Below are 72089 nucleotides of genomic sequence, written 5' to 3'. Positions count from 1 at the left end.
TTTATTGAAGGGATACAGACTAAGAAGCAGAAAGGAGCATTTCAGCAAGAAATACATCCAGAAAAAAATTCTCAAGAATAATGGCTGTGTTACAGGTCAGGGTACACTAGCTCTAACACATTCACACATACAGGTACATGTGTGCACACAGATGCAGACACACTCACAATAGTTCAACACAAGAACTCTTAATTTGTGATAGGAAGAATCCTGCTTCGTGTCTATCTTGAGAGACTCAGGCTCTTTCCACCTGATGACTCTCCCATTTCCTAGTCCCCAGCATGTTCTGAATCCTCTGCATGTGGACAGCTGATGAATGAATAAGAGAGAATGGGAACATTTCATAAAAAGTTTTAAAGACCAGGCCTGGAAGTGGCATGCTTAATCTCCTCCTGAATTCCTTAATCTCCTCCTGCACCCAGGTGCTAGAGAGGTACACCATGAAATCTACGAATCTGCAGGTGCACTCAGGAAGATGAAAGACTAGGACCACTTTTAAACCCTGGGCAAGAGATGCCCCTGTTCTGAGCCTGGCCTCTGAGCCTTTTAAACAGATACTCTCAGGATTTCCTCCTGCTGCACCACTTCCTACAGAAAAATGAGACAATGAGGCCAAGGTCCAAGGGTGCTGGGGATGCTGCAATTCTCTGAAAAAAGTCCTTGCAATTATTCTCATGGGCACATTCATGCTCTTCCTAGGTTTATCTTCCCAAAGATTGATGGTATCTCCTACATACATATCCTTAGGTCTCAGGGTAGCCAAGGGCTGGCTCTTTGTGAAGAGTCTAGACTGTACTTGCAGATAGTCTAGGCAGAGTGGGTATTCATGATGTCCCTCATAGTGCAGGATGGAGCTCAGGCGGCCTGAAAAGAAGGAGGCAAAGGGGGAGGGATGGGGGCTGGGGCCCAGGTCTTCCCAAGCAAACATTTTAGAGCACAGAACTCTGAGGAGTTCAAAAATTCTGAATTGAAGCCGACTTTTCCATTTTGTCATGGATGTATTGGATAGTGTAGGAAGCTGGAGTATATTTTATTCAGCAGGTTGTCAGCTTGGCTTTTAACATAGGAATGTATTGTAGGTTGGCCTCCACCTGTGCTTTTTCTCTGGGCCCCCAAATTATTAAGGATGCTCCTTGTGGTGAATTCTGGCAGGCTCTACACAATGTACAATGTGACTTTATATTCTACCTTGTATGCTTCAGAAAGGTAGGGGAAACTTAAAAAATAGCTAGCTGCTGTTGTATAAAAAATCAAAATTTATTTGCTGTGTTTCACCAAGCTTTATTCACGGGACCATTCCTGCTGCTATCACCCGAAACACTAATAAATTCTAAAAAGTAACTAACACACACTCTGGTTTCATTTCATAACAAGTACCTTTTCTTTTTAACTCTTGTCTGTGCTAGACACTGTGCTAACAAAGTACTTGAGTTATCCTATCTAAGTCCAACAACTATGTTAAGTATTATCCTTATTTGACAGATGAAGGAACATAAGCAGCAGAAGGAAGTAGCAGATTTAGAATTTAAATGCAGGTTTAACCTAAGAGTTTGCAGTCTTTCTAGCAGTGGTACGCCCCTGGGTTACGTTAGAACGGGTCTTAGCTATTAGGAGGTCCAACAGTGTTTCTGCCCATTTCCATTCTTGAATTATCTGTTTCACGATCCAGATAAGTAGATGATCTGTTTGTTTATAGATATTTCCATTGACAAGTTCCTTTATATATTAAGACATTAGCCTATTAAAGTAACAATTTTTAACTTATGAACCATGATGCATTTTTGTGTTATTGAGAGAGGAAAATAAAAGGGTGGCATTGCAGCCTAGTCTCAGGGGACTAGGACATGTACAAAAGTCACAGTCCACCTTATTTATAGAATGTGCTAAAATTTGAATATTCCAATGCATGTGAATATCCATTTGGGGAAATAACTATATTCAGAACTTAATGATCCAAGCTTGTTGGGTTGTGTTTGTTTATTTTGTTTTTCTTTTCATCGTGTGGATGGACGGACGAGGGAGCCTTCTGAGGAGTGCACAGAAATGTTTTTCCGAGTGTGTCTTTAGACCAGTCCTTGCTGGAAAGGGGTGTGTGTGTTACTGTAAGGAGCATAATACTCTGGTTTATCACTGAGTCAGAGCCACTTTCAAGAATGAAAAAGGTGCTGTTGATAATTATACATAAACCGAAACAGTCCCAGGAAAATGGTGTCCATATTCGTCCTAGGCAAAAATCAAAACAAACAGGCCAGGCCACATTTATCTGACATACTCAAAAAGGAAAAACACAGGGACAAGCATGCTGGTAGTTGCCAGATGCTGAGGGTGAGGTGAAGGGTTGACAATAAAGAGCAGGAGGGAATTTTCGGAGGTGATGAATGCTTCTACACCTCAGCCGTGGCGGCACAACCATACGTTCCTGTCAGAACTCATAGAGCTGTGCACCAAAAAGTGAACTTGACTTTATGTAAAGCACACCTCCATTTTTTAGAGTAGCAGGGTTAACAGGTCCCATAATGAGAGTGTCAGAAGCCTCAGCTAGGAAGAGTCCGTTCCTTTTAACTTTTGACTATCAAGGCAGAATAAAAGGAGTATACACCCTCTCACAAATAAAACAAAATGACAGTTCAGTCGCCTTCATGATAAAGCTCCAGAATCAGCACCACTAGAGTCATTCTAAAGGAGTGAACTCCGAATACGGAGATTTTCCCCATAGCCACATACCACAGAGCAGCCGAGGGACATTATGGATTATGGAATCACTGTTGTCCTGTGTGGTGGCAGACAGAGTGAGGAAACAGCCATGACTGAGGTGTCTGACCAAGGTGACTGTTCCTGGCAAGCGGATACGGTGAGACTCAGGATCAAACAGGGAGGAGCTGTTGCTCAGTGAAGAACGTGGGCAACGCCATTCGTTCATGAGATCTTTCGAGACATCCCTGAGAAATGGAGGGACTAATTTTTTTGGGGGGGGGTTATTTCTACAAATGACTAAATGGGAACAAGAGGTAGTTAAACATGGGCTCTCCACATTCATGTGATTTCGCTCCTCTCCACAGCGCGGTGAGGTCAGCAAAGCTTGTGTTATAAGGATGCATGAGTGCATTAGGTAGGAGCATCTGCACTGCAGGATGTCTTCCTGATAGTTCATATCATTTTCATATTAGCAATATCACTACTATTCAATTTAAGTCATGATAACCCAATCCTTTGAAAAATTCTTGAGTATAATTAACATTATATTATTATAGTTCAGTTTTGGTCCGCAATTACTTTATTTTATATCTTGTCCTATTTTTCCACTTCAAAAGAACTGTGTCATTAATTTTCCCAGGGTACACTGAGATCTCTCGACCCATTAACACTTCAGAATGCAAGGATCCTATAATAAATTTGCCTTTAAAAGCCTAAACCAATTTGTTGCCATTATTACCATTAACTGAAGGCAATACCCACAGTAATAAGATCTTCAAATTTCAGCCCTACCCCTTACTGGCTCTTTGTTAGGCTACTGGAAGATAGTGGTGAGTAAAACAGACCTGATACTTCCCTGTATGTAATTTACAGTAGAGGGAAGCAGTTCTGTGAATGACTACATCAGGATGAGGTAAAGGAGACCCGCACACACCTGATTCACTGAGTCAAAGTCTGTCTGGTAGGGGCAGGACATGACCTGGGAACCTGGGTTCCGTATTGAAGAAAAAAGGCTATTTGGGAAGTATCAGAATTAGAATAGTTATGGAACTCTTCGCCTGAAAAGCTAAGGTGTCAGTAAACACAGAAAGGAGGAGTTGTTTAAAGAGGTTTCGCTCAGCCAAGCATGAGGGACACAAGAAGCTAAAGAAAGAGGCAGACCAGAAATTTCTCCAAGACCTTATCTCAGGGTGGAACAGGCCTTGCTGAGGCTTGGCCAGTTCACTCCAATTATCTGGTGCCTGCATCCCAAGAAGAGGACATGGCTAAGATGACCAGAGATCGACTCCATCAAAGCACCAGCCCATTGCCCATGGCACTGGCTTCATCAGATGTTCTAGGCCACCAGCCTGCTCAGGCCACAGGAAGGGACCAAAGCCCTGGCGTACCCCACCAGCCATCACCTGGTGTCACCAATGCTTCTCTCGTCACTAGCTTGAAGCCGGGCAGCCTCTCAGCCAAGACACCTGACTGATTTGTCTGTCACTTTTTAACAGTTAATCCCCATCTTGTTAGTTAAAATATTTCAGCAATGCCCTTAGGCCAGATAAATCTAAGTAAGTTTAAATTAGATGCCTCCTGCAACATCAGTCATTGAAAAAGCTTCCAGAGAGAGCAAGCCACACCACCCCCCTCATTAGCAACACAGGGTCTGGAATGAAATCTCTTAATGGGCCTTCTTCATGGCTCTGGGGCAATGGGATACATTTGTATTACACCTGAGTTAGATTTGTCTTTTATAACCCTTAGGAAGGATACATTTTATATTACCAGGAGGCTCTGGCATTTCTCAACACAGCTGTAAGATTCTACTTTTAGCAGAATGCTGTGAGCGATGCAGAAGTCTGATGTAGTCAGTCCTGGGCTACCACAGGGTCAAGTCAGTGGGAGGTGTCTGCCCCCACCTCCTGCATTGCGCCCCTCCTCCTCCTGCCAGTCTGCTTCCACGAGACACTCCTTGGTGAGTGTCCCCAGCTCCTTGCACATTCACACCTCTAGGCAGACAGCTGCACAATGCTTCCCAGAACGTGCTCTATGTCTGGGCTCAAGTCTGCCTTTTTGTCAAGCACGCCTTCGCCTTTGGTGCCTCTAATCCTGTTACATATTTTTCAGAGCCTTTCTCAAACACCACCTGTGCCATTAGGACTTTCTATGCCCTGGGTGGAAAAAGAAAAAAGGAGGGGTTCTATGGAAAATAACCTCACAGGGAGATCTGATGACAAGTTACTAAATGGTCAGTTCCTGGTGGGTAGTCACGCCCCAGGCAAACATCCTCTTTACTAAAAGGCTTATCTTGGCCTTCAGCAAGGGCTGTCCATTGTTTCTTTGAATCTAGCTTAACACACCTTTGAAATACCCCCTTTCAGACCGACCCCCTTCTAAGATTTAAACAACCTGAAGAGAGCACAGAATATCCTGTTATCTGACTCCAGCCATGCTTTCTTCCACCTTTACTGAGTGTTCTTTACAATCCCTCCTTAATCTCAAATGCATAAAAGAAACCGCCAACTGTTTATCCTCCAAAGCAGTTTTCTCAGTCTGTTGAGACCTTGCTTCCAGGCCTGTATCTCCTGTTTGACTCAGATACGTCTTTATAAAAATTCTCCATAGGTTCTTACACGGACAATACCTGCATATGGATAGAATGCCTCCGGCCCGTTTAAGTTTCCATAATACCCTTCACTTCCATCATCCAACCACAGTTGCAATGCCGTGAAGCCTTCTCGTCTTGCTCCTGGTCACATTCCTCTTGGCTTCCGTCGGCCGTGTGTGGAGCAACGCCTTATGCATAGTCGTAGCTTCTCAGCAGTGTACATCTCATGCCTTTGGACATGATTTAATTCTCTCCTTTTGTGATTCTACGTCCCCTTTTTGTCTTTTTTGTCTCGTTCCTGTGCTGACTATCAAATTCATTCTCAGTCCGCAGAGAAAGGTGATCTTCAAACAAGTGCTAAGCCTTCCTATAAACTTCAAGGGACTAAAGTTTGCTTTTAGCTGGCAGATTAGAGGAGGTCTGGGAGGCACTTTGGAAGAGACATCTCCCTGCACGCATTCACTGCTGTTATTCTTACTGATACCCATCCACGTAGGATGTCTTGCAGGGGTGGCCAACCTGTGGCACGTGGTCCAGGATGGCTGGGAATTCGGCCCAACACAAAACTGCAGATTGACTTAAAGCATTATGAGGTGGTTTTTTGTTTGTTTTTTTAGTGTTTGTGTATGTAATGTGTGGCCCAAGAGACGCCCAAAGATTGGATACCCCTGTTTAGAGTATCGGCTAACACAGGAGTCTGCAATGCACACTCAGAAACTTAGCGAGTGCAAACTGGAGATGCAATTCTAAATGGCCAAGTCTCCTTGGGCTCTGAGTGGAACTCTAAAGGTAATGAGTTTCCATGTAGAACTCTGGCAAAAGTGGCAGTGGCATGGTTTGTGAAAGAGGAAAATTTGTATCACTGATTCCTCTCTGAGCCCAATTTTTGCTTGCTTGCACAAAAATGAAAGCCATTCATTAAGTTTGCATGGCGCTGGGTTTTCTTTTTTGGAGTTTACTGTCTTTTAATGCCGAATGAACAGTTTTTCCTTTCTAAGCCGATTTTTAAAAAACACATGGTGATAAATGCGTGGTGCTAAGATTCTACCTCTACCTTGAGATCTATTTGGAACTTGCCTCAGGAGGTCATTTTCTGAAATTGTGCAGTGAGTGCCGATTTGCGAAGTGCGTAGGTCCCTGTGTGTTTCCAAGGGGGTCAGTGCTGAAATGGGGTTGAAGGCTCTTCTTTATCTTCCACAAAGACAGTTAAACAGCAGGCATCAGGATGAAGGAGATGTGACTGAAGCAAACCATGAAAATGTGCTTTCAGCCCCTTCAATCTCTCCAACTCAAGAGATTTAGACAGTTAAAAGCATAGCAACAATCTCTCTCAAAATATGATAATTCCTGTCAGCATCTATTTTTGCAGAAACTGAAGAGCGTAAACAATGAAACACAGTACTTTGGGGAACAACCAGAATCCAGGCGATAGAAGAATTATAAAGAAATTTAGTTTTATTATTTTTCTAAGTACACACAGCTGGATGAATTGCCTGGATAGAAAATATTTCCGGTTCCAGATGAAACAGGGTCTGACAACTAAATGAACAGGTTTCGTGTATGGTTAGGACTTTTATTTTGATAGTCAGTGTTTTTAAAACACTAGGCGATTGTTTATACTTTTAAGCAAAATTTCCCCTCCCTAATTTTTAAAACAGCATTATTATTATAGAATACATTGTATTATACATAAAGTGAAAGAATAAATTTTAGACCAGAGACAATTTCATCCAAGGCACTTTACATTTATGCAGCTCAATCTAAATTAGTTTATATATTAACTCATATATTTAATTACATTACTTTATTGATTTATTTAGCAAACATACTCTAAGCAATGTCCTAGTTGCTCAGACTGTCAAAAGGAAAAAAATTACTATATCTTGCCTTCAGGGGACTCTAACCATAAACTTAATCTTCACCCTGTGCATTATCTCATTACACATAAACTGTAAGTCACCTGTCACCATGTTGAGGTCGAGGGTGGAATAAAGAACGGGATATGGAATGATCCAAAAGAATGAATGACTCGTGGAAAAGAGTTTGTGTTTTATCCACAAGAACAGTGGACTCCAAAGTGGGTGGGCCATCTCCATAGACCCTCAAAACAACCCATTGGGATATTGGAGGAAAATAGAGAACATGTACTTACATTTATTTTTATCTTATTTATCTTGTGTGTGGTTTTTAAAGTGTACATTATATGTAATACAGAGATACACAATTGGTAAATAAATAATAAACATATTCTGAAAGTGCTTGTTCTTTTTATTTTATTTTTTTTTGACTTACGGTATATACAATATAAAAATGGCAGACTATTTATCTAGCAATTGCCAAGCCACTGGATAATTTTAAGATGGTAGGAATATGGCCTTGTTTACATTTTAGGAAGATGCCTTGGGGACAATTGAATGGAAGCGAAAACTGACAAAGATGTAAGTCAAAGACGACGCGTTTCTGAACTAAAGCAGTGGATTGGAATGATGAGTTGAAGACTCATTTAAGATATATTAGTTGGGTTGAGTAGTACTTAGGACCTGCCCTACCTACTGCGAGGAGTGAGGAAAAAAGTGTTTAGGGAGCTTCTACCTCCCAAGTTGTAGGCTTGATAATAGAATAAATGATACATCTTAATTGAGTTACTTAATGTAGGCAAGTTAATGTAAGACTGGGGGTTGATTGGGGAATGTGTCTTGGTGTGCACGAGCCAACAATTGGGTTTGTGTAAGTCAAATCCATGGATGCACCTGTAATATGATTGCTATGTTTTATCTCCCCAGGGCTGTCAGCTGGGTGGAAGATAAATAAAGGTGTCTGAATAATGCCCAAACTCAAGAAACCCAAGTTTGAAAGCATTACATATTTTTCAGATACTTTCTTTGTTGTCATTTGCAACAAATTATCTTCAATGATAAATGTAAGCTATAAACTTTAGCAATGGCCTTTAGGAGTAACAAGATTATGATATTCAAATAATGTTAGCAAAGTCTGATTTTTTTTCAATTTTCTTCTTAGGGAGACTTTCCTTTTGTACTAGATACAGCCTGGCACATAATAGGTGCTTTGCAATTATTCTCGAAAGAGGGAATGATAGTGAGCTTCAAAATAAAAGAGAAGGTTGTTTTTGCCAGCAATTCTAGCAAAAAAATTCTTATAATTGAGTCCCACTGAGCCAGGGTGGGCGACTTTATTGTTGTACCAACTTTGTAGCCAGGGTTATGACACACACAGATGGGCCAAGTGTCAGTTCCTGAGGTGTAATACACAGGATACAACTTGGTGGAACAAGTCTGTATTACAAAGCCTGAATGTTGTGCCTGAGAGTCTGCTGATTATTCTGAAAGATCTGAAGGTGTACATGATCTTCTCTGCTTTGAAGGCATTCACCACCCAATAAAGAAATGAACCACAGAGATCGGGCTGGTAAAGTAGGCCGGCAATTTGGATTATATCTTCCCCTTTGCAGCTGGGATTTCAAGAACCTGTTGGTATACATCATATCATCTGCAAAAGAAACTCTATAACACTGTCAAAATCCTGTGTCGAATTATCATTAAAATAAAAAAATGTTTGGGACTTAACAGCATAAAAAGTGCTTTTTATACAATATTTATGTGTTTTGCCTTCTAGATGAATCATTACCACATTTCTGTAAACCAATTTCTCCAAAGGGAAGTTCTTTGAAAAGTCAGATACTGTTGCCCTGGCCAGTGTGGCTCACTTGCTTGGTCATGGTCCTGCACAATGACCTTTCATTGTCCTGAAAGGTCACTGACTCAACTCCCAGCCAGGGCACAAGCTGGGATGCATGTTCGACCCCTGGTTGAGGCTGTGTCTGAGAGGCAACTGATCGATGTTTCTCTCCCTCTCTTTCTCACCCCTTCCCTCTCTCTCTAAAAATAAATAAATAAAATATTTTTAAGCCTACTTTTGTATATTGTGTCCAGACGAAAATACAAATTGTGAAAAGTCTGCTCTTGGGAGGATGTAAAAATAACATTGCAATGAGATATTTGATCAAATCTGTGCTCGTGCCCGGAGAGCCGCATTTAGTTTATTCTCCGTGGGGAAGCCATATGTTCTGACTGCACTGAGAGTTACAAGTTACAGCGCTCACTGCAGGGACCAGATTCGTGCAGTTATGTGGAGAGCCAAGTGGGACTTGTTGCTTATCCTGTCAACTTTGCCATCAGCTAAGGTCTTGGCTTGGGATGTTTTAGAGATGATGCGAGAAAAATGTATCAAGAATGTAACACGGTTTGTCACCAACTGGAAAGAATGGACGGAAATGATGTTTTGTCTATCATCAGAGCTTTTGTGCTGAAAGAATTAAAGCTTGTAAGTTGACCTATATGACATTGACATTTATGAGGTCAAAACCATCAAATATCAACATATGACTCAACCTAATATGTAGGCAAATACTAGCTATTAAGGTATATAGAGATAACACAGCAGAAAGAGATTTAACCTTTTTCCTCTTGTGTTGTTTGTGCTCCTGTACAGCTTAGCCAACCCTGTCTTCATTGATAGTGCTAGGTAAACTTTAGCTCAAGCACAGCTAAAGTATCACAAATATTTAATTAATGTGGCTCAAATGAATGAGGTTGAGGTTCTGGTTATACCGCCCTGTGACACTCACACACAGGGACTTCTTACGGGAGGGAAGCCTCACCTGAGGACTTCACTTACCCCCAGTTACTCCAGATTTGAATAGCACGGACTTTAGCATCTCGTCAGGGGAAATTGACATAATTAAGCACTCTTCAAAGTAAAATAAACTCTGATGTTTCTAATGCTATTAAATATTTACTGTGTACATCAATACAGCAAACTCCCTGGCAGAAAGTGATTCTACCAAAGTAGATCAAATGAGAACATCACACTGCCTTGTAGCAAATGTATCCGGCTCTATGAATTATTAAACATGTATCTATATGCATAAACCATAAATATTGTATCTGTACAGTGTGAAGATGGAAGACTCTATGAAAGTATGTCTAGAATATGTTTCCCCAAACTCCCAGTTCTTAGCTCACACTTGAACCTTGCTAGGCTTATTTCTGTAGGAAGAGGTGCCCTCATACTGAATGTTCACCCCAAGATGCAATTAGAATTAAGAAGAAAAGAATAGTGAATGAATTATAGTATTGAGCGCGATTTTCTATGTGACTCAATCAGTCAATTGAATCAAGTAAGGACACTGAATTAGAGAACCAACCCAGAGGATGTCAGGTCCCAAAAATGACATTTTCTGACAGACCACTCAACCTGACCAGGCAGAGAGAGAGGAATAACTGGCATCATGACGTCTGTTGGTATCTTCTGTGCTTGCCGTGCGGGAAGATGGGGGTGGTCAGGAAGACGGAGCTAACCGGAATGGCAAAGCTATTGTTTGTTGAAATAACTTTTAATGATCACTTTTGAGTGTCTCTGGGTTGCAGATGGGAGAGCAAAGGTGCTAGCCATTTTTCAAAATGCCTTGATTAAAAAAATAATATTTTGAAAAATCTACAACATTGACAAATAATAAGAAGAGAATTTGAATTCCTCTGCACTCTGCATTCCAATTGCTCAGCTGGATAAATACCACCTTAACCATATGAAACAGAGTCTGCCTGGCTACCAGGTTAACTAGTAACTGGCATGATAATTCAAAAAGAATTTCTTCAGAGCACCAGAAAATAAAAAAAAAATGTGAAAGGGAGAATTGAAATATGAATATTGCCCAGACATCTACCAGATACTATCATAGGTGTTTTGCCTGACCTATTATTTCATTACCAAGTGGAATTTGAGGTGAGTGATATTCTCATCACTTTGTAAATGAGGAAATTGAGGATTATGCAAAAAAATTCCAGGCTTCGAATGCAAATCCAGATTTGATTCAGAGACCCATGTTCTATTCCCCACATACTGTTGCTTTTCTAAAAATAAGTTGAAACAGCACATGATTAACTGGCAAAAATGAATCGTATAGTTAAGAGTTTAGGTTGGAGGATGAAAAAGGTAAAATAATAATAAACAGGAGTTTGCTGGATATTTTTCCAAGAAATTTTGCTAGGATGTCGTATCATGCCTTTTTTGTCCATACCGTCAGCGTTGACAATAAAAGCAGGTGCAGTAAGGGGCAAAAAGAAGAGGCAATTAAGTTAAGAGAGTCCTGTGGTTTCCGTTTGTTTGTTTTTGTTTCATTTGTTTTGTGTTATAGCCTTAGAATTCGAATCCCAAAATGGATGGGGCGTTTTCTATTTATCATGGGAAGACTTGTTCCGTTGTACTTTTCTCAGTGTGATCATGGTCTGGCTGCTTCTATAAATTCCAGTTTCCATAAACATAAAGCATGTGCTAATAACAGTGCTTAAACATTCAGGGGCATCTCCAAGGATGTGAAGAGCTTTATGAAATTCTTTGATAGATAGTTAAAATTGTGCTTTAGCTTACTGTTTAAATTTTATGATAATCATTTTTAAAAAAGAAAGGGTTTACAAAGTAAAGATAAGATGAATTCCCTAAAACAATTAGAAGTCATTTACATAGATACTGTTTATTTCTTTTACCAATTATCAAATAAATTCATGTGTGCCTGTAGAGATTTTATTAGTTTAGCAAGAGTGTAATGAAGCAGTACAAAAAAAATCACCCATGAAGAAAATAACTATTGGCACTTTTTACACTAATTTTTGTGTTTCTATGTTTATTTTTGTGCACTTCATATTATACATGTACACATATGTATGTAATACACATATACATGTAATTTCAATTATATAACATTTTCATTAAATATTGTAAGAATTTTTCACATCATTATCATTTTTGTAAGCATAATAATTCAAGGCTTACTAAGGTTTAATTTTCTAGATATGATTATCATCCTAAAGTCAGAATTTTTTCCAATGTAAATAATGGTTTGACTAAAATCATTTTGCAAAATTATTTGTTCATATTTCTGATGATTGCTATACTTTGCTTCCCATAAGTTAACCAGTTAAATTAAATATGAGTTTAAAAAAGAAGTTCAGCATTTTATTCTGAAAACTTTCAAGCATGTATGAGAGTAACAAGAATAGCATAATAATCCTTACACTAGACCCTAATCCATATACGACAATTATCAAGATTTTATCCCCTTACACTTGTCTGTTTTTTCTCTCTTTTCTTTTGTTGTTTTTGCATAAGCCTTTTAGAAATAATCCAAATATTTTTCAGCACTACGTTTTCCAGTATGCACTTCCTAAAAAAAAAAAGAAAAAACAAGAACATTTTACATGACTAAATTATTATCGAATCTAAAAGTTAACACTTAAATTCTAAAAACACTGATCTCCTCTGTCATCAAATATCCAGCCCACATTCCAGCACACAGCCCACATTCAATTTTTTTTTTAATGACCTGCTATCTAGTCCATCATTTGGAATCGGGATCCATCAAGTTTCACCCACTGCATTTGGCTGTCCCCTGCTATGCTTCCTAAATCTCTTAATTTGTGAGCTTCCATCTTGTTTCCTGTGCCATTAACTGGTTAAGGAAACATGTCAGCTTCTCCGTAGAACTCCCCACCTTGTAGATTCATTTCATTGCTTATCCATGGTGCCATGAAACGTTCTTGTATCTGGTGTTCTTCTTACCAACTGGAAGTTGCACCTGAAACCTTGGTAAGATCTCGCTTTCTAGGTGCTTCGTCCTTCATATCACATCACATCAAGAATCACAGTGTCCTGCTTTTGAGAGGGGTATGGTCCAGGGTCTGCCCAGCTCTTCTGGTGGGAAGCAGAGTGTTTTTCTACAAGACCAGCAGGTCATCCATGGAGTAACACTTTTTTTTAGCAGTAAGTTCTTTGTTTACTTTTCCTTAAGAGGTGTTAGCAACCGCCAGTGGACATTGCTTCAGACAATTATCACAGCAGGGATTGCACAGTGAAGATATAAGCCTTAAGCCTTTTTATCCATGTTGCTTAATTGTTTTCCTCAAACAGTTGTTAAAGATTTTATTTATTTCTTTTTAGAGAGAAGGTAAGAGAAGGAGAAAGAGGAAGAATGAACTATCAATGTGTGGTTGCTCCTCACGCTCCCCATACTGGGACCTGGACCACAACCCAGGCATGTGCCCTGACTAGGAATTGAACTGGCGACCCTTTGCCTAACAGCCCATGCTCATGCACTGAGCTACCCCAGCCAGGGCTCCTCAAACATTTTTATCAAATTAAACACTAATATCAATATATAACATGCCCTTGCCAAAGTATTATTTTAGAAAAAACTTTACTTTATGTATATACATACACATATATGAATTTTTAAAAATGATTTCAATATTTTTTCTTTCTCTTTCACAATTTAATTAATTTAAAGTAGGGCAATAGACAAAACTTTTGAGAGAATTTCATTTTTACATTACATATCAAACATCTTTCCTGAATTGCGATTGTTTTTGCTTTCAATCTTCTAACCATAGTTACTTAGGTTATTTACAATAAATTGTGCATTCATGACCATGTTTTATTATTCTCATAAGACTTTTATGTTATCATTTATGACTTTAAAATATTACTGTCTTGTGGTTACTTGTTCTCTCAATAATAATAGCCAACATGTTGATAACGTACTTTGTACCACACATGATTCTGAGGACCTAACATGAGCTATCTAATTTAGTAGTCATGTCATCTTCATTATCAGCCCCACTGGGGTATGAGGACATCAAGGCAATTGGGAGCTGATGGGAATCTGCCCATCAGAGCCGGCCTGTCTTCTCTAAGCCCTGTGTATGTAACCAAGAGACTGTACTGTTTCTTAGCTATGACACATCTTCAGGTTGTTTTCCTCAGGGGCTATTTAAATGATCACAGACATAGAATAGCAAATGATGACTTTTCATTACCTTCACAAATAAGTAATGACTTATCTGGCTATAAACTTCTTAAATCACAGCTTTTCTTCCTTCAAAACTCTGTTGAAAAGTATTTTTAAATAATGTGCTTCTTGGAAAGACAAGTGTTAACATAAAATAATGTATTTTATGATAAAATATGGTAAAAAGTTAAACAGATTGTTTCTGTTTTGTTTTTGTTTTATTCAGAGATCAGCAAGCTTTTTCTGTAAAATGCCAGATATTAAATATTTTCAGCTCTTCAAACTATGCACTTTTTGTTGAAAATACTTAACTCTGTTGTAGTGCAAAAAAGCATTTACAGATAATAGATGAAGGAATAAATCTGGTTGTGTTTCAATAAAACTTTATTTTCCAAAACAGGCAGTGGGCCATATATAGATGCTGGGTTATAATTTTCAGAGCCCTATTTTGTTTAACTCCTGGGTTTTCCAAATATTTAGTTCATTATTTTAGATTATTATTCTTCAAAAGGCACATAGAGAGGTTATGTTTCACAAATTTCTTGGTTGTAGTTTCCCCCCCTGCTTTTTAAAAACAGAGTATAGTAACTCATGAAACCAATGTATACAGTACTTTACTTTGGTTTAGAATTAAAGAGAAGTTTAAAGATGATCCTACTTCTTTAGGATTATACACACACTCTCTCTCTCTCTTTTTTTCTGTTTTTAGTAAAAAAAATCATCTGCCTAGACACTTGTGAAGTACTTAAAAATGTATAATGCTTTTAATATGTATATTAAAATTAATATGTATATTAATAGGTAAGGTACTCTCATGTATCATGAAAAATAAGCTCCTAACATCCATGGATTAACTCAATAAGAGTCTAACTCTCACCCACCACTGTGATGCAAACCACATCAGGGAGAATAGGCAGTGCCCTGTTCACACTATTGAAGAAAGACAAAGCCACCAGTGAGCAGCAGGCACTGATGAGGGGTCCTGCTCTGTGTAGTCATTCAAATATTCAGGACTTGCCACCAACAACACTTGTCATCCAAGTTCACTCAGCCAAAAATGGAAAAGAGGGGAGTCCTAGGGGACTAGGGGAGTCCTAGGGGAGGTTCCGAGGCCAAGCCTAGAAGTGGTACAGTCACTTCCTCTGAAATCCCATTGGCTGAAAGGCAGTAACGTGGCCACGCCTAACCCCAGAAGAGACAGGGAGATAGCGTGTTTCCATGTGAAAGAGCTTTGATGAAAAGATAGCTGGATAAAATGATATTACATCCAGAGCATTAGCCTGTTTCCATACATTATACCTGTTATACTCTGAGTCTTTTTTTTTTTTTTTTGGTCCATATGAATCTTTTCGAAGATCAGTTATGTTTTAAAATTTTTTTGTCTTGTTACTGTGTTAATTTACTCCTTCTGCCCAGCAAATAACTGCTAACTTAGTGATTTAAAATAGAGCACACTTATTATCTCACCTTTTCTGTGGGTCAGGAGTCCAGGCACAGCTAAACTGGTTCTCTGCTTAGAGTCTCATGAGTCTATGATCGAGGCTTCAGCTGGGCTTTCTTAATGTCTGGAGGCTGAGCTGGCCAAGAGTCAGCTTCAAAGCCTACTCAGACTGCTGGTCAAGTCCATCCCCTACGTCTTCAGTACTGAGTGTCACAGGTTCTCGCTGACATTGGCTGGAAGCTTCCCCTTGACCGTGAGAGGCCAACCCAGTTCCTAGAGGCAGCCACAGTAGGCTGGTGCACCCGCTTTCTCAACCTGGCTGCTTAATTAATCAAGCCAAGAAAAAGGATCTCTAGACAGAATCCGCTAGCAAGAAGCCATGCAATTAAGTCACATAATGTAATCGTAAGAGTAATATTCTGTTGCTTTGTTATGGTCTACCGTTTAGAAACAAGTCACAGTCCTGCCTGGAATCAAGAGAAGACGATGATACCAGGATGTAAATACCAGGGATTGGGAATCATGGGATCACCCCAGGTTTTGATGTGTGCTTACTCTCTAGACTTAATAGCAAGCACCCTGGACTTATCAGACTTCTGAGACTATGTCTTTTGTCTTTTTTTTCCTCAGTCATTTTGCCTAAAGGAGATTTCCTGGGAGCCACCTTAATCTGTTTAGAAAATTTAACCAAGTCCTTTACGGACATGACTTTGATTTTGTTTTTATCATGAGGATGCTACTTAAGTGCTCATTGTTTCCCCTTTTTTTCAGTTGTGTCTTTTATTCATTGGTGATGAGAAATTGTTGTGTCTTTCCACCCGAGTGCAAGAATTTCTATATCACCTCTTTCATCCATAACGCTTGGTTGAAAACCTGCTGGCTCTTTTCTGAGTTCATTTTTTTCTTAGTACCCTGTCAAACTGGCAAAACTCAGTTGTGCTATTATTCCTTTGCCTAAAACCATAAGATTTTTTGGCCTTCTAAATTATCTCAGGCAAGGGTGTCATGAAATACAATACTTTGTCTCCGTATAACACTTAGTTGGAAAGAGGAAGGAATGGAAGCCAACAGAAACCGTTTCATGATCTCCTTTAACAACACCTTCCTCACTTCTCAGCACCTGACCTCAAAGCCAATATCACACATTTTGAGTGTCTTTTTGTCACTGTTTCTCATATCTAGGTATAAACATCTATTTAGTCATTCTTGCTTTACTGACAAAAGACCTCAAAATTTCAGGCTCTTAGAAGAAATAAAAGAATGTAATTCTTATCATTTGTCACATGAAAGCCATTCCTGAATCTACTCCTGCTCCCCCATGACCCTATGCCAAAGAATCTCACCCTCCGTATTGCTGCTGCTTTTTCAGCACAATCCTAATAAAATTTTTGAAACACAGCTGAATCTAAAAGAGTTGTAGCTGAGCCATCATCGACTTACAGTTGACATGTAACATGTGTGAGAAATAAATCTTTGTTGTTATAAGCCACTGGGATTTTGTGGCCATTTGTTACTATAGCAAAGCTTACAAATACATAAATTTTAATAGATGTACAGTAAAGTAAGAATGAATAAGAAAATAAATAAGAAAAAACAAAGTACAAACAGGGCCTATGAAAAATGGGAAAGGCAGTCTGGGCAAGGGGCAGGAAGGTGTACCTCTGGCTGTTCAGAAGTGAGTTTCCATGCAGGAGAAAAGTGGATATATGTGGGTTAATATGTGTCTGTTTAAATGTATGCATATATATGTGTGTGTAGATAGAAAGATGGGTAACTAGCTAGATAGATAGATGGTTAGATAGAGATAGATAGATAGATGCATAAATAGATAGATGATAGATAGATAGATAGATAGATAGATAGATAGATAGATAAGAGATAGATAGATAGATAAGAGATAGATAGATAGATGTGTTTCAGGAAAATCCCTTTGCTTCAGTCTAAAAAGAGAAGAATTGTGGGAAGGAGAGGAAGTCAGTGAATCAAACTCTTTTTACAACTTCTTATGATGACATGGGCTATTCTAGATTAGAAAAAAGTATTTCACGTGTAGTTTTAGAGTATTTCTATCTTCAACCTATCTTCATTGATTGTATTATTAGAGATTTTCCTCACACCTTGCTTTATGATCTTATTTTTCATTTATAGCCTGACTGTTAGCTTTTGCCCTTTTTAGTATCTTTGAGGATATTTTAAAAGACATTCATTGGAGGATATATTGAGAATTAATAGTGCCCTTCCTTATTAAGTTACATTTATTATTTCAATATTTGGGGGTTGGTGTTTTTGTCTTTTTTTAAAAAACGGTGTAAATAGGGCATTGCATATTTTCTCCAATGTGGTTTGTATGCTTAGAAATAAAATGAACCTTTTGGAAACAAGGAGATACTGTTCAGTGAGATTGTGGGTGTCCCTAATCACCTCTCTCAATTGCGGGCACGTTTTGGAACTATGAAGGGAAAGACTCATTTGGGGAGGACAGCTCAGAGCTTGCAGTATTGTGACAGTCCCTTTCTCCCCCGCACATGTCCCACTTGTCCTGGGAAGGTGCTGTGTTCCCTCAGCCTTCTCTTCACTAGGAGAAAGTGTTGTGCTGGATGTCAGAGAAGAGTTATAGCCTGTTGGTGGAATTCACCTGTTTTTTTCCTCCAAGAGCTCATGTGAGCAATAAAGAACACACGCTCATGAAAAGACATAACTCTTTCTGTCATCTCTGTCACTATGATTCAATACATTCACATACAGGAGGACAGTAGGGTCTGTGACTGCAGGACATCTTTACAAACTCTCATCCTTCCCCCAATTCTCACCAGCCCAGAGAAGTCACAGGGATAATAGTCACTTGGTCATGTCAACATTTCGCCACAACAGAGGACACATGAGCGGAGAAGCTAAACCTCCCACAAAATCCAACACTGTCATTAGTTGATTTATATTCTTATTCCAATATCAAGATTTTTTTCCCCTGCAGTTTGGGGATAAAAGTTGAACTAGCCTTTTACTAATTCACTCTGTCCTTTTAACTTGTTAACATTTACCATTCAGAACAAATGGTGGTTTAAATGGAAGATGAAAAACACGAAGTGTTACCTTTTTTTTCCAGCAGGTATATAGAAAAGTTACTTATTTACTGGGGAGAGGTTGTATTTATTGCTGTCTCCTCCACCGCCTCCTCTTGGTAAACAGAACTCTCTCTAATAAATAGAACTCTTTCTAAAGAGACTCTAACTATTTCTATAATAGTTGTTAGCATTGTTTGGGTAACCATACTCGCCTCTGTAGGTAGTGCAAGAAACATGTCAGAAAGAATCTGACATATATGAGGGGGAAGCATGTTCTTCCAAAGTTGAAGGAATTTTTTTCTCACAGAAATCATTAGGTTTCTGTGGATAAAATGATATAGTAACATGTTTAAAATTATTTAAAAATATGTTGAAAATAAATATATTTTAAAATAAAATTTCCTTAATGTTTTCTAGAGTAAGGGCAAGGGATTAGCAAATTAGGAAATTCACAGAAATATTACATGCTGATGATAAAGAAGAGAAAGAAGAAAGAGAAGGTGAAACAATTGTACAGAAAAGAAGCTGACCAAGAATTTTTTTTAGACATGGAAAATTTATTGGATATATATTAAGATAAATCAGAGTACAAAATATATAGTCATTATTAATTTAACTACATAAAGGTAGGGGTGATACCTGAATATATCCAGAAGAATTATGCTGGAGCAGTGAGATAACAGGTAACTTTTTTTCTCTTCTGTTACTAGAGAACTTTCTTCTTTAATTAAATTTATTGGGGTGACACCAGTTATTAGGATCATATAGGTTTCATGTGTACAGTTCTGTGATATACGATCTGTATGTTGTATCGTGTGCCTGCCACCCAGAATTTCTGATATTTAAAAAAGTGAGATATATGTAAAGTTTATAGTGCTGATTAGGACATATAATAAGTGATCTGTAAGTTTGCGCTAGATAAATACATGAAAACTCTCTTCCTCTGCACCTCTGAGCTGAGTGGTTAACACAATTAACTCAAATAAGAAAGTCTACTTGATGCTGGGAACCTTCATCTCCCCTCAGCCGTGGACAGCACATTAGCAGGTTGGAAGGAGTCTCTGATTTTTTTCTCTCTTCACTTCATCTCAACAGAGCCCACTGATGATGATGAATCGTCTGTGCATCTGTTTTCCTTTTGGACCTTCATCACACGCTGACACTTGCACATTTTTTGCTGCCTTCTTTCTTTGGTGGCAGTGAGTGATGCCCTTGGTGTTAGTGCAATTGCTTCAGTTTTGAAAGACCAAATAAGGTAATGAGACCCCAAGGGTCACCGATGGGGAAGAGTAGGGTGGAGTGGGTCTTTGTCCCCAGGGATTCTCAGGAGTTAAAAAAGCTGCCGAAATGTTCATTTGATTACGGGTCTGATTTTCCTGGGTTTACACTGTGAACCAAGAGTAAGTTTGGCACTTGGTAAGCTTCATTAAAAGGCAATATATAAGTTTATAATGAGAGAAACTAACTTAAATTTAACAAATGAATATGGGTCAACAGTGGGAAGGTTTGGCGGGGGGGTTGGCTAAAAAACATGGGAAAGAAAGAAATGGACAGTTTTGCCAAAGTGAAATCAACAGTCAAGGTATAAACATGTAATGAAGTCTCTTGCCTGCCACTAAATTCAGAGGCCTTTTAGAAACTCTAGACCTTTGCATAAGTGGATCGATAATACAAGTAGCTGTCAATCTGTCAAATAAGAGTCTTCATGCAGTTCCTCCTGTGCTCAGATGAATCCTTGTTCCAACGCTTTAGAGATGAAAAGTGTGCATTGCTAATGTCTGAAAATCTACCCCGGCCCTTACTCCATATATTTGCTTTTGGATCATAGACAAGGTTTTCAGCACTCGCTGACCTTCAGCCTACACCTGTGTGTGAAACGTGGCGAGTTTCTAACTGAGATTAGTCCTGGGATATACTCACAGATTGACAGAGGTAAAGATTAGCTCAGGAGGTACAAATGTGGCAAAAGATCTTAGCAAGAGATAATGTTTGTTTGTTTGTTTGCATTTGCCTCTTGTCACACAATTGCCTTGTAATTAAGAGGCTTTGGACTGTTTCGTAACCTCTCTATCCCTCAAGTGATCTCATCCTCGAAGTGGGGATGTAAGATGTCATAGCCCTACTCTGAGGATTATCCTCAGGATCAAACAAGACAATAAATGTGAAAGCACTTGAAATGCCAACTGTGAAATAGTATGTATACACATACTAGTCTTTATGATTCATTAACTGAATCATCATTTATTGAACCTGTGGTAAAAGCTGGAAATACAAAACCAAGACTCAGTGTCTTCTCTCAGGGATAAACACATAGTTATTGGTGAAATTCTCCAAAATTCAAAGCTAGTCCTAGAAACTTCATTTCAAGATATTATAAATGATGAGAAGGATAGCCCGGTCTTTTAAATCCTTCCTTTAAGATATTTATAGTTTTGGTGGAATAAGTACTTAAAAAGAGTGACTACTTCTTCCTATGGTGTTAATCCCCCCCTTTTCATTCTAACGTGCAGACCCTCCCAGTGCAGACGTCATTCCCATTGTTAGTATAAGTAGGGCAGAGGCCAAAAAGACATTGGCCACTGACTTCTTCTAAAACATCAAACACGACTAACTTTGAGAGTCATGAAGTCATGTGTTTCCGCTGCTCTAACAAAGCCTTTCTCACTGGCCCACTGAACTTAGGACAAAAGCCACTCCATTTCCTGGGACCACATCTCAGGTTTCATCTCCAACATCTCTCCCCTGCCCACCTTGCCCTGGTCCCACTGCCCCTCCCTGTTAGTTATCCAAGCCTGGTCCTTCTGACTTGCATGCAGTCCTCTTGGTAATCAGTGGCTCTCTTTCCACTCTCCCCACATCTCTTTAGAAGGCCTGTCCTCAGAGAGGTCTCTTCTGCCCTAATACTTTCTCCCCTTTTGTATTTGAATTCACTTCTCAATTCTAGGTATTTTATTATTATTTTTGAGTTATTTCTCCTCCCCGCAGTACTCTTACACTGCATCTGGGGCCTGGTGCTCATGAAAGTCAGTTACCTACCCACTCTGGATAAGTAGTGCCGGATGATATGTCTGAAAAAATAATTTTTTCTCATTATATTGGCTATGATTTTGTAACTGATGAAAAACAGGAAAGTGGGGCCCTGGCTGGTGTAGCTCAATGGATTGAGCTCGGGCCTGCAAACCACACGATCGCGGTTCGATTCCCAGTCAGGGCACATGCCTGGGTTGCAGGCCAGTTCTCTGCAGGCCAGTTCCCAGCAGGGGACGCACAAAAGGCAACCATACATTGATGTTTCTCTCCCTCTCTCCTTTCCCCCTTCCCCTCTAAAGATAAATAAATAAAATCTTTAAAAAAAAAACCCCAGGAAAGTGGGTTTGAAAGGGCTTGGCAGTTTTCTAGATTGTTTAAGGGCTATGTATAAAATGTGTGGTCATGGAGTTTAAGCAGATGTTACTCCACTGTTATCGCCCACCTTTTAGTCCCTAGCAAGTATTTCCTCACATTGCCAACAGCACACCAACCAACAATCAAGTGGCTAATGTGCATATGCATTTAAACTTATCGACAGTCCAAGCCTGTTGCTAACACGGTCTTTGATGTACAGACTAAGAAATTGAGATGCAGAGAGATGCAGCCACTTGTGTAAGGCAAATGGTGGGTCAAAGCATGGAATCCACCCTGTAAAATTCCCAAACTGCTACTCTTTAAACTATGCCATCCCTTTTCCCCCTTCCCCATACTTCAAAATGATCACATAGTTATGGCAAACACCAAATAAATTATTAAGCTGACTCAGCCAGTTGCCGGCATTGCACTATCTCCTGTTGGGACAGAGCAATTTTGAACAGTGATGGGAGCAAAGCCATCACGCTTCGAATAACCCTGCATCAAAGAGTCCTGGTGAGAAGAGAGAGATCATGCTTTATTTCCCAGGGTAGGATTATGTTTAGACTTAATGTTGATGCATCAGTTAAGTGCTCACTTTGAAAATCAATACAGCACTGTGTATGCTTGGCTGGCTCAATACCCCTCAGTCAACATTAATGAAAAACACCAACAAGACAATCCACTGTCTTTTTACTGCTTGTTGTCCTTAGATCTCCAGGCCTTTTATAAAAATTAATCAATCCTTCTTACTCCTTTTGCACAGTAACAAGTATTTAGTTGATATAATAAGTTGGTAAACTGAGGCAACTTGGCAAATGGAAAGATTCATGGATGCACCTCCATACCCCCAAAAGGAACATTGGTACCTCTCAATGAATGCTGACCTGGTTCATACAGCATGATCAGGCTTCAGCTCCCACGGGAAAATGCTTTTTTCTTCTTCGCTCTACGACCGTAGTTGTAGAGGAAATAAACATGAAGAAAGATCATAGGTCAGTAAGCACGTACTTTAATTGACAGCCATTTGCTATCCCAACAGAAAACAAACTTCAACTACCACTGTCACAACAACAGAAGGCTGAACACAGAGCTTCCCCGATGAATGCAATCCAGAATTGTGTTTCTTTCCAAGACAAGCACAGGACAGCGCAAGTGATTAGTAAGATTACTACAGCCGCGTTCTTCAGTAAATCTGAGTTAGAGTATAAAGGCTGAGAGAACGCACAATGAAGGGCTCTCACACCACGTGTCCTGGCTGGGTGATCCGCATCTCACTCCTGTTAGTTTCTGCATTCTCTAATGTAGGACCCTAAGGACTGTCAGCTGCATCAGCAATTCAGTAGGGACTTGCAAGAGAGAAAATAAAAAAGGGCCAGAGGAACATTAACTCATTAAATAAAAAGATTAACTATCCAGTGAGTCCCAGTTTAGGAAAGGTTTGTTGTTGTTGCTAAAGATCTGTGTATATTAAAATCAAGGGAATATTGTATGAATACCTGATTAACACTCTTGCGAAGGTCCTTAGTAGAAACTCTTACAGAATTGGCAATTTTATCTTTAATTACTCCTTGGTTTCAATACATTTATGAAAAGTCATTTTACTTTTGATATACATATTAGCCATTTATTGAGGATTTACTAAATGCTGGATACTACACAAATGCCATTTAATTTAATCCTTATATCACCTGTACTTGGTAAATCCTTTTATCTCCATTTTATAGGTGGGGAAATGGGGGCTCAGTAAAGAATGTACCGAATATCATGTGGTCAGTCAGTGACAGTGTGTGAATCTAGGTATGAGGATGGTGAAGTCCTTACCTTAGTCTTGCATCAGTTAAAACTTCGTGAGCGTAAGCGACAGAAATTATCTATGGCTCATATAAGCAGAAAATAAATTACTGGAAAAATATGGGGTTTAATAGAATGGAAGGCATGAGAAGGAGAAAAGGCCTGGACATCTACTTTGCAGAAATTCTGGGACAGTATCTTTGGTTTCTCCCATTGCTATGAATCCACTCTAACCATTTGTAGTCTTGGTTGCTGTGAACAAGTTTCAGAGAAAGAGCAAAGAGCACACAACTGTCCAACCTTGGGTCATCATCCCACATCTCAGTTATCAGTGAGCAGTGTACCGTACTCAACGGTCCTTTCAAATGGAATCCACTGGTGGCCAGCAAGTGACACCCAAGGCAAACAGTAGGTTGTTACTATAGCAAGAGAGAATGAGGAGTAGACAGTGAAGACCAAATGACCATTAAAAAAGTTGTGGGGTTCTTTTTTGAAGAAATCTCTTTTAAAAACAACAAAATTATATTTTGTCAAGATAAGTGGAACAGATTTAAATTTTAAATTTAAATTTTAAATTTCAAAAAGGGGTGTATTGTGACCCTGAATCTTTAAAGCATGTCAACCTAACGGGCCAGAAGGCCAGTACTCCTGTCACGGTCCAACTTTCTTCTCACCTAGTGCTCCGGTTCTGCCTTCCTGTTTGTGCTTGGATCTCACGGCAGGAATGACTGTCTTACTAAGATTCTGAGCTGTCCTGTAGTGTCTTCTTTTATTCATTTTTTGTCCATTAATTATTGATGTAGGTGCTAAGCAATGTACTTGGTTGTGAATACATTTAATCCCTATGCTTATAGAGTTTGTATTTTAAAGATAATAGGTAAGAAAACCCCAAGTGACTAAATGATTTTAAATTTAATTATTGAATCGACTATAGTAGATGATAGCTAAATTAATATCGCCAGAACATATTATTTTTATCTTCATGTAGTTCGAATACTGGAAATGCTTTTTTCCTTTTCTGGAATCATAAATTTTCACTTCTTTAATAGACGATTGACCTTAACTTTAACCTCTGGAGCAGATTGTGTGCGTGTATATGTACCCCTCATCCTAACAAAGACCTGTAGATAGTAAATACAATTAGCAAGCCATAGGTACCTTCAGAGTATTATTTCATAAACACACATAATTTTATTTTTATTATTGTATTATTTTCCATTACCATTTAGTCCCCTTACACCCTCTTTCCCCTCAGCAATCACCACACTGTTGTCCATGTCCATGAGTCCTTTATCCTTTTTGCTCAATCCTTCCACCCCTTAACCTCCCCTACCCACTTAGCTGGCATCCTATTCTCTGTGACTCTTTGTTTTCCGTGTTAGTTCAGTTTGTTCATTAGATTCCACATATGAGTGAAGTCATGTTTGTCTTTCTCTGACTGGCTTATTTCACTTAGCATAGTGTTCTCCAGGTCCATCCATACTGTCACAAAGGGTAAAAAATTTAATTTTTATGGCCAAATAATGTTCATTGTGTAAATGTCCCATAATTGCTTTATCCACTCATCTACTGATGGACACTCGGACTGCTTCCATATCTTGGTGATTGTAAATAATGCTGCAATGAATATGGGGGTGCTTATGTTTTTTCAAATTAGAACACACATAATTTAAAAGCGAGTGAAATGTAACATCAAACCATTTCCCAGACTAAAACACTGGCATTTAATTCAGGCTCAGATTGTAAAGTGTATTTACCATCTTTCATGAAGTGTTTGTCAGATCTTGACTAGGGGACCTGTTGAGGGCCCCTGAAATGCTAAAGTCATTCTAAAAATTGGGAAGCCAGAATATTGAATTTGTTGATCTTTCAAATCCCCTCAGGTTTCAGAATTCCAAGTTTCCTTACTCTTATTTATGCGGTAGAGTGAGTGACCTGGCAAACTAAATTCCTATGAGACCACCTGTACCCCAAAATTGCCTACTTTCACAAGCCATGTCAATAGAGTGGAAGAGCATTGTAAGTAAACTTATTAATCCATCTCTTCATCCAGCAAATATTTATTGAGTCCCAACTGGTTGCATAGTTTCTCAGAACAGAACGTGAGTGAACTCGCACATCATTCCAAGAGAGGACAGTTCTGCAAGAGTAAAAGCTATCCATCAGCCCCTGTCTAAACGGAGGCATCAGACGAGGTTTATATTTCACTTAGTTGTGAATACCGGGGTCAGGAGGTCCTTGTTCTCTATTTGTTCAAGTGATCTTGATGAATGTTGATAATTGTTTTATGGCTCTTATCTGGTGGAGGTGACCCAATTAATTTTCATAAATGCCTCAGAGCTGACATACTCCTTTTTTTTCTTAAAAAATACACTATAAAATGGGAAAATTAGGCTATATATTTTTCATGTTCTTGACTTAAGACTGATAACTACTGAGGTAAAAACAAAGTACTGTTATTTATTATATAAAAAGAATTTGAATTTCTAGTAAAGAAGACAGCATGTCTTCAGAAAAAAAATAGTAAGAGAGTAGAGAAACTTTCCTTCTGTGTGAATGAGTTCTTTAGCCATAGCATCTAATATTTCTGCTTCTCCAATACAATCTAAAATAAGATAGAATAGAAACTTGCTCCATGTGCATTATTATTTTCTCCTTGAAAAAATTATTCCATATTTCATTTCCAACTTCTTAGACTTAATAATTACATATAATGGAGGGCAGCGATTTTCAGACTTTTTCATCTCACGTCACACAATTACTAAAATTCTATATATTTTGGCCCACCAAAAATATATATTTTTGCTGATTGGACAAGAAAAAGTAGGTATACTTTTGATTTATTCACCCTGGACAGCTATTGCTCTGTTGGCTGTTGTCACTTTTTAAATTTGACAATCTAAAGGAAAAGAGGTCAGTGCCCCTGACTAAATAGCCAGGTATCACGTGCTTTAAACATTCCTGTGGTCCACCACTGAAAATCACTAGGTTTTCAGATCTTCAACTGAAAGCCAGTTGAAGATTTGGGGTAAGAGTAAACAAGCTGCCCATAAAATAAGAAGCTGTATTTACATTGGATGTCAACTGAAGCAGTGTTTATTGTTAGTGTCAGGATCAGGGATGAGTCCTGAGGTCCTGGATTCCAGCCAGTCTCTCCTTGTTAAATCACACTTGGCTTTGATGTAAGTGGAAGATGTTGGGCAGATGTTAACAAATATGCTTCAATGGGAGGGGATCAGAAAGCTCTTAAGTCATTTATCCTTATAAATGTCAAGTAACTAAACTGATATTCCCATCTGCTTAAAACCTTACTGGGAAGAACAGAAAATGAGGAATCAAAATTCTGATTTTCTTTCAAAATGACTTCAGTGTGTTATCACGCCAGGGACATCTATTTTTAATGTTGCAACTTTGGAAAAGAGGGATGGATAACTTGAGCGGCTCTTTCAAATTTTATTTCTTTGCAATGCCAAATAATTATGTGCATTCTCTACACCCATGATTGAAAGCAACAAGGTTATTCTTTAAAGGAAAAAAGTAATAAAATGTTAGATTAAAAATGGTAACTGGTCTGCATTGTTGTGGGTTTTTTTTAACATACTTGTCTTTCTTTCTCATTATCACAGTTGAGGGCCCTCTTTTCCCCTGCCTCTGCCCTCCCCACCAGCAAGACCTCAGTTTGTATCCCTGGGTGTATCTCTATTAACCATTTGTATCTCTATTAACCATTCTCCAAGTGTATGCAGCAGATGGTTTAGGAACATGGATGTGTCCAGCATTTTATGCTTTTAAAATGCACCTTTGTAAATAAGATGTAATATGTATGTGTTTACATATCTATATACTGCATTTAATTAAAAATTATATACTGCATATTTATAGCACTAAAGGGGTAGACACAAAATCAATGAGACCATTATTCTGGATCTCTAAGAAAGTGCTCATAGCTAATATGTATTAAGTAATTGCCATGAGCCAAATACTACTCTAAGTGATTAAGCTATATGTTAACTCTCTTAGCCCCCTAAGAGTACAAGTAGCTAGTATTGTCATTCTCACTTCACAGATGGAGACAATGGGACATGGAGTGGCAGAGAAAGCTCTCCAAGATAATAGGACTAGTCAGCAGCTGAGCAGGAATTGGAACTTGGACCTCTTGGCTCTTAGCTTGTGGCTCTCAGTTTCCTGTTGCCACTATAACAAATGACTACAATTTTGTGGATTCAACAGTACAAATGCAATGTTTTCCAGTCTGGAAGTCAGAGATCTGAAATGGATCTCACTGGGCTAAGATTAAGGTGTTGTCAGGGCCATGTTCTTCCTTAGGACTCTAACACATAACCCATTTCATTTCTTGCTATTCTCCACATTCAAAGCCAGCAACGTCAAGCTGAGTCCTTTGCATGTTGCCATCTCTCTGGCTTTCTCTTCTTATTATCTCTTCCACTTTTAAGGATCCTTTTGATTATATATATTGGGTCCACACTTATAATCTAGGATAGCCTGCCTATTTTAAAGTCGGTTCCTTGGAACCGTAATTCTGTCTTCAAAATGAATTTCCCTTGGCCATGTAACATAACATACTCACAGGTTCCAGAGGTCAGGATGCAGATGTCTTTGGAGGTGTCACTGTTTTGCCCACCACAGTGCTATGGATGGAAGGTTTGTGTCCCCTCAAAATTCATACATTGAAACCTAATCCCCAATGTGAGGGTATTTGGAGGTGAGGCCCTTGGGAGGTGATAAAGCCATTAGGGCTCCAGATTGGTGCCCATATAAAAGAGACCCCTGAGGGCTGCCTTGCTCCTTCTGCCCTTGAAGGACTGATGGAAAGATGGCTGTGTACAAATCAGGAAGAGGGTCCCAGCCAGACACTGAATCTGCTGGTACCTTGACTTTGACTCCCCAGGCCCTAGAATTGTGACAAGTAAATGTTTATTGTTTATAATGCAGGCGAGTTATAATTCAGGTGAATCTACTACATCCTGTTGTAACAGCCAGAATGGACAAAGACACGCAGCTTTTATCATTATACCACACTGCTTCACTAGAAGTTGCCTTAATAATCTCAGCTACCTTTTATGGACCAGGTTGGGTTTTTTTTTAATACACATTTGCACTTGGTCCTTACTGAAAGTAGGCAGCCTTCTCTCCTTCCCAGCAACAGATGGAAAAACAGGCTCAGGAGTTGAGTCCCTTATGTATAGTAAATGCAAGATGTGATATGGGGCTAGAATCTAGATCTGTCTACTCCAAAGCTCTTGTTTTTTTTGCTGTGCTGTGAAATTTCAATGACTGTAACTTGTCTATTCTTGTGGTAGGAATTTTAGATGATAAAGTTATTAATAAACCCAATTCTTCCCCTTTGAAAATATAATTGTTCCTAGTCTTTCTAAAATGCAAGAGCCTATTTTTGCTTTTGTAAGTATAGTTTGCTGATATTGCTATGAAATATTTTAGTGTAATGCCTAGCATATTAAAATGTTTTAGATAATATTGGATTTTATTCCTTGATAATGCAGGAAACTACACCATCTTGGCACACTGCCATGGTCCATAAGGATATAGCAATGTGGAAATAGTTCCAAAGGCTTGAATGCATTATGCCTCACTTGTCCTTGTGTGTCTTTGTATTTCCTTATCTGTAAAATGAGTATGACAACAGTGACCTTGAGCAGTTGTGAGAATTACATAAGTTACACTTAAATTAAATTTTCTGATGAACAGTTGACTTTTAATAAGTGGTAGCAACAGTGTGATTTCAAAAAGCACGTATCTGGTGTCTTGGCTTCATGTGATCAGATATGTTTCCTAATAGTGTAATAATAATCATCCAAATGTTTGGAGAGACTGATAATCAAGTTGTGGTTAAATTCTTTATGAATAATGACGTCACATTCAGAAAATGCCAAGGAGGGGTCCAGGCAAACCATGGCAGAGACCATCTTATCTAAGGGTTTGTGTGAATGGCAGAGCCCAGCATTGCAGGAGACTTTTGACTCAGGCCCATGCAGACTTCTGTTCAAAATTTAAACCCTCAGAATTATGACACCATATGAAATATCCATGCCCTACTAAAGTGTAACAGGTCCTTTGATCTATCCCTTCAAGCATAGAAACACCATATTGTACCAACAAAACCATTTATCAAACGAATTCTTCATCATCTTATTATCTCAGGAAGGAGCCTTTCAAAAACGAATACCTCTGGGTACTGAAGCATGTCTGTAGGAATACTATGCTCACTCATACGAAAAACATTGGTATTATCCTTGACCAATTCCCAATGTCAACCTTGCCTCATTCTTTCCTCCATTCTATAGGCAAATCTTGAAAAATTTACCTTCAAAATACACCAGAACCATTCCACAGCTATACCACTGCTTTGATCTGCACCCTTTCACAGAGTCAATTTCACTCTGAAGTCAAGCTGAAGTCCCTATGGTCGTTTACAAGTCTACCCAGGATACGGTCTCCAGTCACTGCCCTCAGACCTCACCTCACATTCTTTCCACTCCCGCCCTCTGCTCCAGCCACACACACACACATCCTTGCTGCTCCTCCAGTGCACAGGCCACCCTGAATCCGTCCTATGTCTTTTGCTGTCCCATCTCCCTATAATGACCTATCGATAAAGGCCAAGTTCTTCACGTCCTTCTGGTTTCTCAAATGCAACATTTCCAGGGAATCCTCACCCTATTTAAATTTATCCTTTCCAGAACTATACTCCTTTCCTTCTTTTAGCCCCACAGTGCACCCTATATTGTCCAGTCTCACAAACCAATGATTGAGATGCAACATTTGTGTACATACCCAATGAAAACAACCAATTGAAATAACATGTCCTTGCCTGTAAGATGCATCCTGTTTTCAGAGATATTAAAAGTCTGAAAAAACAATGTGCATTTTAGCATTAGTAAAATGCAATTGCACATATTTTAATTATTTTTCTTGCTTGTGTTGTGTATCTTTCCACTATGAAGTAAGCATTCTTTGGGTGGGGACATCCTTTTATATTTTTATACTTTTATTACCTCGACATCTAAAACAGAGCCTGGAAGACAGTTAAAGCTTAGTAAGTATATGTTGAATAAAGGGATAAGAGTGATTCCTAGGGATACCTTCCCCTCTGAGTGTTCTCTGGATGGTATTAAATGATAAAATAGGGTCTATCTAATAATAAAACTTCCTTGCATATAACGTCATTTTCTGCAAGCAGTGCAACATACATTTGTCTCCTTCGCTTATTACCTACATGTATAGCACAGTGCGGAGAAGGAAAGTGCCTTACCCAAGGTGCGCCTACATTCAGACAAAGACTGCCTTCTTGCTTTCAGACTGTCTTTTCTTTTCTTTTTTTGTATACTATACAATATTTCAAATTTCTATGGAAAAGCAGTAAACTGAATGAATTATGTTGGTGAATTGATTGCTGCATTTAATTAGCTGGGCAGTCCGCTGGAGTGGGCCAGTACTGGTGGACTCAAGACACTGTTGACTGGGGTCAGTTGTTATAAGAGCATTGACCTTTGTGCTTAGCATGTCATATAAAACCAACTAGAGAATGATGAGATCTCATGGTCATATAAATCATCACATGGCCAACAGAAGAGCCAAGGCAAGCCCATGGGAAACATGTTGGAAGCACATTAGAAATTAGAAGACTAAAAAAAACCAAATTAGGTAGCTAGCGAGATAATATGTCAGTATATAGATATAATTAAGGGAAATATAAATAAATGTATATTATGGTATAATGTATATAAAGTACATATAAGAAAACAATATTTTTATACATAAACATTTAAGAAAAGATCTTGTAAAAAAATGAGGTGCACAAATTTTTCTAAATACTTAAGATCCTTAGGACATTTTCTATTTTCCCACCTCTCCAGCAGAAACAATGATCATAAACAATTGGTTGTTTTGTTTTTATACACATATTCTAAATCCACTCATATATATATATGTATATACATATACATATATATATATATATATAACAGTTATATAGCAGCTTTGTGTTTAACAAAGTGGTACCCTACTATACATAAATTTTCATAAATTACCTTATTCACTCAAATGGTTTTCTTTCATGAGAATGTATACAAATTACATTTCTTTGTTAAAAGCTATACCTTATTAAATAGTATAGTTGTATCATGACTAATTTAACCAGCCTACATTACTTTATATGTATCTGTGTTTCCCTCACTGTGTGTAATAGGCAGCTGTGGCATATATATTGTTAAATATGTGCTCATTGTTTCCCTGTTTTCATATGAAAATCTCTTTCACACAAGTTTCTTAGTTGTGCATTGTATGTTCAAATCTGGAAGTGGAGGACTAGATGTGATTAGCGTGGTAAATGTATATTTGACCTGAGAGCCAGCTTATTTGTTTTTAAACACTGCCTTTAATATGTTTATAAAGCTCATTTAAAAATTGAGTAATAAAATCTTAGATTTGGGAAACTCAGACATGTTCTCCAGTCTGACCTCCCATTTCACGTAGAGCCCTTCGCTGTACAGCTTCACACCTTCCCAGACACTTCATTTTCTGTCTGATGACCTTTGGCTCCTTCATCTAAATCCCCCTACCCTTTAAAACTTGGTTTGTGAAAGTGACTCCAAGAACACTTCTCTGATTATCTCAAGCAATTGAGCTGTCCTCTAGTGTTTGAGAGCACTGATTAGTACATTTTGCACTCACTATTGTAACTGCAGATATATTTTTCTATTTCCTATGCTAAATTATAAGCATTTTCATTGGAAAAAATCTGCCTTTTTCATTTATTTCTGTGTTTCTAATATGTAACATGATACTTAGAGAAGTACCAACACTTCTTTTGGTGGAATTAGTAAATGAATGAACGTATACACTAGCTACTTCTTTATCCCTTGTTTTTGGCTAATGTGTGTGCCTGGTATTTTAATAGATGTGTGTGGTACATTAGTTTGAGGATCAAAATGCTGGTTGGAAGGATGGTAATTCAATTTAGGTAAGCTTAACTAATAAGAAAGTGTCTGTCGTGAAAGAGGGAGAGAGGATGACTTGTTTGCTTCAACTAATACATGGAGAGAGGTATTTTGTGTATATACTTGATGAAGACAACCAATTGAAATAACATGTTCTTGCCTTAAGATGCATCCTGTTTTCAGAGATATTAAAAGTCTGCAAAAGCAATGTGCATTTTAGCATTAGTAAAATGCAATTGCACATATTTTAATTATTTATCTTGCTTGTGCTGTGTATCTTTCTAATATGAGGTAAGCACTCCTTTAACAAGGATGACTTGTTTGCTTCAACTAATACATGGAGAGAGATAACCCTCGATTTCGTTCTGTCTGCTGCCTTCATGTGAATCCAGGTAGTTCATATTCACAGGATCTTTCTTTCATTAAACAGTTGTCTTAAGGAAACCACTCGGTAGCTGTCGGGAGAGTACTTAAATGAGTAATTGATTTGCAATCAGAATGGCCAATGCTAATGAATTCACCAGTTCTTAAAGTTCACCTTGTCACACAGCCTAGTGCTTCGGTTGCTAGTTTTCAAGTGAGGAACATCCCTTCAATGTGACCCAAGCTGTCACCAGGGTTTAGCTTCTGTGATAAGTTTGTGCCTTTCACTCAAATGAGTCCCACTTGAACTAAGGGTTGAAAAATCCATGTGGATGTCTTCTCCTGTGATGGTTAAGACATTCTCATGGAAGCAGCTGAGCTCCATTATGTGGGAAAATGCAAACCCTTTCTACTAAATTCCAGAGAGTTTAATATAATCCACAATGAGCATAACTTCTTAGTTATGCAATAGTGAAAGAACTTGAAAAAGCAAGTTCTTTAATCCTACTTCGGTGGAAATGGAAACCCAAAGGGCTGAATGTTGCTGTGGTCACTCAGCCAGAAGTGGCTGAAGAAAGACTCAAATCCAAGACCGAAGCCCTTCCCACTTATAAGAAACATTCTTTCTTCATGATAAGGTGGTAGTTTATATGCTTGGTTGGTGGACATAATGATGAGTGGTTAGGATAGTTCTTTAAAAGCCTATCCTGGGTCTCCCCCTGCCCCCCCCACGCTTTCCTGTTTTCAGAAGCAGTGTAATACAGGATTTAAATGCAGAGGCTCTGAAGCCAGATGGCACAGGGTAGAATTCAGGATTCACCTCTCACTGCCTAGAGGAATCGAGCAAGTGGCCTAACCTCTCTGTGCCTCAGTGTCCTTAATAATGAAATTATATACAGTCATAGCACCTACTTGCACAGTCATTGAGAAGTTTCAAATAATCAAAGCCAAGTACTTAGAACAGTGCCAGACTTGTATTAACCTTTCACTAAATGCTGCCTATGCTTATTCATAGGTATCTGTGGGAAAGGAATGGGCACTGCTGGTCTCCCTTCATGTTTTCAGCTGCACAGAGCTTCTCATTTTGCTGTATGTCTCTCAGCATCTCAATCTTGTTTCAGTATAATCTTAGGCCCTCTAGTCATCTATGAGTTGTAAAGGAATAAAGATAGAATGGTAGAGAGGCTAAGAGCTTGGGTTTGGGTGTTAGTCATACTTTATTTTAGAATGACTGACATCAACCCATTTGTCTTCCAGAGCCACTGTCTAAGGCCTTGCAGAATATTTCGTGTATCACCTGACATCCAACATAATGGCACAGAGGACCAGGAGACCTGCTTTAGTAAAGGCAGTGTGAAACTACACACACACACACACACACACACACACACGGAGTCCATATGCCCTTTCTTATACCACACCACTCAGAACATGCTGGCTTAATGGAGCAATTGACTGAGCGATAGCACAGCTGAAGCACCAATCTGGACATAATGTCCTGTGAGGAGGGGGCACCATCCTCTAACACATCACATACACCTTATATCAACATCCATTATATGATGCTATCTCTTCAATGGGTAGAACATATGAAACAACAGGTGAGGTGGTGGGGCCTGGAAGAACTACATTTCCATTAAGTTCAGTGATTCTCTTGAGAAAACGGTGACTCACACCCCCTTGATTTGGTGCTCTTCCTGGATTAGAAGTTATGCTTCCCAAAGAGGGAAATGCTTTCAGCAGGCAAACAGCTAAAGATCCACTGAACTTGGCACTAAGACTGCCACTCAAGTATTATGGGCTCCTGCTGTCAAGGTGCTGACAGGGAAGAATGAAATTCACAGTTCTTGTAGGGCAATCGACCTTGATCATGAAGAGGATGAAGGACTGTTGTCACACAATAGCTTCCAAGTCATCCTAAATAAGTATCTCTTACTTCTCCTTGTCCCAGTTTTACTGATAAATGGATAACTTTAGTGGCCCGAACTTTAAAGTGACATAGGAAGCAGGGGTGCAGACTATTCAGGAATGAGGGTCTCGCTTGCCCTGCACAGAGAGCCACGCAGACCAGCAGGCTGAAAGCAGGGGGAATCTAAGATGCATAGTAATGGATGAACATGATGATAATCAGTTGCAGCTTCAAAGTCACATACAGTAGTGGGGGGAGTGACAGTTCATCCTACTTAACCTCCTTCTCATGAGCCTTTTCCACCCAGATGGGGCCTACCAGAGCCAATTAATATGATGCAAGTGGATTCCAGTAACATCAGTTTGTATATATCAATAGATTCTATGCCATGTGATTGGTCTCTATTTTAGGACTGATATTGTCACCCATCTGCTGATTTAGTTGCTGGCTGAAAACCTTCAATTATCTGGTGATGAAGGTTGACTAACCCAAAACCACACCCCCTTTGTAGTGTACCCAAGATCTAATTACTGAATGTCATAGTGGCATGAAGCTTGGACCCCTCACCCTACCTTGTGACAACTCTGAAGGACTATTGTGGCTCCAGAGCCCTCTGTATGGTTGGCCAAAGTCTTAACTGATACTATAGTGCAGCCTGACTTCCTCTCCTCTGTTCAATCCTGCTCCCTCCCCACTTCAGGCTTCGATACTGAGAGCAGCCCTTACTAACCTGCATGCTGATCTTTATCTCAGACTTCCTGGGGACTTCTACAAGTGATGGCCTGAATTTACATGTGCATAAGTAGAAAACGAACTAGGCACAAGTTGTGCATTTCAGCGGAATTTACAGTTTATTTCAAAGAACTGTGGAACACATGCTCTATTACCCCTAATAGAATATATACTAAAGGGAAAAAATTAAACTTTACTTAGTAGGATTATTGTTAATGATAATTTTGATATTGCAGTTTGAGACTTCTCAGTGTATGTTGTAGAAAGAGCAAATAATTAAATGTTTTGATATCATTAGGAACAATTAGAAAGAACATGCAAACATAAAATAATAGAAGATACTTTGAAAAAAACCTATATTGTTAATTTTGAATTTGGAATATTTATGAATTTCAGAATTCAAATATGTATATTCAAACATATGTTATATATACATCTATATAACATGCATTTTAAATTTGTATGTTAAAATATTACATGCTATATAATAATACACTATATATTATATTTATATAAATAATATAAACATTCTTTTGACAACATTGCTATAAAACTTAAATATTTCCCATTTGAAATATTATAAAATTATATTTAACATTAATATATTAAATCATGCACATGGTATCAAAGGATCACTCTACAAAGTGCCTATTCATTACTAATTGGAAAGTGTACCTTTACATTGGAGAGACACGGGCGTTAACTTGCGGTGGGCATGTTTTAAGGTGATCCCCATGATCCAGTACTCTTGGTGTTCATGACCTTGTATAATCCTCTCCCCTTGAGTGTGGGCAGTAGTTGTGACTTGCTTCCTGGCCAACAGAACAGCAAAGGTAACAGAATATATGTGATGTATGTGATTATATTACAAAATACCGTCATATCTGTCTTGCTGGCTTTGAAGCTGCAGGTTGCCCTATTGTGAGCTGGGATACAGAGAAAGCTGCAAGGCAAATAACTGAGGGCTTCCTCCAGCCCAAAGACCCCAAGTCACTGAGGCCCTTAATCTAACAATGTGTAAGAAGCTAAATGCTGCCAATAATTGTATGAGCTGGAAATTACTCCTTCCCCAGTTGAGCCTCAGATGAGACTACATTTCTTTCCTTGTATCTTGGTTGCCTCATATGTGACTCTGGAAGAGAGGACCAAACAAAACCATGACCAGACTCCTGACTTGGAGAAAATAAGTATGTGTTGTTTTAATCCATTGTATTTGTGGTGATATTGTTAAGTAGCATGATATAACTCATCAGCATACTCCTTGACCAAGCGATAAAAAAAATAACATCATTTATAATGGCAGATTGTAACAATAGTGCTCCCCTGTTATATCATGTGAGGTTCCAATATTACCTATGAAGTACGTATTCTCGCCAAATATATTTAACTCAAAACTCATGAAGTCCTAATTCTAACTTCCAGATTATAGAAAATACAGAAGATAGAAAGACAAGGTACATGAAACCATAAGGAAACAGATGAGCCCAGAATGTCGTACTGTCTTTATGTCAACTGGCCCGGACTCAAGAAAGGAAGGTAAGAAGGAGGCAGAAAGAACAGTGTAGACTAAAAAGATGGTGATAGAAGCAAAGGGATCAAAATGTAATATGAGATCTTTGTTATGTTCTTGGTTCAATACAACAAAAATTAAAAACAAATCTGGTTAACAATTGGAGAAATCTAGATCTCAGTTAGAGATTAGAAGATGCTAAGAAATTCCTGTAGATTTTCTTAGTTATGATAACCTTATTTTGATTATGTGACAAAATGTCTTCATGTAAAGAAAAAGACACCTCCTGTGTGTCTCTCATACCCTCAATATTTCATTTCACTTCCAGTCACCAAGTGTGTGGGTTTCTCCTGCACCAAGCAGTTCTGCAAGATCAGTGGGGCATCCTACAATTTAACTCAATCCTGAACCTATCTACCTGATCCTATCTACTCAGAATAAAGTCAGCTCCCACAGGCTAAGGGCTCTGTTCCACAAAATTGCTCGCCCCCTTCTTCCTACTCCAGATGCCAGTCACAAGTTCTGGTTGTTACTTGTGCTTCTGTGTACTGGCTATCAATCAGCAGTTCCTGCAACCCCTCTTTAGGTTTGATTAACTTTCCAGAGAGGCTCCCAGAACTTGGAAAAACAGTCTACTTACTAGGTTACCAGTTTATTATAAAAGGATGTAACTTAGGGACAGCCTGATGGAAGAGATGTATAGAGCAAGGTGTGTGGGATGGGGCACAGAGCTTCCACACCCCCTCTGAGCATGCCGCTCTCTCAGCATCTTTGCATGTTCACAACCCCAGGAGTCCTCAGACCCCATTTCTTTAGGTTTCTACAGAGGCTTCATTAAATAGGCCTGAATAATGAAGTCATTGATCATTGGTGATTAATTCAAGTTTTCTAGGCCTTCTCCCTTTGCTGGTGTTGCAGGGGTCACTGAAAATGCCAACTGTTTAATCACGTGGGTTGACTCCTCTGGCCACAAGCACTGATCCTTAGTGGCTTTGAAAAAGTTGTCTCATTGATATAAGCTTAGGTGTGTTTGAAAAAGATTTTTTGAATAACAAGACACGCCCTTTTCCTTTATCACTCTGGAACTATTTCAGAAACTGGAACTATTTGAGGAAAAACAAAGATTCTCACATTGCTCTTACCACTTAGGAAATTACAAGAGTTTTAGGAGCCATGTGCTAGGAATGGGAACAAAGACCAAATATATGTTATTTATTTTAAATCATAATGTCACACCTTATTGTCAGAAATTTGAAGTTTTTAGGCATGAAGTATTATGGTGATTGAACTTTTCTTGCCAAAGATTTATCAAAATATGATTATGTGTTTATATATGGATATATAAGAAAAAGACACACAAACAGTGAATACAGGGATGGGTAAAAATAGGTTTACACTTGCATTGTGACACTTTTCCGAGTTAATAAAACATTGAAGTCATCATAACCTGCATGTCTTTTCCCATCTGCACAACTGTAAACCTACTCTTGCCCAGCTCTGCCTTAGCAACTGTTGAAGGTAGATGGAGAGTATGTGAGTGCATATACTGTACTTTCAACTCTTCTGCATGTCAGGAATTTTTAAACGAAAACAGTTTGTGAAATGCATGAATTGTTGATGTTAAGACATGATATCAGTAGTTCGGTTTGGTGCAACCCCGTATTGTTAACTACAGGCACTTAGTAAAACATTAAAAAAAAGTCCAGCTTGGGTGGGTGATAGCAGAGATCTGAACTAGCTTCTGCTTTAATGTAACTTATCCCCTTAAATAGGTTTACAGACTTTCGAAAGTTATTGTACCTAACTCTTCCAGATCAGTGTTTATTGTTATTTTTAACTCAGCAAGCATTGTGATGAATTGATTGTAGTGATTATCAGTGTCCATCTTGTCTTGAAGGGTGCAATGCTTCAGTCTGGTTTTTTTAAGTTATAAAATTACAGGTGAATAAATCGCAGCTGAGTACAGCAGTATTATGTATTTTACTTTGGATGTTTGTGGACAAAGAAACAAAGTTGATGGGAAACCTGAGAGCACTTGGTCAGGGCATCTCCTTTGTCTAGGTGGGACCATCTGACAGTATACCCAAAGAGCTTACCTTCCAGTTCTTTCTGAGAATAGATTCATGGAAATTCACAGAAGGGAAATGGCTATAATCTATTAATAAAGTTCAAAACGTTCAGGTGGACCTGAAAATGGTGCCTGGTGATTTAGTAATGACTGCAGAGGTGTGAGCACTGTAGAAATGTTAAAGGTGCTAAGTGCCACCAAAAGATGTAATTTATCACTCCCACCCATGAAATAAAGGCTCATCCTTTCTTTCTCTCTCCCCCTGGTTTTCTCTCTGTTTCCTCTTTCTTCTTCCCTTGTAAAAGCAGCTTCAAGTTGATATTCTTACCTTAACCCTTAACACCTTTTCCAAAACAAAGAAAGCAAAATAGATAACTTTATTCTATATTTTTTTGGGGGGGGAGTAACCTGACCTCCTCTCTTTCCTAGTTGTACTTTGCAGGCTGAGAACTGTTTATTAATTTAAAGAAGGTATCATTTAAAGTTGGGCCAATATAAGTTGTATAAACAAAAAAGTATTTGTTAATGATTAATAACATCAGAGTTTTAAATAGAATACTTTTTCCAAAACTTGACCTTCAAAAATGGATTTTCAAAATCTGGATGGGCCAGCAGGAAGATATAAATACACCATTCTGGCTTTCTCATCTCGAAATGGAAATTGTTGAGATAGAGTTTTGTGATAAACTTGGAATGGTAGTTAAGTCTATTTGGGAAATGGGAAATAGAAATAGAAATGAATTTCTTTAATCACTCTGAAAGAGAATTAATGCAGCATTAACTCGGTGGGGTTCTAGCCCCAGGGTAGTACCTGTTCTGCTCCATCTAGGCTTAGCCTTTGGTCCCCAGCTGTGACACCCTCTGACTTGTGAAAATGTAGGTGTCTGCGCCTTAGAGAGGCGTGCAGGCAGGAAGGCCTCAGACACATTGATTAAAGTGCCTGGCATCTATTAATAGAATTGCAGATGGGGACAGAAGTGTTTTAACTCAATTATGCCTCAAGACCTAAGTAAGTGGCTTGTATTGATTCTTCCAACTGGCACTTTAGGCTTTAGTAAATAGGGGGAAAATCCACCTTTATTCCTCTACTGCTAGATTTTTTTCATGACTACTGTTGATTGAATAAACACCTACTATGTGTCAGGTTCTTCACATTTATTCTAATAATAATAGGCCATATTCTAGTAATAATATAGATAATATATGAGGTCTGTTCAGAAGGTATTCAGCCATGTAATATGAAAAATAGAGACATTTATTGAAGAAAATACAAGATACAAGAAACATTTACATAGGACAATGATGTCTCAGTCCCCTTCAGAGCAGGCACTTTGGGACCTCACACAGTTCTCCCAACTGCCCCATCATATTTTCCTGAATCCCATTGGTGGTCTGATAGCTCTTCCCTTTCAAAAGAGGTTTTAGTTTTGAGAAAAGCCAAAAGTCACAGGGCACCAAATTTGGGCTGTGGTGGGACTGAGTCACCTGGGTGATTTGATATTTTGCAAAAAAACTCGGTAGGAGACGTGATGCATGAGCAGATGTGTTGTCTGATGAAGCTGACAATCACCGGTTTTCCTGAGGGACCTTCTGAATCATCCAAATAGTTTCCACAGAGAAATCTTCAAGCTTAACACATAATCTGATGCAGATTCATTGCTCTACTCAGTCATTTTGAATGTGATGACCACACAGTACACACACTCACTCAATGGTGTCTACCGCCCCCACTGACTGGTACAGTGAAGTCGTCATTATTCACACATGCACATTCTAGTTCACTCTCCTTGGCTGCCAGGTTACATCAGTGTCATGCTAACAATTCTCATTATATTAACAATGGTTGGACTTTTTCCAGGCAAACCTTGTATTTTTCTAATAACATAGATAATGCTTTTTTTGGACTATTTTACAAATAATAAGGGAAATGGAAGATGTAATCAATGAATTAACTTCCTCTGTGCTTCAGACAGCAAAGGTATATATAAATGTAAGGTATATATAAATGTAAGACCCAACCCCTGACTACTTCAAAAGAATGCCCTGAGAAAGTGGGAACTATTAAATCTAATTTGACTGTGTCTGTTCCCTATGGCACAGGGTTGGTAGATGAAGCTTCACAGGTGACAGATGACATTATTGGTCTGAAACATAACAGTCATGACCAGAATAAAACAAGTAAATATTGCAGATGATACTTGCACTAGAGGAGATAAATTAAGGAATTATAGTAATCTTTTTGGAATTTGTCATCTTGCCTTGTAGGGCTCTCACAGAATTCAAATGAAAGTAATTCAATTTATGAAACAGCATTTAGAACTAAACTAACTTTGGAGAGACTCTGGTGCAGTGCTTCAAAATGTAGTACAGTATAAGGATTCTTTTTGAACATCAATCCCCGGCTTAATAGGATTTGTACTTTTCTTGCATGGTTCTGTGAAAGTGCAAAATAAGGAGAATTGACCTACTCTAAGAGGTCACGGAAGACTTCTGGAGGAAGCGTAATTGAGCCGACATCGTAAGAATAGTAAGAGCCAACCCGCCAAAGGAAGGATACAGTGAGGAAGAAAATTCCAGGGAGATGAACAGAAGTGCCCCACACAGTAAGGCACATTCAAAAGACAGAAGGTACCCAAAGGCTAATGTTAAGAGCTGTCAGTGTGAAGCTAAAGAGGTTGACAGAGGCCTGGATACACGGGGCTCATGGCCCAGGTAAAGGATTAAACGTTTAATCCTATATGCAATGAGAAGCCTTTGAAATGTTACAGGTTTGGATGGGAAAAAGGTCTAATTTGCATTACAAAATTAGCACTCTAGTTAAAATGCTGAGAATTGATTGAAGGAGGTCAATAATGAATGGACGGCAGGTGTATGTGTGGTAATTGCAAGAAGCAAAATACACCCATCATGCAGAAGAAAATAACCGAAAATGATAACAATTTTGAGACACAATTTAAAGAAACTAAAATGGACCCACTTTGAAAGCTGTGACAATGAAGCCACTACTAAATCAATATATAGACCATGGCCATCACTCCAAAATTTTTCTTAGAATCCTGGTAGTCAATTGTCCACATCCTGGCCTGCAGTTACCGATTATCTGTTTTCTGCCGACAGAGACTAGCATTGCCTATGTTAGGATTTCCTATGTGGAATCATACTGTATGCAATCTTTTGTATTTCCCTCTTCTTAGAACAATGCTTTTCGGGTCACATTTGTATTGTTGCATATATCTATAGGTTTTTTGTAGTTTCAAACATTATTGCATGTTATTAATATACAACATTTTGTTGTTTATTCCTTCACCTGTTGGTGGGTATTTGTCTCATGTCCGGTTTAGGTCTATTGTGAACAAAGCTCTTATGAGCATTTTGGTACATATCACTTTATGGCTATGTTTTCACTCTTAAATAAATAAGTATCTGAAAGCAGAGCTACTAGGTTGTGGATTTGTGTATGGTTAACTTTTAAGAAGTAGCCAAACTGTTTCCATGTTCTTGAACTATTTCCATACCAAATAGCTGTCTATGAGTATATCAGTGGTTCAACATCCTCTCAAGCACTTGCTATTGTCAGTCTTTCTATTTTAGACATTTAAATGGGTATGTAATATATTTAATTGTGGTATTAATATGCACTACTCTCATGACTAATTATGCTCATAATTTTTGCATTTCTTCGCTAGCCTTTCGTATATCTTCTCTTGTGCCAATTTCTCTCTCTCATTTAAGTGGAAAAAACACTTAAATATGATCTACCTTTTAAATAAATTTTTAATTGTGCAGTATATTACTGTTGACTATAGATACAATGTTCTACAGCATATCTCTAGAGTTTATTCACCATGCTGGATTGAATGAAGCTTTATGCCCGACGATTCTAACTACAAACTCTCCCTCCCCCAGACCTTGGCAGCTATGAGTCCACTCTTTGATTTTATGAACTTGATTATTCTGAAACATTATATAAATGGGATCATGCAGTATTTGTCATCCTGTAACTGGCTTATTTCACTTACCATAAGGCTCATGTTGTGGCATATGGCAGAATTTTCTTCTTTTTAAGACTAAATAGCATTCCACTGAATGTTGCAAACCACAGTTTCTTTCTCCCCTCCTCTACAGATGAGTGTTTAGGTTCTTTCTACATATTGGCGATTGTGAACAGCACTGCCATGAGTATAGGAGTGCCTGTATCTCTGTGAGCTACTGAGTTCAGTTATTTTGGGTGATACTCAGGAGTGGAGCTGCTGGGTGTTGTGGTGATTCTATCTTTAATTTTTTGAAGAACTTCCATGTTGTTTTCCACAGCAGCTAAACCTCTGCATTCCAACCAGCAGTGTGTGAATGTTCCAATTGACTTGTATCCTCACCAATACTTTTTTTATATTAGTCATCCTGACACGTGTCGGGTGACATCTCATTGTAGTTTTGATTTGCATTTTCCTAACAACTGGTGATTTTAAGCATTTTTCATGTACCTGTTAGCCATTTGTATGTATTCCTTAGAGAAATGTCTATTCAAATCCTTATTGTAGGTTTTAAATTGAGTTATTAATTTTTTGTTTTGGTTTTCCTTTTGTTGTTTTACTATGAGATTGTAGGCGTGTGGCATATATTGAAAATAAACCTGTATCTGATACGAGGTTTGCAAATATTTCCTTGTTTTCCATTGGTTGCTTCTTCACTCTATTGAATATTTCCTTTGCTGTGCACAGGATTTATAGTTTAAGGTAGTACCACCTATATATTTTTGTTTTTGTTTCCTGTGCTTTCTGCACCATATTTATGAAATCATTGACAAGACCAGTGTCATAAAGACTTTTCTCTATATTTTCTTGTAGGAGTTTTATAAGTTCTGGTCTTATGTTTAAGTCTGTAATCCAGTTGTTTTTTGTGTATGGTGTAAGATAAGGATCCAATTTCATTTTTTTGAATTTGACAAAAGCAGAATTTTCTTTTTAGTTTTTGGTTTGTTTGCTATTTTATTTTTAAATAAAAATGTATGTGTTTAAGGTGTAAAACACAGTCCATTTGATATACATAGTGAAATGATTACAATAGTCAAGCTAATTAACATACCATCTCACATAGTTACAGTTCTTAGTGTGTGGTAAGAACACCTGAACTCTATTCTGTTAGCAAATTTTCAGTATCTATTATGGTACTAGTAGCTCTAATCGTCATGCTGTACAGTAGATTTCTAAAGTTATCAAAAAGATTCCAGCAACTTTTTACTCTTTGATCAATATCTCTCCATTTTCCCCAACTTCCTAGATCTGGTAACCATGGTTTTATTCTCAGCGTCTATGTATTTGACATTTTTAGTTCCCACATACAGGGTCTGGCAGAAGTAAGGCTTGCTTGAGTGTGGTGGGTAGGGTATGTGAATGTCTCGCATGAGATGGACAGTAGTTTGATCATGTCACCTAAAATGTCATATGGTGTGCTCGAGTGTGATACTGTTATGTTACAGAATTACATGGTTATGATTTTGTAATAAAAATGTGGCATTATTTGTGCCAGACCCTGTATAGTGAGAATTTGCAGGTGTGTGTGTGTGTGTGTGTGTGCATGGCTAATTTTACTTAGCATGATGTCCTTAAGGTTGATCCATGTTGTTGCAAGTGGCAGGACTCCCTTTTTTTTCAAGGATGGATGATATCCATTGTGTGTATACACCACAATTTCTGTCCTCTTGTGTGTCAACAGACACTTAGGTTGTCTGCATGTCTGGCTATTGTAAATGATGCCACATTGAACTTGGGAGCTCAGATATCTCTCCGATGTACAGATTGCATTTCCTTTGAGTGTATACTTAAAGGTATATACTTCTCCTTCTCAGAGGGTACGCACCTCTTAGAAAAGAGCTTTCTGGAGGAGATGGTGGTGCTCCTCTTATTTTTAGAAAGAACTTTCATGCTGCTTTCCATGATGGCTGCACAACTTTAAAATTCTGCTGACAATTTCTGTGATTTCTCTTTTCTCCATATCCTCACCAATGCTTTTATTATTTTTTGTAACAGCCGTTCTAACAGGTATGAGGGGATATCTCATTGTGGTTTTGATTTTTATTTCTCTGACGATGACTGATATTGATCACTTTTTCACATACCTGTTGCCATTTGTATGTCTTCTTTCAAAAAAATTTTTTTAGGCTCTTTGCCATTTCTTAATTGGGTTGGTGGTATTTTCGGTTACTGAGTTGTATGAGTTCCTTGTACATTTTGGCTATTAACCAAAATTGATTCTGTAACCTGCCACCTTACTGAATTCATTTGTTAGTTGTAATAGTTTTTTTAAAGGAGTCTTTAAAGCTTTTTTAAATCTATAAGATCATGTCACCAGTGAACAGGAAATAATTTCTCTTTTCCAATTTAGATGGCTTTTGCTTTTTGTTCAAGTGTAGTTCTGACCAGGATTTCAAGTACTATACTGAACAGAGGTGGCAAAAGTGGGCATCCTCGTCTTGTTTCTGATCGGAGAGAAGAAGAGTCTTCATTTCCTTTTTGTCATTAAGTTATTGTGTTATCTGTGGCCTCGTTACATAGGGCCTGTTTTACGTTAAGGTGCATTCCTTCTGCACCTAGATTGTTGCTTATTGAGAGTTGTTATCATTAAAGGTATTAAATTTTGCACATGATATTTTTTTGTATCTATTGAGATAATCACTTGATTTTTATATTTCAATCTGTTAATATGGTTTGCACATGAATTGATTTCTGTATGTTGAACCATTCCTATAGTCTGAGGTAAATACCATTTGATCTTGGTGTATGATACTTTTAATATGATGTTGGATTCAATTTGCCAACCTGTTTGAGGATTTTGCATGTATAGCCATCAGAAATAGAGGTCTATAATTTTCTTTTCTTAATGTTTCTCTTATCTGGCTTTTGGAATCGGGATAATGCTAGCCTTATAAAATCTCTGCTTCAAATGTCTGGAAGACTTTGAGAAGGATTCGCATTAACTTTTAAATCACATTTATTGGGGTGACATTGGTTAATTAGATCACATGGGTTTCAAGTGTGCATTTGTATGATACATGATCGGGATATTGCCCTGTGTGCCCATCACCTGAAGTGAAACCATCTTCTATCACCGTGTATTTAGCTTTCTTTACTGTCTACCACCCCCTTCCATCTGGGAGCCTTCATGCTGTTCTCTGCGCCTATAAGTTTCAGTTTTCTATTCCACATATGAGTAAAATCATATGGTTCTTAGCATTCCTTTTTATTTAAAAATTTGGTAGAATATGCCAGTGAAGTGATTTGGTCCTGGGGTTTTTGTTGTTGTTTTGCAGAAGATTTTGATGATAGATTTAACCTCCATACTACTTATAGGTCTGCTCAGTCTGGTAAGTTGAATGTTTCTAGGAATTTATACATTTCTTTCCAGTTTGGCATTACCCAGTTAATTTTAAATTACATACAACCTGGAATTCCAATGTATGCAGGAGTGTTTGCAGGTGGTTACTAAGGGTTAAGTTCAAAACTATTTTTTTTAGCATCTTTTGAAGTCACCCTGAACTAGAAATAATCCAGATGTCCATCGGCAATAGAATGAATAAATGCACTGTGATATGTTCATACAACTGAATCCTAGGCCGTAACTAAAATGAGTAGAACATAGCTCACATGACAATATGGGTGAACTACACAAACATAACATGAAAAATCAAACATGCAATAATTCCTACTGGACAATGAATTTAATATAAAGTTCCATGACAATACATATGCATGTGATAAAACAATAGAAAAAGCAAGAGATAGATTAGTTTACATGTCAAGAAAGTAGTTATGCTCAGTTGGGGACGAAGGAGCTATGATTGAGAAAAATGGAAGGGAATGCTGTCTATGGAATCCTGGGGTTTCTAGGTTCCTTGACTTGAGCGTTTGCTATCTGTGTATCTCATTTGTAACACCATTGTATGGTATGGAGTCTCACATTTTTCTGTATGTGATATTTACAATTGAATCTCTTAGTTTATATTAAAAAGCAAATTAGATGTAGGCGGCCAGTTAGGAGGCAACAGTAATTTTCTAAAGGAGAAAAGATGGGAAATTGAAGTAGATTAGAAATAAAAGGTTCAAAAGAGATCATGAGATATTTGGAGGGGGATAAGGAATGGGAGGAGTAAATTAAATTGTTCTGTTTCACAGTCTCTAAGTAACTGATACTTATAGTGTGCTTACTGTGTGTATATGGGTTGATACATTGGACATTTTATTTTTTCCTATTAGGCTAGCATCATTTTTAAGAAGCATTTAAATTTCATATTGACTCTGTGTGGTAAGATTTAATATAGTCATGAATCTAACATGTGAAGAAACTGAGGCAAAGGGTGGTTAAGAAGCTTTCTAAAGAGCAGGACACCATAATAGCATCTTCTACTTTCAATGACAGCCAAGGACTAATAGTAATGGGGGTCAGGACCTGTTGAACAGCAGGGTTTGGGTGCATAAGAGAGGGTCCTGCAGTTAGCTCCATTTCCGAGGGAAGAATCCGAGTCTTAAAGAGATGAATAGCCAACTACCTGTGAGGGATGAGTCCAAGTCTTGAACACAGATTTATTACTCTCCAAATTTCAGCTTTTAATGATTAACCTCCACTGAAATGACAATTTTTACTTTTCTATTACAAAGCATTCACAGTTTTTTTGTTAAGGGAAAAGGTAGGCAAAAAAATTCTAAAATCCACCAATTCTAATATTTATTCTCCATCAGCTTTTCATGTGCTGTCTGTAACTTTGGCAGTTATCACTGTAATGTGGATAGATATCTAAATCTTCAATAATAATTTACATAAGTGAATATTTATCTAACTCTTTTATTCTGATTTTTCTCTTTGCTGCAGAATTCAAATTAAGCTTTAACAGTTACTAAGAACTCACTCTTTGGGTCAGCTACAAAAAAGTTACTATGTACCAGATCTGACTGTTTTCTGTCCTTCATTTCACTGGTTTTGTTGTATAATTCTGCCTGTTTGCCTTTTTTTTCTCAGGAAATAAATCCCTGACATTCTAATAACTTGCTAATCTTAATTCTTTGTCACTAAATGTGTTCTATTTCCCAAGTGACGTTTTTCCTCCTGGAACTCTGATCTCTGAGGACCCTCTGAGCTCATTATGGTCCCCAGGAGCGGACACCGGGCCTCATCAGAACGCTCTGCCAGACACTTCCTCTTTGCTTGACATCAGACATCTCACTTCCCGACATCCACAGTTTTGTGAGAGTTTCAGTGGCTGCCTCCAGCCTGCATTTCATCTCTACTGGTGGCATCTACATGAAACATGCAAGAATGTCTCTCTCTGTCACCAAATGCATTGATCTGTCTGTGAGACATATTTTCATTGGTGATTAACATTAATTAATCTAATGTAATTATTTTAGCTACCAAACCTGCAATGTTAGATTATTTTTCCAAGATATCTGTTTATATACCATCTTTGCCTAGGCCTCCTCAATTTTTATTGATTGATTGATTCTTTCAGCAAATACTTAATGAGCATACTTTCTTGGGATATATCATAAAAAGTAAAAAAAAATGGAATAATCAACAGAGTAAAGAATGTTTGACACATAGTACATGCCCTAGAAACATTTGTTGAATGAATAGAATAATTAGTGAATGAACACATTAGTAACCTTATCAACAGTTTGCTTGACCTTCTCCTGGGAAAAATCCAGAAATCTGTTAGCTCTGGGACATTGGTTACTGGCACTCTAAAGGGACTGGGCAAGACTTACTTCTGAATGGAGGCTAAGAAGCAAAGGGAATTGTATCTGAACCCCTATTGAGAGTGAACTTCAATGTTTAAGATTGAAGAAGTGGAAAGAGAATAAGACAGTAGTCTACTAGAAGAATTAGAATTAACAAAATAGAGCAGAAAAACTGGAAAAATATCTCAGGATGCTATGGTGTGCAGAGAGTGTTGGTTGGCTGAGCTGGTGGAAGAATAGTAACCGAGTACAAAACTAGTTTAGGCAAGAGCGGGAAGTTCCACAGCCCTTGTAGTGTCTTAGTCTCCTTATGGGGGCATATGAACCTCTTTCCTTGTCTTGTGTTATTACAGAGAGAATATGCCATTATCTATCAAGGTGGCAGAAGCTGTAAAGATTGAAATGTAACAGGAAGCAAATAAAGGCACACTGAGGTGGTAGGCATAACGCATGTTAAAAACGCGTGAGGTCCATTTCTATCCATGAATTCTTTCCTCCTGAGATCCGAGCACAGCAAGTACCTCTGGGCAGTATGGCAAACTTCCTGTGAGTTGATGAAAATAAAATATGGAATCTGCCCACTCTAGAGTTTAATCAATAGTCTGGGAGACTGTGTTTTGATTATTTATGATAATTCTTCTGGTTGCATTCACTTCTAAACTTACAACATGGGACTTCTGATTCTAACACTGCTGAACTAGCTCATAAAAGTTTTCAATAATTTTTTATCAATATTTGTGAAATGCAAAAGCACCACCTCGTATTGTATTTCCTTTGGCATCTCGACTGCATTGGACACCACTGATTGTTTCATTTTCCTTAAAACATTTGCTTTGTGTGGCTTTCGTGGCTGTGATGCTGTTGCCCTCCCCCTTTTTTTTTTTGGTCTGCTTAGCATCTGAATCCCTGTCCTCTATTTGGAGAAGCCTCACATTTTTGAGGTAGTGCCCCTCCTCCATTTAGAAACTAAAAATGCCAGACACTCATTTTGCCAGCCTCTTTGGCAGCTGAGAAAAAAGAGCACATTCAACTCCTTTGCTTATACATAGAGCTCTAGCCTTTGAATCAGAATCAATGATGCAAACCAACAAAGAATACATGGAGCTGGTTCAGAGGACAGAGGACAGCAGAGGTGGCCCGTCTGTGGAACTTGCAGAGACTGTGAATGCAGAATTTCTCCTGGTGGCATCCAGGGTCCTGTGCTGAGATTTTCTGGTGCTCAGCAGGATTTTCGTTATGCTGCCACTAGAAATTTGGTAAAATTGTAATATTCTTTATGGCTGTACCTGTCAAGTTACACACCATGAGTTGCACATGTTCCTTAATTAACTGTAGGTCAAGAATGCCAAGGTATCATAACACTTTATGATAATTTTATCTAAAAATGCATACAATGAGATTGCAACTTCTCTTTTTTAGCTTTCTCTTCCTCCCCTCTTCTCTCCCATTAAACATTTCAGGTATAATTTTTGTTAAGATTGATGATAAATGTGAAATCGTTTATTATGCCAGAGTTAAGAAAGGGTTAATAACCTAGTTTAGATTAAATCAATTGAATCCTAGAGTGAGAAACAAACTTAAAGTAAATTTAGTTCCATATTATATTTTATGGGTAAGTCTCTTACGATACCTTCAAGTCCCAGTGGTCCACCCTCTATGTAAGTACCTCAAGTATTATTATGAATAAAATTACAATTTTACATCTGCAGGTAACCCTAAAAAGTTATTCCAACACCAGACTTTTACAGTAGAAGGACAAAACCCAAGGCCAAGAGAGAATAAATGACCAGCCATAGCTGTGTCTTCATTAATACATGATCTGTGTTTCTGGGCTCATGGGTTTCTTGTCAGTGGCTCTGTGCTCATTCTTTTTTTTTTTAAAGAATTTATTTACTTTTCGACAGAAGGGAAAGGCGGGGGAAAAGAGGGAGAGAAACATCATGTGTGGCTTTCTCTCACATGCCCCCCCTCCACTGGGCCCACAACCCAGGCATGTGCCCTGACTGGGAATCAAACCAGCGACCCTCTGATTTTCAGGCCAACACTCAGTCCACTGAGCCACATCATCCAGGGCTCTGTGCTCATTCTTGAAGCACCTATAGCTGACCATGTTTATTAGAACTTTTTTTTCTTATACTAAGTCCAAATTTATCTCTCAAAACTTCTTGCTCCATTGATTCTTAAAAATACAGGCATAAAGAATGAAGTTAATCTCTCTTTGAGAAGACCACTATTTACTTTGCTCAGAGTTTCCAGAAACTTTTCTCCAGCATAAGGATTTTCCTAATTTTTAAAACTTGGTCCTCGTGTATCATCACTTGTAAAGTTCTGTCATCATTCCTGGCTGTCTTATGGACACACACCGGTCTGTTTTATCAAGCAGTAGTAGCTGGAATTGTACAAGATATTTCTGTTGCACTGTCAGCTTAGAATTCGTCTCATAGTTCTCATGAATAGTGAAACATCTGAGTCTGAAGTGACTCATAAAGCCTCGGGAGGAATTTGGGTGTGCTGGGGATGGTTTGGTAAACACGGTGCTGGGAGAGCTCTCTCTGAAGGAAGGTGGTTCATGCAGGCCTGGAAGATACCAGCTGCCTGAGACACACCAGGAATCCTTTTCTCACAACTGGCAAACTTTAGGGAAGCCATTAAACCCTGTGGGTCTGTGATTGAACATGTATAAAATAAGCCATGTGACTTAACTGATCACTAAGGAGTTAACAAAGTTGCTGTAGTGGAAAAATCAAGAGGGCTTTGATTCTGAGGCTCTGGTCCATCCCTGTCTTAGCTCTGTTACTCAGTGGTTGTATAAATTTGGGCTGGTAACTCATGTAGCTGGTCTGATTTTTTTCCCTACAAAACCATATATGGATAAGGGAGCTGAAGAGAAGAACATTACTGGAATTTTATGGTGCTTAAAATGATATTTCAACCAGCAAATAGAAAACATATCTTTTCTCTTATTCCACAATCCATAGCCTCTACTCAGCTACGGTGTTTTGAAAGTCAGAGCCTCTACCTTATATAGAATAGCTGAGCTCCTGGTTTTATGAGGAGACATTTATTTCACATTTATTCTGCTCTTCCTCAGTGTAATCAGTCCTTCATCAAAACTGGTAGAATTATATATTATGTAGCATTTCAGCTGCTATCATGAAAACCAGCGACCAACACTTCTCAACAGCACCTTTTCTGGCAATGAGCTCTTTCTAACTTTATCCACGTCTCAGGTGTGCAGAGCATTAGCTGGTTTTGAGGAGCTGATTGCAATACCAAAAATCCTAACGCATGATTATTGGTTTTTCTAGAAGCTGTGTATGGGGATTACCAACCCAGCAAGTACCAATCAGACAACACTAGATGTCTTCCTCCCGTTGAATGTTGAGATGACCTAGCTTGTGGCAGACCCAGTCAGCCGAAAGAGGGTGTTTTTGTGTTTAACAACCCAGAGCAACCTTCTCCCAACTGCCTCAAATTAACTGCAGCACAGGGGAATGGTCCATAAATTATTTACAAAAAAGCACAAGCTCCCCCATTGATCTATTTCTTCCGCTGAGACTTGCCTTGCTCCTTCCCAGAAGTCAGAGGGTAAAAAGGTCCAACCACTGTGCACAGTGATGTCCTCCAGGGACAGCTTTATCATGATTTTTCCTGAGGAAATTAACCAGATAGCTAAAGTTTGACCAAATATTACCCTACTGACTTGTAGTTGCAAAATAATCTTTAACAAGGTAGTAGTTTGGTGGCTAGCGCAATTATGTGTTTCTCGGCGACAAAAAGAAAAAATTAAGAGTCACTGAACTAACAAGCAAAATGCATTCAGACTCATAGAGACAGGGTAGGCTGACAGTTCTGGGAAGGAAGATTTGGGAGTGGAAGGATCATGCAAAAAATAATAAAGAAAATGAACTCAGGGACGTGGACAGCGGTGCAGGGAGGGGGCTGGGTGGAGGAAGAAGAGGGCTGAAGGGGAATAAACGGCCAAGGAAAAAATACAATAGGAGATAAACTATTGCACAATTAAAAGAGAAAGCTCTGATGGAGACTGAGGATTGGGGCACACACGATTCTTCAGTACTCGCAGTCGATTCTAAATGAGAGCTGGTACTGATTCAGTGTATGGCTGTGCACCTGGTGCCGTGGTAGGTGCTAGATGCCTGACGTGTTCCTTCTCCAATCTTCACGACCCAGACCTCAGAACCAAGCACTTTTTACTCCTATTTTTTAAATGGGATAATATTAAGCAGACTATTCAATATTTCAATGGGGACTGATATTTTAGAAAGTACTTTAATATATATGATCAATTACAGTTCTCTTCGTAACCCATAATGCGGGCTTCAGTGGCCTCATTCTATAAATGAGCAAATAGACTGAGAGAAGTTTGGCCCTAGACACCAAGATTGTGCCCGGGCACCTCTGATACAACAGCTTCGGTGCCCATCTGTTGAGAAACTGTTATTTATTATAAATTACTCTACGTACATTATCTGTCATATCCTGTTGACCATCCAAGCAATCATGCAACGCAGTTAGGGTTATCTCCATTTCACAGATAAGAAAACTGCATCTTAGGGAGGCTAAATATTTTGCTTAAGGCGATGTGGTGGGAGCAGGATTCCAGTTCAGGTTAGCAGGATGCAGTGCCTGTGGTCGGTACACCCTGAACCACAGTGTGGGTCATGATACACTTCTTGACTTTACCCATAACTTAACACCGTTACAGTTCCTGGCATTTTCGTCTTAGTGGTATGCCACATTTGCATGCTCCTGGAGTATAGAAGGGGGTCGAGGGTTGTTGAGAGGATGAAATGAAGTCATGTGCTTAAAACACAACAGAGCCTTGCAGAAAAAAAATATGGCATGGATGCTAGCTATGGTTTTTGCCATTGGTATTGCTGTTTGTACTTCTCTCTGAGGCAGTCTAAGCTATGGTGAAGGTCTCATTTTCTAAAGCCGTCCTTCACTCTGGCAAGAATTGTTTTTGGTATGCATGTTTCGTCTGCAGATTTGAAACTTACTACATTCTGTGGACTAGTCCTAGACATGTGAGCCATATCCTCCCACTTCCCGGCCTTATTCCTCAAAGCACACGCTTCTCCTGGAGGCCTGGTTATCTTCTCTTCTTTTCCACAGCTCCTCCCTGAGTGTCCAGCTGTCACAGTGACACTTGACAAGCACTGACAGGCTTGTAGGCTTCCCCTGGGAGCCTCTGTAGCCAGCCAGGCTCTGCCATTTACAATCACAGTGTGAGCACCTCATGTTGGCTTTTGCCCACTGGTAACGAGTCAGACAGGCCTTGCAGCCCGGCATCCCCTGGAGTTTGCACACTGACACAGCAGAACAGAATGCCTCTCTCTTGGCACAGCCTAATCACACCAGACACCCCAACTAGCAAATTAGGGTTCCTTGGGCCTTGAGCCAGGACAGCCTGTCTTTCCCTGCTCACCCAGGGCATTAGCCTGCCTGTGACATTCATATGCATCTCATATTTCCACTTAAGTGTCAGGAAAATTCTTCAGGAACAGCTGAGTCCAACTGAAGGGAAAGAAGTCGAGTAGTTAATAGTTGAAATGGATTCTCGTGTACCCAGGGAGGTAGTAGATTTTGCTCTGAAAATCATGGAGCATCCTGTCGACACTGGGAATTGTTGATGCCATCGAGAACTTGATGTATTATGACCCAGGTAACAGGAGGTGTCACATTGTGGAGGCCTTAAAAGAAAGTCTAATGTCTCCACTCAAGATAGTTGAAAAAACCTTCTGTGACATCTTAATCTATGCCAGGCAATTTCTCTTTTTACCTGCATGTCACATGAAAGCACTTTAAGGTTCAGCATAGATCCGCCTGAGCTTGAATCTCTTTCTTTTTCCTTTTTGTGCCACATTATTTTTTCCTTTTTTGCCCAATCCTTCCACCGCACATCCCCCGCCACTGCCTGCCCCTGTCATCTTGCTCTCCATCTATGAATCTCTTTTCTACACTGTACCCTTGGCTCAGACAGTTTAGCCCTTAAGCCTCTGGGAAATATGGGTCATGCTTATTATCTTCAAAAGCTGTTTTGAGAATGAAAATTGATGGTGGTTGCCATGAAGTTAGAAAATGCTCTGTCATCAAGATTGGCTCAAATATTACCGCCTCAGCAGTCCCGCCGGACCAGCTCATATTGCCCCTTCTCTGCATCAAGCACTTTCTGGTTTCTGTTTATGTATTTCTCTGACTCCATCATTAACAAAAATCATCTTGTTATGTGTCTGTGTTTGTCTGAGCTTGCTTGCTGTTCTCTCCACTTGGCACCTCTTTTGGCTCCTGGTGTTCCGTGCAGCACCTGGTACTAAGAGGCAATAGCTAAAAGCTGTGACTGGCTAAATGACTGTATTAGTTTCTCATGGCTGCTGTAACAGATTACCACAAATTTGGTGGCTTATAACAACACAAATGTGTTCCGTTCGAGTTCTTCCAGCCAGAAGATCGAAATTGGTATCACTAAGCCAACATCGAGGTAGAGGTAGGGCCTTGCTTAATCCGAGTCTGCAGAGAAAATTTTATTCTTGGTCTCTTTAAGCTTCCTGTGGCAGCTGGCCTTCCTTAGCTCATAGCCACGTCATCCCAACCTCTGCCTCCATGCTCACACTGTCTTCTCCCCTTTTATCCTGTTCTAATCTCCCTCTATTAAGGATATGTGTGATGGCATTTAAGGGCCCATAGATGCTCTGGAATAACTTGCCCATTTCAAGACCCTCACCATCCTTTCTGCAAGGCCCTGTGAAGCCATGTAAGGCAACATGTACAAGTGGCAAGGATTAGAATGTGGATACCTTCCGGGGAAGGGGTATGTTCCATGTACCGCAATGACCATTTTTTATTTGTGTTTAGCAACCCTTTCTTTTATCCTTCGAACCCTATCTTCTGACTTTCTCCATGTTTGTTCATCAGTACTGACCACTTTCTTCTTCCCAACCCTCCTTTTTTCTTCCCTTTGTGCCTCTTTTCCTCTTTCTGTGCTTTCTTGCTTGCTTCATTACTACTCTTCTCATAGGAACCACTGAAATTTAAATGATCACCTAATTTCCTATTTGCTTTCAGTATATTCCCATGTGCTGTGTAAAATAAGATAATATACAGTATGTCCAAGCCAAAGTTCTCATTACATTTTTGGGGGAGTCGTGTGGACTTTCTTTTATTTCTCTTGACTTTGAGGCTATGATGCTATTTGTTTTCAGTCTTTACAAGGCCTTCTCTTAGTAATGTTCAGTGAATCCATAAGTACTTAACAAGGACAACTGTGTTTTGGTGAAGAGTGCCAAAATAATTATAACACTAATCTAACAAGCCAATTGCTAGGTAATTATTCAGCTACCACCTGATAATTAACCTGTATTGCCGGTATGATCAACCAACTAACATTTCAATTAGAACCTCATGTAGTATACTTAATGTCCTTGAAAGCTGGAGCAAAATGCAAAAACCCACCTGCCCCTAAGAGTCTTTACTACTATTTAATTTACTCATGATATTTGATTTGATGCATAGGACTTCGAGTCATTTGGATGAGCGGTATCTCAGTTGATTTCAATTAATTTAGCACTTTTTAAATCTTGAGTAAGTAAACAACACAGAAGCAGGATGCAATCAGTATGATAATATGGCAAACTCTATCTTTTCCATTTAGAGAGTGAAGCATTTTCTTCTTATGGAATGATGGCAAGGAACTCCTACACAGTAATCTGATTTGTCCCAATGTAAATGTTTTCCATATTTCGTGTGTCCTGTGGCCAGGATTTCTGGGAAGGTGCAATCATTTGATGACAGCTAATTAAGTCTGCAAAAGCTTCTGAAAGACAGCTTAATGTCACTCAACCAGACTAAGCTGGATTGGATTTGTGTGTCTAAACACAGGGCTTAAAATGAAAGTGCTAATCAAGCATCTTTTAGGCGCGCACCTCTTCCTGCTGTTTATTTTTGTCTGCAGGAAGCTAAAACTGCGAAAAGCAAAACTGAAGAATGGTTTGTTCCCTGATGAAATGTGAGGGGCCCTGAAGCTGCTCTCTCATTAATCCAGTGGACTCCTTTCCATTACAATGGATTTACTTGGGACAGTAGACAGTGAGAATGGGCAGCACAAAAAAACAAACCTTAGTCCAAGGCAGTTTTATTGAACACGGAAGAAATGGAGGCTTTAGTTTGCTGGAACAGAGTCTGAGAAGGATGGGGAGATCTTTTAGCCAGTTTCTGACTAGGGCCTTGGATCAAAGGGATGAAAGTGCTTTGTTAAGGTCACAGAGTTTTAAGGAAAATGCAAACTACAGGTTATTATCTAGGTATATCTAGCTTGGCAAGCAGAAAATAATGGTATACATGGTAAGCAAAATAGTAAGTGACATCAAAAAACAAATTACAGAAAACTATCGTTAAACATATTTGGATTCCAGATACAGAATTTTAGACCAAGAAAGGCAATTTTCTGCATTTTGCCCAACTTCTCTGAGCCCCCGTTTCCCTGGCACGGATTTTAGATCTGGACTATGGGGTTCAAATCCCAGTTCTGCCTCATGCCAACTGAACAAATAGTTCAACTTTGGAGTTTCCACGTTTACAAAATGTAGATACAATAGTACCTATCTCACCAGTTACTATAGGGAGTAAATTAGTTAATGTGTGAAGGGTTAATACAATATGACCCAGTTAGAAAAGTTTCAGTAAAAGTCCTCAATAAATGTGAGGCATCATTGTCCTTGTTATAATCTCCTCACCTGTCAGAGAGGGAAAATTTTCTACCTCCCTAAACTGTGACATATCTGAAATATTGATCCAACTGCCTATCGTAGAGTAAGAGCTTTATTCAGGACATGTTCTTTATGTACTGACAACCTGAGTACATTTGTCCCTCTTCGTATATGCAACTTTCTTCTAATTTTGTATCATCAAGGAAGTTGACTCCCAGAGAGAATATGAATAATTCTACAGGTGGAAATACATGCACAGCTGTACTGTTTTATTGTTATTGTTTTCAGTTCTTTATGTTCCTTTCTGAAAGGGCTTTTTCTTATAATCTTCCCAGAAAAGTCAACTGAAATAGTGATCTGGCATCACCTTAAAAGACCTAAAGCTGTAAGACTCTGTATGGCAACATAGGTTGACATATAAAATATATGTCCATAGTTTAAGTTAAGGTTGAAGAGAGAGAAGATTTCTCCAGTTGCTATAACTCCAAATCTACACCAAAACTCCCTTCTGTATCCACCCAAGAGTTGCTGATGGTCTTGTAATGTAGACTGGTGAGCAAAGCAAGACAAAGATAGACAGACATGATTTCTCCCTTTCTGTTTGCTATAGTCCAAAAAACATCATGACCTCTCCAACCCTCAGGATTGGTTCCAAAAGAGGCATCAGATAGCTGTGGGGATATGGAAGAGACTCTGGCCAAGCTCCCCTGAAAGAGTCAAAAGAGAAATGTTTGAACTAGTCTTGAATGACTCCAAGTTCAGAAGAGAGAGAGGATATAAACATTTAACAGTAACAACAACATATTCAAAGCATGGAGAGTCCAGTGATGTCTTCCTTTATTCCCTCTTGATCTTGGAGAAATTATTGTTATTATAGTTCTAGATGAAGTGGGAGAGAAGGATACACACAGGTGGTCCAGGAATGACACAGATAGACATTCCTGAAAGGCAGTCCCAATGGATTATACAGATTTGAACTAGATGGGTGCTTTGAGAAACCATTTCTACACAGCACACTCCCAAGCACTTATATTCAAAGTTTGCACACAGACAAAGAAGTAAGAACAATTTTGGGTGATAGGCATTAAGAAGAAAAAATACAGCATAATGAGAACCTAACCTAGCCTACAAGTCAGGCAACGCCTATCTGAAATAGTTCACTTAAATTGAGAGGCTTGAATGGAGAGAAAAGTTCAAGAAAACCTTAGTTTCCTATTAATTCGCTTGGATGATATTTGTGTATAATGGTCATAACTTAGGCATTATATGTATGCATCTGAATGTCACACAGGTGTTCATACATCTACTTTTTAAATTTGATAAATAAATTTTACTTTATAAATCTAGTTTTGGTAAGAAAGGCTCTCAAAATTTGGCATCCATGAAGAGCTAGAAACCTGAAGGTGGACTTTACTGAGATGTTGATTATAAATTTCTAGAAGAAGAGGTCTCTGAAATTCCATTCAACACTAAAATTGTATAATTTCTTCTTTAGTATAAAAAGTGATAATCGTTTATATGTGTTGCAGACTCTGTCCAGCAGAGTCCACCTGTTGTGGTTGACAATGAGAATCAATGCACAGGCGACGACAACCCTGTGTGGAAAAAGGGAACAGGCAAGACTGCTCTCTCAAGGGGAGGGTGCCTATGGTGCCTCAGCCACTCCCTCAAGAGGGGAGTACCTGACCCTTGCCTAGACAGGCTGTTATTGTTTTCCTGGGGTCTTACATTATAGGAATATTTATTATCTATTACATAGAATATTATTGTCTATATTTTAGGTACAATCAAGAAAATGAAAATAACATGCAGAGGGGAATGGCGATGAGCTCATTAGCTCTGTCCTTGGGAGAGCTCATACAGGCTTTGGAAATTACGTTGAAGATAGACAATACACATTTGTTGTTTTAGACCAGGGTGATGGAGTTTTAGCAAGAGCAAGCCGTAACAGTCTGTATACATTTTCTAGGCCTGATTCCCATGAGACAGCTCGGTTTGAAGGTCTGGCTCCTGCCCACCACTTCGCTTCTGTAGGTTTTCCATACAGAGCTGAGTCACATTTGCCAGGCCAAAACAAACCGGTCCCCTACATATATGTGCTTATATATCATTTTATAGGAAACGTGCACATTCCTTTGCTCAGTTACTTCTTGAAATCCTCACACCATTAATACACATACAGATTTCTGCTAAGTTTTGGGGAATGGCCAATAGCTGTTCACTTAAACAAATAGAGATGATATAGCAGAATTATTTGGCATATAAATGACTCCAGAGTTGGACTGCATGGGGTGAATCCAGGCTCAGACACATTGTCATAAAATTCCTACACCTCAGTTTCCTCATTGTATAAAGGAAACAAACATATAGTGAACTGTAAGAGAATCCAGGTAGAGCTGTTTATTCATTACCTAGCATATCATTAGCGATGTGGTAGGTAATATGTTCAATCCTTGTACCCATTCTGAGCCAAGCATCTCTCTTTTCTCTACAGATGAGAAAGTTGATGGTCATAAGTTGTTCAACTTTGGAAATTTGTCTGAGGTCACAGGGTACAAGAAGAGGGCTGCAGAATGAGGTTCTTTGAGTCCAGGGACATGGCTCCTTTAGAAGAACAGCTTTGTCCATCATAGACTTACCATGGTGTCTGATAAGAACAGGAATGCACATGGTGAGTCCCCAGCATGGTTCTCCCTGCATGTTCTTTATACTCTGTGGTGCTTGGCTGAATTAAACAAAAAAAAACCCTGTTTTCTTGTCCTGAAACTTTAAACCCCCCAAAATTCTCAGCCACAACCTTGTGCTACAATAGTATGCCTTGATCTACTTATAAAGTGTGTCCCAATAATTTGTTGCTGATCATAGAGTAGTAAAGTTTGTCGATACCCTGCATTGTTTTAAAGGAAGCAGATTCAACGTTATCAGCATAATAACCTTTCTCTCTCTCATTGGCATTCAGATATACTTTCTTGAGTGGTTGCAAAAGGGTGGTGTTTGAGCTAATTCGGGAAATTGCAAATGAGTGCCACATACACAGATGACAGCTGTCAGGTGTGTCTGGTAGAGGGGGGGAAAGCACAGGGGCTTGAAGGTGGTGAAAAGGGAGCTAACCTATCAGTGGCTCAGGCTACCAGCCAAGGAGTACTTTTCTGTACTTTTCTTTGCTCTTAGGGATCAGTGCCTCCCCCTTCTCCTGCCTCCCACCCTTCAGGTTGCTGGGTTAATGGGAGCCCTCAGAGAAGCCATAGCCCAGGGCTGCTTACTCTGATCCGGCTGTTTCTGCAGTCTCCCAGAATGATGTCCTTGTCAAGGCTCAGCAAGAGGGGAACTCCCCGAGGACTCCTACCTCTGCCCCCACCCCTTTGACTCCCTGCAACCTGACCTGCAATGGCAGAAGCCTCTGGAAAAACAGTGGCGGGGAGAGGGGAGGAAAACAGGGTGTTATGCAATGTGTACCAGCTCAGCTCCTTGAAATCCTGCTCCCAGGTTTCCAGAAGGAGATTGAAGTGACAAGGAGGAGGCTGCGCTGACAGGTATCCAGGAGGTGCTTTGATGGTGACTGACAACTCGTTATGCAGAGGCTTAATTGAACCCCACGGCCTCATAAATGAAAGCCAAGTGCTCCAAGCCAAAGGGAGAGCAAGTGGCTGTTGGGCTTACTGTCTTCATTTCCCCAACAGTGGCCGACAAATTGCCATTTTAAAGGGGCACCTCCTGCCAACGACTTTCCTGGGTTTTGCTGTTCCCATAATTAATTTGTGAACTTAGAGCCTCTGGCATTTACTTTCCAAGGTTCTCTGCAAGAGGCAAGTTATGTTAAATAAGACAGTAAGGTTGAGGGCATTGACTGTAGCTGCTTTTTAAGGGGCTGTGTACAAAGAATAATCCAGATCAACAAGGCATCCAGCTTCCCGAACCACAGCCTTCCTGCAGAGGCAGCTCTCAAGAATTGGGGCAGCAGGGAGATCTAGGAGTGAGTAATCCTTTCCTCTCTGACAACAGCTACCCAGGATTTAGTAAACAACTGCTAGAACTGTGTCCGGTAAATGATCTTTACTCTCTGTTACAAAACCCGAACCTGATCATTCTTATCCCTATTTTACAGGTAAGGAAATTTAGCCATAGCTTAGACACCTAAGGATATTGAACAGTGGGAGGGAGACTTGAGCCCACACCTGTTTTAGTTCCAAAGCTGGTGCTATCTGTGCTGCAGAAGCTTGACAACATTTCTGAAATAATTTGCTCTGGGCTGAGGATTCGGAGGAAAGCTGCTAATGGGGACTCAGAGATTCCAGCCGTCCCCTCAATATCAATAACTGTAATGACGATGGCGAGGAAGAAGATGAGCTGAACAATGATAGTGAAGGAGCATGTCTTGAGATAGCAACCCATGTTTGTTTGCTTTCCTCTTTCTAAATTTCTCTTTCCTTTGCCCCTGTTCTAGGAGAGAGTATCTCCTGCACTTTTTCCTCAATCAAGGGTAGCTGCCATGCTGAAAGCAGACATTTTTGTACTTAGGAGTTTAAGAGCCAACTACCAAAGAGGAGAGAGGAATCAAGATACAGAGAAAATGTCTTAGTGTAGATGAAACAGAGGCCACACACTAAATCTGCCAAACTCAGGGGAAGCCAGCATGGCAGGCTCTACAAACTCAGAGACTGAAAGCAACCATACTGGACCGTCTGAATGTGCAAATTCCTAACTAGAAGCAGATCACAGTGGGTAGTCACAGCCTAGGCCTGTGGCTTCCTCGACAAAGGTCAATCTTCACCTTAACTGAGCCTGTCTATTGTCTTTCTGCATCTAAGATAGCATACTTTTCTAATGCCAGAGTGATTCCCTTTTCCTGACCCACTCAGGGCACACCCACCACACCAGAGCATGAGACTAAAGAACCCCCCATTGTACTTTTTTCCTGAATACCACCACTTTGTGCTATAAATGTTAATTATTAACCATCCTGTACCCACCAGAGTAAAAAGTATGTGTCTCTACATTTTACTCTTTATCCAATACCCGAGGTTTCCCCGTGTTACTTTTCCTTGCCCCCTAGTCTACCACCAATGGATTTCATGTGACCCTCCTTACGCCTCCTCCTTTCATTCTAGGGTATAAAATAAAAAGCAAAGGTGCCATGGAAAGGACCACTTTTTTCAGTACATTGAGATTTTGCTTCCTGGCAGTTGTGGTTAGTTTGGCTCAAATAAAGTCATAAAAATTCTCTACAGGTTTGGACATTTGTTACGTCAGCAATAGAAATGGTGGGGGGAGGAATTACCCCAGTGAAATAAGGAAATGAGAGAAGAGAGGAAGCAGAGGGTCACTGCTTCAGGGTGGTGTGATGGTGGGGGTGGTGCAGCAAGGTGGCCGGCGTGGTGGTGAGGGGACAGTGATACTCCAGAGAAGAAATGGCCACTTGGGACCCCTAGGTAGTAGTGAATGAGGCAGCCTGAAATCCTATGGAAGGCTGTGTCTTTCTAAGTAACATCCCAGGACTATAAAGCAAAGATATCTTCACTGAGAAATAATTATGAACACTTATGTCATTTAGTAGGTGGATGTTCAGAATAGGAAGGATTTGGAGAGAAGTGATAGTGTAAACATTTTGTGGAAAAAAGTTTAATATATTCTGTAGGCTCCAATTTCTTCATTAAAAGTGAAAAAAATGACTGTGTTATGGATCAGTGCTTCATTCATTTCCCAAATATTTATTAAGCATCAATATTTGTTGATTCACTAGTTACTGTGTTGTGTTGAAGGTATGGTGGTGGAAATAAAACAGAGAAGAAAAATCGCTCACCTCATGGAGTGTATTGACTGGTGAGCCAGACAATACCCATAAGACCAAATATTCACAATAATTAAATAAATGTATAATTAAAAACTTGATGTGTTATAAAATATTAAAAGAAATAGTGCACGCAATATATTTAGCCTAGTGGTAAATTATTAATATCTTTTACATATTAATGCTCAACAAACAGTGGTGGTAGACAGGACAATGTGCTGTTATGATTCTCAGGATGAAATTCTCGCAGAAGTCCAAGTTCACCTCAGGCTTAGGACTTTTTTACCTCTCTCTCTCTCGTACACACGTACACTTTAAATTTGCTTCAGGTGAGCATAACCACACACCTGGTGGTGAGTTAATCGATCACGAACTACATGCTCTTAGTTATCTGTGTTTGTCTCTCCAGTGGCATCACCGGCAGCACGTGTACCAAACAAGATGAAGGCCTTCAGGGAAGGAGGCGTCTACGTAAAAACATCATTCTGCTTTTTCATTCTGAGCTGAGGAGTCAGTAAGGAAGAGAGTGGCTACAGGAGCAGTGTATTGTCTACCAGGTCTGTAAAATTTTTTACCATTTGTGTTTCATGGAACCTATAGGGCTTGTAGGTTCCCAGTCGTAAGTTTTATGGAATATAGATTATACCAGAGGTCCCCATCCTTTCTGGCACCAGGGACCAGTTTTATGGAGCACAATTTTTCTATGAACAAGGTGGGGAGGAGGGATGGTTTGGAGGTGACTCAAGTGCATTCCATTTATTGTGTACTTTATTTCTTTTATTATTACATCCTAATATATAATTAAATAATTATGCAACTCACCATAATACATAATTAGTGGGAGCCCTGAGCTTGTTTACCTGCAACTAGATGATCCCACCTGGGGGAGATGGGAGACAGTGACACCTGAAGTGTGTTGCTTATGTCCAGTCCACTCCACAATCTTGTTTTGGTTGCTGTAACTGCTAAAAACCTTGCTTCACAAAGATAGGATGTTGTAAATGCAAGCAGATATCTCAGTGCTTCTGTAGCAATCTCAGGATTTTCCACCTTTAATCTAGAATGTATAGAGATTTGAAGTTGTCTCAAACATACTTTTGAGGCCACTGTCATTTGCGATCTCAAGTAGTCGATCGTATTCCAGCGTGGACAAAGTCGGTTCACCAGCCTTACTCACAAATAGGCCAAGGATCCATTCCTTCCTTGTTTGGGGGTCTTTTGTGGTTGGGAAGTAATGCTAAGACTCTTCTGAAAGCTGAAACATGTGATCATGCACCAGGTGGGAGAAAGAAGGCCCTGGCCGAGTCTCTTTCAAAATCTCTGTTAATGTTCGAAACGTGTCAAAAATCCCAGTGTTCACTTATTGCCCCCATAATTCCAGTTTGGCTTTGAATGCAGCCACTTTATCTGCTGACTTGAACACAGTTGTCATTTTGCCCTGAAGTGACAGATTGAGTTCATTGAGCAGGTTGAATATGTCACACACATAAGCAAGTTTCGTGACCCGTTCTGTGTCACTGAAATGTGCTGCCAGTGGTGACTGTTTTTCTAAAAGAAGTCTCTGGAGCAGTTCTGGTAAGTCAAAAACTCATGCCAGTGATCTGCCCTTAGAAAGCCATCTCACTCCTGTGTGTAAGAGAAGACATGTGTGCTCTGTGTCCATCGCCTCACAGAGCTGCGCAAACAGATGTAAGTTAAGGGCATGTTCTTTAATGTGCTTGATATTCTAATCACATTCTGCAAAATGTTAAGTTCAGGTGACACTTTTCAGCTAGCCAACATTTCACTATGGATGACACAGTGCTTAGAGTCACATTCAGAAGTGACCTCTTTGACCCGAGTAGTGAAACCAGAAAGCCATCCAGTCACGGCAGCTGCTCCATCCGTGCATACATGACCAAAAATGACCAATTCAGTTTTCCTGGTATGTAATCATTCACAGATGTGAATAGTTCTGCAGCTGTGGTGTTGTTTAGCAGCAGAAGTGCACATAACATATCCTCATGCACATCCTCCTGAAAAATATATCACACAAAAACAAGCATTGTTGCTTTGTTGTCAACATGGGTAGACTCATCAACTTGGATTGAGTACTGTGGTGACTGGTGAATCCTCTCTAACAAGTGAACCTCGATATCCTCTGCTGTTTCATCAACTCATCTAGTTATGGTGCTAGCCAAAAGAGGAACACGTGCTATTTTTTGAACTGCGGCCTCTCCTAAAATTTCGCTACAAGTATCCTTAGCAGCAGGCAGGATCCACTCTTCACCAAGAGTAAAGGGCTCCTTAGCTTTAGCAAAGCAGTTAGCCACTAAGAATGATGCTGCCTATGCAGACACATTTGATGAAGTGGGGGCCTTCAATAACTGCTTCTGTTCTTCAAGTTCACAGTTTTTCTTTTGAAAAACTCCACAGACTTGTCTTTTAATGAAGGATGCTTGGTCTCCATGCGGTGAAGCAGCTTTGAAGGCTTCATGTCCTCCTTGGGTTGCCAGTTGCCATGTATTATACAAAGTGGGCTTGGAGAACGTGAATCACTGGTTGCAATGAACGTGTAATTTAAGTAAGACTCTTGGTATTTTCTTTCACATGCAGCTTTCTTTTTGTTGGCAGTCCTAGAGTGTTCTGCTGTCTCATCACTGGGTCTTTGCCCCTTTCCAAAGAAGCTCGCCGGTGACGTTTGTTTCTTACTTGTTTTGGTGAGGGTCAGCATGAGGGCTTGCCAAGACTGTGACTGAGGCAGGTGTGCAGTGTAGGAGAGAGGTGCACACAAAAGTAGTAAATAAAATAGTGGGTGGGCCACATGTGGACTAAAATAAATGTTGGATTCTGACTTAAAGCCTTCCACCAGATGCAGCTATGCCATTGAAATGCATCAACTCACTTGCTGCTATGAAGCCTGCCACTAGATAAAGCTTAATTGTCACTCGTCACTCACTGATAGGGTTGCCATATGAATCTGCAAGCAACTGATTTATTATGGTCTGTGTACAATCAATCCTCTCTGCTAATGATATCCATGTTTGCGGCTGTTCCCCAGCGCTAGCATCACCGCCTCAGCTCCAGCTCAGATCAATCGGCGTTAGATTCTCATAAGGAGTGTGAGACCTAGGTCCCTTACATACACAGTTCACAGTAGGGTCACATTCCTATGAGACTCTAATGCCCCTGCTAATCTGACAGGTGGCAGAGTTCAGCTAGTAATGCAAGAGATGGGGAGAGGCTGTAAATACAGATGAAGCTTTGCTCACTCACCCACTGTTCACTTCCTGCTGTGTGGCCCAGATCCTAACAGGCCACTAACCAATAGTGGTCCATGGCCCAGGGGTTGGGGGCCCCTGGATTATACTGAACTCTCTTGGAGAACTTTCTGGTAAACTGAGGTACTATAGTACAGGGGCATTGAAAAGTAGCAGTGGAAGGGCTAGATTTGAAGGTTCTGCTTCTGTTCCCACTTTTTATACATAGGTAACTGCCTCTGTTAAAGTCACTTATTATTGGCTTGGTTTAATTTTTCATCTATGAAATAATGAGGTTTTGGGCTAGGTTAGAAAGAATAAATGTCCTGTTCATCTCAAACCATTATGATTGTGCCTCAATAACCTCTAATAACCTCTCAATAACCTCTAGAATGGCCAAATGTACCAGAAAAAAAACACTGGAGATACAAAGAAGCCTAAAGGTTCATAAGCTTTATCTTCCCAAAGTATCATTGCCTTAAAAACCTTGTTTTACATGATGACATTGATATTGAAACTCCCCAAGGGGAAAAAACTTTGAGTTTAATATGCTATATTAAATCAAAGATGACAAATACATACATATAGAAAGTATAGATCTGTGGTAACAGATCTTCTAAAATCAATGAGGTAAAACTGCTTTAGTGGGTTATTCCAATGATACCTGTTTGCTTTTAAAAGGACCTTTGTCTAATGATGGAATTGCATAGCTGAGAAGAGTAATAGATTCTATTAGATTTAAACCATTATTTTACAAAGGGGTACATTCTTACCTTCTTTTATCCTGTGGCAGCTTGGATTTGGTTTAACCTGAGATGGTCTCACTGTATTGCTGTCACTGTTATTACAGGGTGAATGGAGCAAGCATTTATTGAACACATACTATGTTAAATAGTGTGACAGAAAATTGCATGTCATTACATTTCTACCTCACAATTTCAGAGGAAAGTAGGTATTAAGATCACCTTTTACAGATGAGAGAACTGAGGTTCAGAGTTCTTGTAAGTTGAACAAGTGTGCCTAATATATTAGTGGCCGAACTGGGGTTTGAAACAACCCTTATTTATTTTATTTGTTTGTATGACATACATGTAATATGTATACTATAGATATGATATATGTAATATAGTATATATATGTGATACTTGCTATATGCATATTATATATTAAATATATATTATACATGTACATATATATGATTATTTTCTCTCTAGAAAGAAAAGATTTTAGCTTTCAAAAATTTTCAAAGGGGTATGTGACTCCTAAGATATTTAAGAGCCCTGAATGCTCATTCATATTATTATAACTGTTAATATTACTATTTATAATTTTTTCAAAAATAATTTTGCAGAAATTGTGAAAATCATTTTGGGGAAATTTACTACATGTATCAGCTCAGGCTGGCTGGTGGACCCTACACCCCAGTAACTTAAAATAACAGGTTGATTTCATACTCAGGTTCCATGGCCATGTGAGGAAGGTGGTAGCCTGAGACAGAATAAGAGAATCTCTACTCCCTGGAATAAAGCAAGTCATGGAGACAGAGAGAATGGAGAATCACTTATTAGCTCTTACATGGGCCTGTAATCTTTGTTCATATTCAGTTAGTCGTTTAGCAAATGGCCACACCTAACTATGGTGGAGTGTAATTTTGCTGGATGCTCAGGGTACAACAGTGGCAAGGTACAGCCATTAGATTCCCTACACTAAAATAAAATAAAATAGAAAGAAGGAAAGGAAGAAGTGTAAAACAAATTGAAGAGAGAAGAGAGGAATATGCATGACAACATTCTCTACATTTATTAATATCGACAAGTATATCCGACTCAGACTTTGCTTGCAATTAAAGCGGAAGGAATACACAATCATTTTGAAATTCACATTGTCTTCAGGGATTGGCAGCCTTTTTTTTTTTTTGTAAAAGGCCAGAGGATAGATCTTCTAAGCTTTATGGGCCATTCTCTCTGTAATAACTCGCTCTGCTGTTGCAGTGAGAAAGGAGCCGTAGACAAGAGACAAGCAAATGGGCATGACTGTGTTCCCAAGGGCTGTGGTTTGTGACTTCTTACCTGTATGATCAACATGCCTTGGTTGCTTAGCAACAGCAAAGCCTTTTCTGGGTTAACGTCAAAGACAAATTTCTCCATTGGCTACTCAAAATGGAACTTTAGTCATGAACTGGACATCTTCCATAAAATTCCTCTAACCAACATGTTATTGCATCCTAAAAAACCATGTGGTTGTTTCTAAATGAAAGCTAAGGCATATCACAATGCTATGGTTCGAAAAAAGTGATTAAATTCAGATCCTTCTAGTAGCCTGATTTAGTCTAGGGAAAATATCTGGAATAAATAAAAGATGAATAGAATATTCTTAAGATACATTCATACATTAATATTATTTCTCATAATTTAGCTCTTGATTAAAATACAAAAGTGAACAGCTGGTATCTGGCAAGAATGTGGAGTATAGATATTCTGTGTGTAATAGTAACACAAATTAAAAAATAATAATGAAAATCCCCTGGGAAGAGTGAGCTGACCTACCTTGAAGGAAATTAAAGAAACTAACAAAGATCGTCTCCTGAGCTTAAGGTAATAAAAGTGATGAATATTTCATTAGAAGGAAGTTTGAGACTAGAATTTAGGTCTTCTTCCAGGTTAGGCCTCTTTCTACTCAGCACTTGAGCCTCTGTAACTATGCCTGTAAGAGAGTAGAACACTCTTGTTTCCAAGCTGGACCCCTGCATTGCTTTTATCTTCGCTCCCCACTTCCTTACCGTGTGACCTTGGGCAACAGATTATACTTGTGTAAGTCCCACATCCCTCTTCTGAACTGTTAGCATAATAACACAATGTAAACACTACATTGAGTTGTCGGCAGTATACAATATAATATTAGGCATGGAAAATGCTTGGCACAATTTCTGGCATTTAGTAACTGCTCAATAAGGTATAGCTCTTATTTTTACTCTGATTTTTAGTCTGATATTTGCCCCTATCGAATGGCATGTGTTTGGGTATGTGTATTTATAAAATCTTTGCACCTCACTCATGAAACTTGACTGTCTTTCACATAAACACACACTCTTTACTGCTTGCATTTTGAATTAACACACTTCATTGAGAGAATAAAAACTTAACTTTCATGATACTCCATCTCTGGACAGAGACAGAAGAAAACCCAGAGCATTTGCTGCAGGACTTTCTTGGAATATTTGAGCGACATGAACACGAATGTTAACTTTTGAGTTTCTCCATTTAGTTCTATGGCCAGGTCTTATCTCTCTCTCAGAAAACACGTTTGCACCCACATGCTCACAAGCACACACACGCAGAACACTGAGGTCAGAGAAGAGATTTTGAACTGCTGAGTCTACTCAGGTGCACAGTGGGACAACCTGCAATAATTTTAACATCTGCAGAGCAGTTAATGGACATTGTCAATTTTTGCAGCTCCCTGGGAGGTTAGAAGAACTTTCTGTTTATTATGCCTTTTTCTTGGCTCTGTGTGTGTGTGTATAAATGTTAAATGAAGCCTGTTCTGGAAAGAAAACAAAGTACTCCTGTATTCCCCGATGGGCACATTTTTTTCTGCCCTAACCAGGGTTTTGATACTTCAGCACAAAATATAATTGGACACACAAAATGAATTTTAACAGGTGTCTTTGTCCAATATCATTAGGTATAAATAAAACTAAGAGTCCTTTCTTCCCTCCCCTTTTTCCTTTCTTCTTTCTAGGAAAATAAAACAGATGGTTTAGGCTGGCCCTCCCCAACATCTTTAAGCTGTCCATTATATTGATCCTACCTGCTTTCAAAAACTATTATCCATTTCCCCTTGCGAAGTCACCCCCTTGCCGCATGAACTGCTTCTTGTTCCTTTGATTTGTTGCTAATGTGCCCTCTTCATGTATTACTCCTTTCCTGACCCCATCACCACCCAAATAGATCCTATGCATTTTAACAAGTTTATTAAAACTGAACAGATAGTCACTAAGCAATTATAAATCTGGATATGTAGAGATAAGTGAGATATTTTCTCCAGAATATATCCTGTCACTCAGTGCTTAATAATGAAGATACATTCTGAGAAGTGCATCCTTAAGTGATTTCCCTCATGTGAACATTATGGCGTGCACTTCAACACATCTGCATGGTACAGCCCACCACACACCCAGGTTATGCTGATCTCACCTATTGCTAGCAGGCTACAAGCCTGTATAGCATGTTACTATAGAAAATAATGCAAGATTAAATTAGCACAAGAGGAAAAGGATACAATTAAGAGATGCAATGAACATGATGTGTATGAGATGAGGCTGCTGTTGGTATAACATGGCATACTGTCTTATGGCAAACCTTTTTTATAAGTAGAAAGAGTATAGTATAGTAAATGCATGAGCCAGTAACATAGTCATCTATTATCATGATCAAATATTATGCACAGTGCATAATTGTGTATGTGCTGTGCTTTTATACAACAGGCTGTGTCATAGGTTTGTTCACACCAGTTGCACCACAGACATGTGAGTAATGCGTTGAGCTCTGATGTTATGACAGCTACGAAGTCACTAGGCAATAAGGATTTTTCAGCTGCATTATAATTTTATGGAATCAGCATTGTCTATGCCGTCTGTCATTGACAAACATTTTTATGAGGCACATGACTGTACTTGAAGAAAAGAACTGTGTCTTTTTACTGAGAACTCCACACTTGTTAGTATCAAGTACTTAATGGTTGATGCAGGATTTAAAGTAACTGCCCCAAAGAGTTCAACATTTACATTCAGAAGGTGGGGACTCTGATTGTGTCTACACTTAGGGAGCCCCGTTCTGGCACTCTCTTTAGGGAGTGAGGGAGGGATCAGTTGGGCCAAGGGGAAATACCCACCTAAGTCACACTCTAAACTGCCCTAAACTAATGCCTCAATGACCCCTTTCCTAACTCCATCCTCCTCGGGGTGAGCTTCACTGCCAGTGTGTGTACCCTGGACTCAGGGGGGCCACGAGGCTGTTGCTGGCAGGAGGTGTGGAGCTGGGACGTGCAGGCTGCGGTATCTCCATGCTCACACACAAGGCTGCTCAAGCTGCAAGTTAGAACTGGGGGTAAGGATAAAAGGAGCCTAGAGCTCCAGGAGTCAGTCATTGTAAATTCTCACTGTCCCTGTTGTGGCAAAAGTGTATTTGTTGAGGCAGATACAATATAGGTTGTTTAAAC

Source organism: Artibeus jamaicensis, unplaced genomic scaffold (assembly GCF_021234435.1).
Source record: "Artibeus jamaicensis isolate MK-2021 breed Jamaican fruit bat unplaced genomic scaffold, CSHL_Jam_final contig_797, whole genome shotgun sequence".
Lineage (NCBI taxonomy): Eukaryota > Metazoa > Chordata > Mammalia > Chiroptera > Phyllostomidae > Artibeus > Artibeus jamaicensis.
Note: the sequence above shows the minus strand (reverse complement) of the source record.